The following is a 71,016-nucleotide window of genomic DNA, read 5'->3' on the forward strand; positions in this document are numbered from 1 at the left end:
CCTGAAGTCAGGAGGACCTGATTTCAAATCCGGCCTCAGACCAATCACTTGACCCTTACTAGCTATGTGACCCTGGGCAAGTCACTTAACCCCAATTGCCTTAAAAAAAAATTTTGTTCAAGCAAAAGGTGATTAAGGCCTGAACTAGATTAGTGGCCATAGGGTGGAAAGGAGGAGAAGGATTCCTGTTTTCCTGCTTTCAAGGAGTTTTGTTTTGTGGATGTGTGTTGATGTGTTTTCTCAACAGGTACATAGATAAGTAAATACAAGTTAATTTTTGAAGGGAAGGAACACTAACTGGGAGAAAATATTTCCAATAGGAGATAGCATCTGAGTTAAGGCTTGAAGAAAGCTAAGAATTCTTTTTTTGAGAGTCTTAGTGATGTTTTGGTTTTACATCACAAAAATTTATGTCTTACCCCCACTCCAGTAGAGATCTCTTGTAGCAAAGCTAAGAATTCTAAGAGGCAGCCCTAAGGAGGAAGTGATAATAATTGATATTTACAAAGCATATATTTGAGCTTCATAACAGCCCTATTATTACAGATTATATTTCTATTTTGCAGATGAGGAAATTAACCATCAGAGAGGTTAAGTGACTTACTTGCCCTTGGTCACAGAGTTAGTGTGACAATGGGATTCCAAACTATGATTCCTCTCACTCCAGAACCAGTACTATTTCCACATGACCCTATGTTGCTTCTACATTAATAGAATAATATATTAATATAAAATTAATATAATAACTGATCAGTTTACACTAGTGATTAAAATATTAGGCTCACTATTGCCTACAGATTCAAACCTAAACTCCTTAAACTGACATTAATGGCCTATCATTATTTAGCTCCAGTCTATTTTTCCAGCCTTTCCCATATCTTTTGCTCTAGTGACACAGGACTACATATAGTCTGAATAGTCTAGCATTTTTCTACCTTTGTAGGAAAAAACTCTGCTAACCTGGCTTCTCACTCTTATAATGTTCTTCTCACTCTCCCATCCTTCCCTCCCAAATTTCTGCTTGTAAAAATCCTACCAATCCTACCTCCCCCGATGCCACTTTCTCCATGAACCCTTCTAAGCCAAGTAGCAGAAAGTACTCTCCTCTGATGCACTGTCACGCTCTGCTTTATTGTGCTTGCTGTGTTGTGTTTTGTACTGAAATCCACTGGGTCTCTCTTACCGCCCTTGAATACAGGTTTTCATCCCCGACCACAAGCAGAGTACATATATCTATATGCACTATATCTGCTAAAGGTAAACTGAATGGAATTGAGGTACTCATCAATAAATAAACAGGTGGCCCAATAACCTAGGAACTGGGCAGCTAGGTGGAGCAGTGGATAGAGTCTGGGCTTGAAGTCAGAAAGACTCATCTTCCTGAGTTCAAATCTGGCCTCAGATACTTGCTAGCTTTGTGACCCTGGACAAGTCACTTAACCCAATTTGTCTCAGTCTCCTCTTCTGTAAAATGAGTTGGAGAAGGAGATGGCAAACCACTCCAGTATCTTTGCCAAGAAAACCCTAAATGGGGTTATGAGACAACTGAAACGACTGAACAACAACAAAACTTAGAAACTACAGGAGATTATATAGGTGAAAAGATTCTGAGAACCAGGAACTGAGGACAAGATAAATACTTGGGCCCCTGAGAAAAGCAGTTGCTCAGTGTCCTAATGGTTCCCTTATCCAGGTCCTTTCCCTGTAAGACTAGGCTATAGACTCTGCTCCCTCTGTTCTTGTATACAAAGCAGCCTGTATGTTGGGGGTGGGGGTGGGGTTAGTGGTTCTCTCCCTATCACACAGAGAGGCACTGTAATATAATGGAAAGAACACTGAACAGGGCATTAAGAAGCCTAGTTTGGAACTAAAAAACAATGGGTGGAAGCTTCAGATGGAGATTTCAACTCTATGTAAAGAAAACATCGCCAAATTTAGAGCTATGCAAAAGTGAAGCAGACTGCCTTAAATGGTGGTGAGTTTGCCTCCCCTGGAGTTCTTGGGGACACTGTAGAAAAAGGGTTCTTGATCAGGGGTTCATGATGCTTGTGTTGAAATATTATGATAACTATTTCAATATAAATTGATTCTTTGAATCCTAAACATTTCATTTTAGGCATTTAAAAACACTATTCTTGAGAAGGGGTTTAATGGCTTCACCAGACTGCCAAAGAGGTCTATGACACAAAATAAGTTAAGAATCCCTATTCTGGAGGATTTTTCTTCATGTATGGGTTGGACAAGATGGTCTCTTTAGGTCTCTGTTAACTTAGAATTTGTTTTTAAAAAATAGTGTGAATCTTTTCTTTGCCAAGGGTGACCTGTGTGACCTTGGACAAATAACTGTACATCTATAGACTAGTTTCTTCATCTGCAAAAGGAGAATAGTAGATTAAATTATCTCTTAAGTTCCCTTCAAATTTTAGATCTTGTCTGTTATTCCAAATCCTGGTTTTGATAATGAATAACTCTGTGATCTTAGGCCAATCCTATCATCTGTGTGGGCCTACTTCCTCCTCTACAAAGGATAATACTCTGCAAACCTCAAAGGTTGTTGGAGGTGGAGTGAGGGAATCATATAATTTATGGCTATGAAAAAACTTTATAAATGTAAGGAAGTCTTTTCATTACACAATTCTATGACTTCTCCTTGTGGCTAGCTTTAGAGCTACATTTCCTCCTGGTCCAGGTCAGAGCTTCAGTGCCTTGCTTGCCCTGTCTTCTCTTTTGCCCATTTTCTCTAGCTTTCTCTCCCAACAACCCTCTTTCCTAGCCTTAAGCTAAGCATCCATCCCTCTGCTGGAGTCTAACCCTTCTCACTCTCTGCATATCCAAAGCCAATCCATGTCCCCCTCAATTTAGAAAGCCAAATTCCCCAGCCTGAACAAAGATGCGCACACACTATCTGGTTTCTCATCACACATTTATTTATTGTACATTTTCACAATCTGTATTTGCCACAGAATTGGGGGCACTGAAGGGGACAGGGCAGGGATAGTGAATGGGGGGGGTCTAAAACAAAGCCCCACCCCCACATCTCTACCACCCCCAACCCAGTAGGCAGCTCTCTTTCTCCTCAACCTCCCAGAAAGTGGAATGGGGGAACATGGAGATCTAGTGGCAAGTAAAAGGACTGTATCCTCCCCTCCACATTCCCCCCAAGTTGTGCCATTTAAAGAGACTTTTTGACCCTCCTCCTTCAACCACCAACTCCTCTCAGTCTAGAGGACCTCAAAGGGAACCATTCCCTTCTTCCCTTGGGGAGAGGAAGGGGTAAAATGTCTCCTCCTCCCCCAACACCACATTCTGGCAGTGACTATTTCCCCCTTCCTTGAATTCAAGGGGGCATCCAAGGGAGATGGGCAATGACAGCACTTTGCAAACCCTCCCTGGAACCCCAGGGTGGGCTATCTGCTCTATTCCCCACAAGGAGGTGGCTCAGAGGGGAGGAGGTCCATGGAGGACTTGTGAGGTGTTCCTCAGCCCCCTTACCAGACTCCCCACGGCAGTGACAGCCCCTGTTGGCTGGTGGCCTCCCCTCCTAGATAAGAATCGGAATGTAGCAGGGTTCCCCAATTCATCCCAGCTGGGGTGGGAGGGGCAGGTGAGGGGGACCCTTTTGATAATGTCAGTGAGCCCCCCTACCAAATATGGAGAGTAGGAATGTGGAGACCCCCAAGTGGCAGAATTATTGGTCCATCAAAACATTTAACTTTAAGACACTTACATACCAGCTGTGGGGTTGAGAGTTGGGGAGGCATTTGTGGGAAGGAGGAATTGGGAAAGGATGATGACAGACAAGAGTTAGAAGGAAATGGATGGTGAAAAAAATGGTATGGGGGGGAGGCCACAAGCCCCCATGTGTTAAAAGCAAAGAACCCCTCACTTATGTAAATGTCGTGCAAATAAGGGTAAAATTGGAGGACCCATAGGTATGGTTAGTAGGTAAAAGGAGGAGACCCAGTACAGGTCAGGAGGCAGGAATGACTGAAAAGCAAACCAAAAAGGATGTGGTTATGTAAATGACATGCTAATTTAAATGCTCAGAGCTCCCAGGAGACACAGGGGGAGGGAAAGGTGGCTAAGGGAATCTTTGTCACAGTCCATAATGATTGGATAGTCCATAAATAAGGGGGAGCCCCGGGTTCCTGGGAGGAGAGAGAATGGGTGGGAGAGATGAACAGCTAAATCCAGGCAAAAAGGAAGATGGAAGGAAAAGAATAGAGAATGTTGCATAGCAAATGCACATGAGGGGACTGTGGATCAAAAGAAAAGGAGAGGAATGAAGAGTTATGGGAAAGAAAAAGGTGATGGGTAGGGGAAAGAAGTTAAGAACAACCAGAAAAAATCTTCTAGTAATAAAACTACAAACAGACCAAATATATATAATATTATATATGTATAAATAACAGCTGGCTATTTACAAGGGGAGACACACACGCAGACACACCGGAGGTGGGACAGGAGAAGGGGCCGGAAGATATGGCTGAGAGAGGGAGAGCCATGGAGGGAAGGGGGCCCTCTCCCGGGCAGGGGCAGCTCCTGCTGTGGGCTTAGGTGCTGAAATAAACTGTGGAGAGACCCAAAGAGCGTTAGGGTCAGATTTGGTCCATATCTCCCCCAGCTGGGGAAACCTCTCACCTACACTTAGCCCTCCTCAATTCTGCCCAGCCCCCCACCCTGAGGTGGAGTTTCATCAGCCTTAGTTAGGAGAGTAAGTTATGGGGATGCTGGTGGGACTTGATGATCTTACAAGGGACCAATGGAAAAGACTGATCTTTTTCCTCCTAGGCCATAGTATCTGAACCTCCTCCCTCAACTCCCCACTCACCAATGATGAGGATGAGGATGATGGCGCATATCACTCCAAGGATGATCATCATCTGGGAGGGTGGGGTAGAAAGAGGGAAAGGAAGAGGAAAGGGAGAAAAAAGGTGAGATGAGAAGGTGGAGAGAGGATGAGGAAAAGAAGGAAAGGGGAAAAGAGGAGGAAAGAGAGATGAAAGGGAGAGGAAGGAATAAAGGAAAGAGAAGAGGGATGGGGAGAGTGATAATCAGGTTAATAGAGGAAGAGGAGGTCAGAACACCAAGCTCTGCCTACTTCCCACCCTCCAAACCATTTCCTGAAGAACCACGGTGTATCAAGGGGGGAAAAGAACCTTAGTGATCACCTAATATAGCCCCTTAATTTTAGAGGAGGAAACTGAAGCCCAGAAAGAAGTGACTGACCCAAGGTCACACAGTTTTGATTTAGTGTTGATCAGGCCTAACGAACACTTTACCCCATTCCCTCAGTCTTCTCTCCCAGCTAACTCACCCTGTAGAACCTCCCTCATTCCCTCTTCAAGCCCCCTTACTTTGAGGTTTTTCCACCAGTATTTACGCTTGAGCTTAGCAGCACTTGTCTCAAACTGGGAAGCCCCAGCCTGGAGGGCATCTGCACGGTCATCTAGTTCTGACAACTTCTGGTCCCGCTCTAGGACCTTGTCCACATTCACCCGCATGATATCCACCACCTAGACAATGGAGGACGAGAGTGATGACATGTTTATGCCACGGATTCACACAAGTAACATACCAAAGATATGTCACAAACTATGCCAGGAAAAGGCTTCAAGCATTACACAAATAGGACAACCCCCAAGGACATACATCTGACATATACTGGGCCACAAACCTTGGACTAACTATAACCTGACGTACAGGAGTTGTCAGACACACACAGTAAATAATACCAGGGACACATGCTTAAGGCATAATGCATACACAGAACCCACCAGGGACACAAAGCAAGGGCATGCCAGCAGCTAATCCAGGTACATGCCTTGAACATACTAGCAGAACTCACTGACACACTGGGTGTAGGTCAGAAACCTCCCCTTACACAAAAAAACATAAAACAGAGACTTACCCACCACCTACAAACCTCCAACATGCCTAGTGTACAACAGCCCAACACACCAGGCCCAGACCTCAAAGGGTAAAGCAAAGGAGCAACGCCAACTAACTTACCAGGTGGCCAGGGGTATGACAACAGTGACACAGGTCGCTGTCCAACACTGCTGACACGAAACATTTGTGCCTCTTACCCTAACCTCCCTCCCACCCGAAGTGCTCTATCTTAAAGCACGTAGCAGTGAGCTGTCCGTGGTACTGATCACAAGGCAGACAGTCCTTACTCCCCTTCCTTTCACTTCTTCGCTCACCTCATCCACCTGGGCCTGGGTTTGCTGCAGCCTCCTGTTGCTAGTGAGGTTTGGGGGGGCAGCAGGAGGGCCCCCTTCTCCTGCTGGGGCAGCAGGGGGCATGGCAGTAGCAGGAGCAGACCTGAGGGTGTAAGTGGCAAAGGTGTCTTGACACAAGGACATCCAGCCCTTCACAGCAGACTCTGCCAAATCTCCCCTACCCCGGGTTCCCAGATCTCCTCCCCAAAGAGAAGACCTCAGGCAAGCCCTTCCAGACTCATTCTGAGTCTGAGTCTCCTCTCTGGGACCCCAGTTTCCCCCTGAAGAATGAGGGGTTGGGCTCGAGCACTATGGTAGTGAGACTCCTCACCTCCTCCTCTCAGGGCCCCTGGCAGCCTGGGGACTGGGGGCAAGCCCCTAATCCTCAGGCTGGGAGGGTGGGGGGTAGGTTGGTGGAGGCTGCCAAGACCAGCGAGACTTTGCGGGGCAGCTGGGGCAGGCATGTGAGGCAAAGACGCCGGGTTCCAGTGGCCGTGCTGGGGCTGGTGACAGGAAATCTCCAGGGGCGGGTCGGGTTGGCTGGGCTCGGGGCGCCCGTTCTCGGTCTCCGCTCTGCACCGCACCGCGGCCCTGCAGCCCCCGGGCACCCCTGGGGCCCGGGTATTTTTAGCTCCTTGTCCCCCATTCTCCTGAGGCTCGACCGGCCCCAATCCATCCCCTCCTCTAAAAGCAAAAGCGACGTCCCCGCGGCCGGCCGAGCTAGGGGGCACAGGACGGACAATGCAGGGACGGGCAGGGACTGGACGGGGCGGCGGCGGCGAGAGAGGCTGCAGCCCAGGGCTCGCACCTCCCCGGGGCACGGCCGGGCCCAACTCCCAGAGGGCGCCCAGGCAACTAGGGTGGAAACGGCCAGGAGGGCGGCGGCGGCTGCGGGGAGAAGGGAGCAGAGGAGGAGGAAGAAGAGGAGGAGGAGGAGGAGGAGGAGGTGGAAGGAGTGACAGCGGGAGGATGGCTCCGGGCACTGCACGGGGGCCCACGGTAGCCCCGGGGATGGCGCCAAGCGCCGGGCGGTGCAGACTCACATGGCGGGGGCGGGCAGGCGCGCGGGCGGGCGGGGACAGTGGCGGCGGCGGCGGCTCCGGCTCGCGCTGGCTCCGAATGGTGCTGCCGAGCCTGGGGACGGGAAGATGGCGGCCGCGCGTCACCCACATCCGGGCACCCGTGGGCCAGGCCGGGCGGGGGAGTGGGGAGGCAAGGAGGAGGGGGGAGCTGGGAGAAGGGGTTGAAGTGCCGCCATGTTGGATGCCCTGCTCCTTCCCTCCCCTCTCCGCTTCCTAAGACCCTGACCTAGAAGGAGCTCAGGACCCTCTAAAACTCCTCACGCCAAAGATGCTCAGGCTATCCCTGTTCGCCTGTCTGCAACCCCCAAACTCCCTGCACCCCAGATCTACAACCCCAATCCCCCAAATTCTTCAACTCCACCCTCCTACTCCCAAATTCACAACACTCCCAACAACAAATCTAGAAATCTATAAAGCTACTACACTGTACACCCAGCATCCCAACCCCTAAACTACAGCATCCAACAATCCAACCCCTAAAATTTTCTCAAGTCCCAAACATCTCTAACCTAAAACACCCAAGTTCCTAAGCCTCAGCTTTGAATTTCTAACCCCAAAACTCAGACCCCGCCCCAGCCTTTAATATTCCTTCAAACTCCTTTGATACTCCAATACTTCAAACCTCAACAGTCCAAAACCAAAACTCTGACATCCCTGACCCTCCAAACTTCCACACATCCAATATGGCAAACCTTAACCCTAACCCCAAACTTCAAGCACCTAAACCTGCAATATCCCAACCCAACTTCACCCCAAACATAACACATCTCAATCTTCCAGTACCTCAGGGTATGGCACCCTAATGTCCAACACTTCAAACTGTCAGCACCTCAACTCTCAGGCCTGCAACAATTCACTATTTCATCACTTTAAACCTCTCATACACAAACTTCAACTCTGATATGCCTGGCTTTAATTTCACTCCAGTGCCTACTTGATAACACCTAACTGATAATTGATCTTAACATTAGCACCCTAACATTCCAACTCCCCTAGAATGACAACTCCAACTTCAGACAGTCCAACTCCCCAGCTCCTACTTCCAATGTTTAACATCTAACTATAGACCTTGACTTCAACATCCCAATCCCAACATATGAACATTCTAATTCATAACCCAACCTGACAACACAGTTCCCCAAATTAGAGCACTCCATTCTCAGACCTTCCTACTGCTCCATCCTGGACACCCTTACACAACAGACCCCAACCACACATAGCTTATTCTTTAAAACCCTAGCCTTCAACTGTATTGTGCTAGATGATTTAACTCCAACACTCCAACCCCTACCCACCCCAGCTCCCAGATCTAACATCCAAAAAAAAAAAAAACTACCACCCCACTCTTGCAGAGAGAGGTAAGTACCCTTCAAGGGGGGTACAGAAAGAAAAAGAAAGTCCAATTTGTCCCTAAGTCTGGCTTCAGCATCCGTGTATCCCCAATCCCTGCTCCTTGTGACTGTGACTACATTGGCACCAAGAGGATTTAGAGCTGAAAGGGATTTCAGAGATCACCTCAGAGTGACTACAGAAATTCATTCATTTTGAGGATGAGGAAATAGACCCAGAGTAGTTAAATGACTTGTCTGAGATTACACCTCTAGTAACTGGCAGCTTCAGGATTCAGATCTAGTTCTTCTGATTTATAGACCTAGACTTCTTAACATACAGAAGCTGCAAGAAACTCAGATGAGAAAGGGGAAGGCAGAGAATGAGAAAGAAATGTATGGATTTGAGTTTCTTATTGGCCAAAGTATCAAAGCAGGACTGAACTAACAATCAAGGGTCAGTGTTCCCTACTTGCTGAGTGGTAAGGGAGGCACCTATTTCCTTCAAACCTACTCAAGTCTCTCCATCCTTAAATCTTCACTGGACTCTACCATCCCCTCAAGCTATCATCCTTTGTCTTCCCTCCTTTACTCTGCAAACTCCTTGAAAAATCCAACTGCACTAGCAGTCTCTACTTCTCTGTTTGCTCACTTCTAGACCCTTCACATTCTGGCTTCCAACTTCATCACTGGACTGGAACCATTCTTTACAAGTTAACAATGATATCTTAATTGTCAAATATAACAGTCTTTTTTCAGTGCTCAAACCTTCTTAACCAATCTGCTCCATTTGATATTGTTGACCACTCTCTCCTCCTGGATACTCCCTCCTCTCTTGGTTTTTGTGACTTTTTTGTGTGTGTGTCATGGACCCATTTGGCAGTTTGATGAAGCCTATGTACCACCCCATCTTAGATTAATGTTTTTTAGGCATACAAAATAAAATACATAGATTACAAAGGAAATCATATTGAACTTATCAAAACATTTTTAAAAAACAAGATAGCTTTATATCTATCCTTTGACCAATTTGGGGGGGGTTGTCTGTGGATCCCAGGTAAGGAACCCCTAGTCTAATCAATCCTGCTTAGTCTCCTTTACTGATTCATCATATCAAAATAAAAATAATTATAGCTAACATTTAGCTCACTACATACCAGGCACTGCACCAAGCGCTCAGCACTTTACAATTATTATTTCATGTGATCCTCACAACAACCCTGGGAGGTAGGAGAGATCGCCATTTTACAGTTGAGGAAACTGAAGCAAACAGAGGTTAAGTGACTTGTCCAGGGTCACACAGTTAGTGTCTGAGGTCACATTTGAACTCTGATCTTCCTGACTCCAGGCCTGGTAATCTATCCACAGTATCCACATAACCATGGGTTGTTCCCAATTCTTTGTCTTAGGTACCCTACTCCTTTCTTTGCATTCCCTCTCTTGGAAATGTCATCAGTTTCTGTGGGTTTATTTATCTGTATGTCAATGATTCACAGATCTATATATCCCTTCCCAGTTTCTCCCCTGAGCTGCAAACCCACATCACCACTTGAATATTGGATATTTCACACTTGTTATTTGTCCTTTGTTCTCCAAGAAGACCATGAAGGTGATGCCATGACTTGCAAGTAAATTTGATTTAAGTGAGGGAGGACAGTGCAAAGTCACCAGCCTCACTTTCTCCTCTTGAGCCATCTGGATCCAGTGGCAAGATATAGATCAGAATGACTGGAGATGGCCCTGGATGGAGTGGGAGACCTTGGCCTTTTTAAGCTAAAGTTTTTAACAAGTTTCAGTTTGAGGCAACACCCATTCAGTGATTAAGGCTAGGTAAAAAATGAGACAGAGAATGGCCCCTTCTACCTAGTTTTAAAAAAAAAATCAATCTGAGAAAGGAAGATACTCAGGGTTTCTGTCTGAAACAGAAACAATTGCTATTTACATTTACTGCAAGTGGTAAGGGGAGGGGAGGAAAAGAGAGGAGGAAGAAGGAAGGAGGGAAGAAGTTGCATTGCCAACTGGAACTTCTCTTGGCCTTAGTTTCTCATCTACTGTGCCACCTACCTGCCCAGCAGCTAGCATACATATAATGTATTAAGGTTTGCTTATATGTTAGCTAATTAGATTTTCACAACAAATCTGAAAGGTAGGTACTATTATTAACCACATTTTACTGATGAGGAAACTGAGAATGAGAGAGGTCAAGTGACTTGCACAAGGTCACATAGCTAGTGTGTGCCTGAGGCAGGATTCAAACTCATCTTCCTAACTTCAAGTCTAATACTCTATCTAAGATGCTACCTAGCTGCCTGCATAAGACAAAAATTGCTGCCCCAGGGTTAAAATTCAATTTTCTGATTATCAGCAAGGCTCTTCCCACAATGGTGTAGTAGATAAGTGTCTTAGGCTTCACCTTCTTCTTTCTGTCGTGTCATCACCAAGAAGCACATGTTACTCCTAATCGTGCATGGTATAGTGCTATGCACTATACAGAGAATGTAATGTCAGTGTGCTACTGTCGTGAATGTATAAATAAGGCCCTTAAAACACTAGATAAAGTGAGTTGTTAATATCAACAGTTGATAATTTATTAATAATACTATAGTCTCAGTGCTATCTATATGCTAGGTATATTGGTAAAAATGAATTCCTATCACAATATAGTTTAGCTTTGTGAAATACAGTTATATTCAAATTTGGATCTGTCATCCTGGATCTGAGAGTTGGAAGGGCTCACAGATCCTTGTCTTACCTGGTTACATGAACTCTGTCTACAACATTTCTGGCAAGAGGTCATCTAGCCTCAGTGGAACATCCTTAGTTGATGGGATACTTTCTGAGGTAGCCCATTTTTAGCTCTCACCCACAAGATCTTTCTTCTCTTGGGCTAAAATCACCAGTTTGTATATATTCATGACTCCTAAATCTATTTTTATATCTCCGCCCTTTCTCCTGATCTCCAGTTTGATATTCCCAACTATCTGTGGGACATAGCTACCTGGATAAAAATCTAGCATCTTCCTATCAAATGAGATAATCTTCATGACTTCCCTATTTCTGTCAATGATATAAGCAACTGTCCTACTACCTAAGCTAGAAACATTACTGCCCTTTTTTCAGTTAAATTGAACAGTGTTTACTAAGTGCCTATGATGTGCAAAGGTGCTATGTTAGTTCCTGAGGGATAAACAGATGAAACTTAAGACACAGTTATAAGATCATGGGATACGAGAATTGGAATCACCTTAGAAACCATTTAATCCAACTCCTTTTTACAGATGAAGAAACTAATGCCCAGAGAGGTTGTCATTTGCACAAGGACACAGGTAGTGAGTGGCAGAGCCAGCACTTTCCTCCCGATCTTTTGCTGAAATCCAATGAAGTCCACATTATCTTAGGGCAAGAATAAGGCACACGTTTAAATAAATATATTTTCTTCTTTTAGGTAGCTTTTTTTTTTCATTTAACTTTTATTTGCACTCTAATGTTGTATTTACTCCCATGCCATAATCTTTTGTTTCTTCTGGGATATCTTTTTCTTTTGAGTAACCTCCTCTTCTGGTTTAGGAACAATTTGTTCCTTTTCAGTATGTATCATCTCAATATGGCAAGGAGAACTCACGTATGGGTTGATCTGACCATGAGCCCTGTTAAGACACCGCTGCATTTTGGGAGCCTTGTTAACCTGGATATGCTCAATGACAAGGGAATCCACATCCAAACCCTTCAGTTCTGCATTACTCTCTGCATTTTTAAGCATATGCAGCAAGAATTCAGCATTCTTTTTGGGCCAACGCCCCTGTGTCCAACCCCACTGCTTAGCTTGGGCCCATCTGCCAACTCCACTATTACATCACCTGAAGGGAACACATTGTTTCTTCAATATGACATCTTTCAAATACTTGGTAGCTTTTCATATATGCATGCCCTTGATAGCTTGGGCTGTTTCACAGGTGTTCTTGAAGTGGACCTAGAGATTTGAACCCCTTGACTTGCATGATTTCATGGGATTCTCTGGATCAAGAGAGTACCTCACCGTTTTAAATTATTACCTAGGATGGGTCAAGGGCTCTTAGGTAGCTTTCTATGTACTCTGTATGTTCTTAATTGTTTATAATTGTTCCTGTTTATCTCCCATTAGACTGTGAACTCCTTGAGAGTTTTTGTCTTTCTTTGTACACCCAGGATTGGCCCAGGACCTCGAATAAAGTATTTGATACTTAGTAGACTTGACTGGAAAACATAAATGGCTGAATTTCTTACCTGATTCCTGACTCCCAAGTCTAGTATTCTTCTACTACAATGCTTATTATACCTTGGAGGGTGAGTGGAAATCAGATGGCTATCTGAGGCATTATCAAAAATAATTTTGGGGGGTGAAGTAGCTTAGAAAGGTCTTTCAGGGTAGTAAATAGTTTTGGACTTAGAGGCAGAAAGATCTAAGTTCCAGTCTTGCCTCAGATATCTGCTAGCTGAAAGACTCTGAACCACTTAAGCTCTCATTTCTGAAACAGGGGCTAATAATAACATCTATTTCACAAGGTTGTCTTGAGAAGCAAATGAATAATGTGTTCAGAGAAGTGTTACATAGACACAAGATATTAAGAGTACAGAAACAATTTAGGAAGGACTGCTATATCAATTTTAGCATTTTTATCAAGATTCCTACTCTAGCATAGTTGACATCTAATGCTTGTTATTTATTGTCTTCATTAGCAAGTTTTTATTGTTACTGCTTTTACATTACCTATATTGCCCAACGTATTCTTCCCTGCTCTGTTTTTAGACAGGAATATAAGGAATGACTGACTATTCCTTGTAGAAAAGAGGTTAAAAAAATTTTAGCAAGAAAAGTCCAAAAGCCATGGTTCCCAACCTCTTTTTGCCTTTATTTTAAAAGATATTTGTCACATTCAGGGATAGAATAGTGCCATGCTTTAACTTTCTCCATATTTATTTTTACTTCAAACCTAAGATCCACAAATTTAAAACTGGAAGTAATCTTAGAGTTTATCTAGGCCAACGCCTTCCTTCTGAAATGAGGAAACCACTAGTGGAGTAATAACATGATATACCCCAAATCCAGAAGATAACAAAGAACAGAACTGGAACACAAATTCAGACTCTGACTCTGATGTTTCTTGTAATCATATCTCATAATTCAAGGTGCCAAGCTCCCTCCTATCTTTCCTTCAGCCACCATTAATCTTTCCTAGGGGAGTGTCACCTTCTAGAGTGGCATGCCTCACCCCAATCCTGTTGGAAAGAATGAAGATTTGGGGTATACCATAAAAATGAATTCGACTCCACTCCCTGGTGGAGAGGGGATACCATTTACCCATTTCCTCACAATAACTCCATTTTACACACAGATGAGGAGACTAAGGCTTAAAAAATGTTAAATGACTTTTCCAAGGTCACACAACTAGTACGTGTTCAAGGGTCCCCGGTTTCTCCACCTTGACACATAACTTGGGTAGTAGTAAGTATTGCCCATTTTACAGATGGGAAGAAGTCACATCCATTCAGGGCATGCCTTACTAACAATAAAGAATATTTTTCTGGGAGCCAAATGTAGGACATTCTAACTCTGATTTATCCAGTGGTAATACTCTGCACTTTCTTTCCCCAAGCCCATAAACAGAGGGGCTGTTCTATCCATTTTCATCCCAAATAGAATCTAAAGGAGCCAGTCTCAGCTTCTTCACTCAGAGTTCCAAAGGGTGAGAAGCCTCCTGATCCTGCTTTGAGCGTTGTCCCCGGAATGACGCACGTTGTCACTTGAATAAATCGGCCCCTCCCCTTCCTGGGATTTGGACCGTAATCATCTAAAAAGAAGACGCACCAGTAACTTTTAAGGTCCTGGAGTGGATGGGAAAACGCCAGGCTCCCTTTCCAGGGCAGCCCACTCTCCTCTTCCCCTGTGTATGGCCAACACTGAACGTCCCCGTGCTAGGTTTCACCAGCTTAATTATGGTACAAAAGTTGGGTTTTATTATAAAGTACTATATACAATATCATTGTGCCAAAACTTGGAGGGATAAGAACACTGCCAATAGTCCCCCAAACCCCATCGAGGGTAGAGTCTTCCCATGTTTTCCCCCAAGGACTGAAAGACTGCAAAGCCTTCTCCGTCTTCCGCCCCACGTTTGTGGAAAGAGGGTCAGAAAGATTTTTTCTTTAACACGAAGACAGCGATGAACATCATTACTTCAGTTAAAGCTGGGAGGACACTGTGAGAGGAAGGAGGCTTGATAAGGACTTCCTTGTGACAAAGATAGCCCACTCCCAGCACCCACACCCTACTCAGGATCAGCCCTTAAACCGTAGCCTCCTCGGGGGCAGCCTCTCGGAAGCCTAGGGTAGGTGCCCCTTCGAGCCGCACCTGCAGAAAGCGAAGATGCACCAGTAGGTGGAGCTCTCCCAACTCTCGAAGATGAAGAAGGCCAAAGACACCGCTGCGCAACAATGCACCCCGATCGCTTCGGCGGAGTCAGGGAAAAGAAACACTGGAACTACATTTCCCACCAGGCTTGGGAGAGGTGGGCGGTACCCAGGCAGGACCTGGTCCTTGGGCCGGGGAGCGAAGGGAACCTGCGTTTACTCTGCCAGCAAATTAAGTCAGGTTAGAGAGCAGAGAGGTTCAGTTCTCCTTCCTTTCTCCTTCCCGACCCCCTCCTTATGTCACCGCCATGTTAGAAGGGGCTCCATCTTGTGCCAAGCTCAAGTTAAACTTCAGAGATACCCCCTCGCCCCTCACCCACCCAGGCCCAGCACCCTTCAATCTACGGAGCCACGCCACTGGCCACCGGGGGAAAGAGTAGGCCGAAAGGATACAGAAGAGGCTCTGGGTGTTGTTGAACATGGACACGCCTGAAAAGAAACCTGCTAGTTCTACCAGGAAAAGGCCCAGTGTAATGGAGAGAGCAGTGACCAGCCTATGTAGGGATAGAGGGATCCTGGAGTCTACCCTTCCCAATCAGGGGCCCTCTTCCTCCTCCAGGCTCTTTTTCCAGAATGGTTTGACTCTCCCACCCCACCCCCAAAGTGGGGGAGGGGGAGGCCTCCCACACTCGCCCGCCCAACCCCTGATCGGCTCACTTAGAGTCCTCCTTCTCATAATCCTCGGAGGTGAAATGGGGAGGCAGACTGGCCTGGATGTTGTTGTCCTAGGGAAGAGGAGTAGAGAAGAGCAGGAGTAAAACAGGGTTTTTAAGCCAAGGTAGAAGAGTAATGATAGTTGCAGGGCAACTAGGGTCTGTCCCTTCCCCTCCCTCCCATTCAGCTACAGAGTGTTGAAACTAGAGAGGGGGCCTTGAGAGACCACTAGTTCATTAAACAAGCCAGCGCTTCCTTTTGCTGGAGAGGAAACCGAGGTCCACGGACCAGGAATCCTAAACCCCAAAGCCAGATTTCCTACATAGGAGCCGTTTGGGATGCACCCAGCTCTGCCTCTGACGGGCGGCCCTTTCCGGACTGCGCTTGGGGAGGGCAGAAAAAGTAACACGTTAAAGGGGTGGGGGGGGGCGCCTTTCCGTAGAGAAGTGGCTAAGGGTTGCAAGCGCCAAGAGAAGCTACGGTACGTAAAGGAAGAGCAGGCGCAGACGCAGGCCAGGGGACAGCGGTAGCTCAGGCGGATCATTGGCGCGCGCGACTTCTGCCACACGCTTAAACCCCGGGCCACAGAAAAGGGGCGGGATGACCCCAAGAAAGTGAAGGGAGTTATTTTACCCGCGTCCAGAAGATGGTGATGACGATTACCAGATGAGCTAGCAACGTTAGAAAACGAGAGGGCACCAGCCCAGAGATCCGCCCCATTCTTTCCGAGAACCCTATAGATCGACAATTCTTTCCGCACCTCTCTGCAGCCTCTCGGTTGCCCAGGGCAACTATGGATTTTTTTTTCTTTTTCTTCATTACGGTTGGCTAAACTACCCAAGAAATCTCGCGAGAAGCAGCAATACTGTGCTAGATATTCAATTTAAAGGGGCCCTCCAGCAGTCTGTAGCAAACGCCATCCTTAGCTCAGAATCCTGGCCTAATTTGCAGAGTTGGGGAACCTACGGCCTCGAGGCCATGTGTATCCTTCTAGGGCCTTGGGTGCGGCCTTTTAACTGAGTCCAACTTTTACAGAACAAATCCTTTTATTTAGGGGATTTGTTCTGTGAAGTTTGGATTCAGTCAAAGGGCTGCACTTGAGGACCTAGAGGGCCACGTGTGACCTCGAGGCTGCAGGTTCTCCACCCCTGGTAGATTCTCCATAGAAACAAGTGTGCATGACCTTCCCCCATCACTCCCATTGTCCTTTTAGAATTTATCCTGGTCTCTATAAATGACTGCAGCTCTATGGTTCCCCCCTTCATAGAATCTTCCTTTGGCGAGGCTGAGTCCTTCTCGAGGCCAATTACCCACGTTCCTTCTCCCGATCCTTCTCTCTTTATACTCTGGTCACTCCGACTCATTTACATGTCCTTGTTACTCTGTCACCTTCCTACTAAGTTCCCAAAGGCCTAGGAACTGCGCTCTCTACACACATCCCCAACTACTAGCACCGGGTCTAGTTCATGGGTTTAATAACTGCCGAATGAATGAATATTAAGTTTTCACCAAGTGCCTGGCACAGTTAAGCGCTGGGAATGCGAAAGCAAAAGACGACTCCCCGCCTTTAAGGAATTTGCATTCTAATAGGTGACCACATTACGGAATGAATGAATGAATGAATGAATGAATGAATGAATGAATGAATGAAAATACGCTATTTACCTTGCTAAAAATGCTAAACGGTAGCTGAGCAAATACGAAAAATGAAAACAGTCCCAGATCTCGAGGAACTTTCATTCTTTTTAAGATTGCTTTTTTATTTTTCAAAAACAGCCTTTGTTGTTGTTGTTTTATTAACCTTTCCTTCCCGCTACTCTCTCGCCTTGGACAACTTAAAAAAACATACAGTGGGACCAAAAAACAAATTGCTCAATATGTATCTACATAATCTGGCAAAACAAATTTCTCTCATTAATCATGTCTTTAGATGTATGTCTCTTTAATGCCATTTTAAGTTTATCATCCCTCTTGTTTTTCTTCATTCTTTTAGGCTGATGGTTTATTATTGTGGTGATGAGAGTTCTAAAGTTTTTCAATGTTGTTTTCCCTTAATGGTGTTAGCAATATTGTTCTCTGGTTCTGCTCATTTCACTCTTCATCAGTTTAGAGAGGTCTTCCCAATTTACTCTGAAACTGTCCATTTCACAATTTTTTTGGCACAATAATATTCTATACATTCATATACCCTAATTTGTCTAGCCATTCCTCAATAGGAAGACCTCCTCCTTCCAATTTTTGTCTTCTATAATAGAACTACTATAAATATATTTGTACATATAGATCCTTTTTCTTTTATTTGATTTCCTTTGGGTAGTCTAGTAGTTATATAGTTGGGTCAAAAGGTATGCACAGTTTGATAGCTTTCTGGGCAGAATTCCTAATTACTTTTCAGAATACTGGATTAATTTGAACCTCCACCAGTCCTACATTAGTGTGATGTTTTCCTTGAAACCTTTTCAGACATTTATAATTTCCCCTTTTTTTGCAATCTTTGTCAGTCTGATTAGATGTGAGGTTGAACCTCGACATTGCTTTAATTTTCATCTTTTCTAAAAATTAGTAATTTAAAATATTTTTGTGTGGTTGTTGATAGCTTGGATTTCTTCCTTTGAAATCTGCATATTCATATCCTTTGACCATTTATCTTTAGGAAATGGCTCTTGGTCATAAATTTGAATCAGTTCCATATATGTCTGGGAAACTTGTTGCAAAGATTGTTTTCCCAGTTACCTGTTTTCCCTCTAATATTTACTGTTAAATTTGTTTGTGTAAAAATGTTCTAATTTTATATAAAAGATTATCCATTTTATCTCACTTGATCATCTCTGTCACTTGTTTAGTCACGAACTATCCATCCACGGATCTGAAAGGTAATCTCTTCTTAGCTCCTCTTATTTGTTTATGATGTGACTTTTAATATCTATGTCATGTATCCATTTGGAGCTTATCTTGATTTATGGTGTGAAATGTTATCTGAACCTAATTTCTGTCAAACTGTTGTCCAGTTTTCCCAGCAGTTTTTGATAAATAATGAGTTCTTCACCAGTAACTGGGGTCTTTGAATTCATCAGACACTGAGCTTCTATGTTTGTTTGCTTCAGTATGTTGTATACCTAATCTATTCCTCTCTCTCTCTCTCTCTCTCTCTCTCTCTCTCTCTCTCTCTCTCTCTCTCTCTCTCTCTCTCTCCCCCCCCTTTCCTTCCCACTTGTTTTTAACATTATCCTTAGGATTTTTTACCTTTTTTCCTTCTTAAGAATTTTGTTATTATTTTCTCTAGCTCTAAAGCAACAAGGTATCCCCAGGAGGAGGAAGCAAGCCAAAACACCGCCACAACCTTGCCTATAATGTCCCCTTATACTTATATGGAGATAACCTAGGACTCCTGGCCCAAGAGCCCTGGGAATAGCAGTACCCCTAAACTTGACTATTTTGTGGAGCAAGCACTCATGTGGTGGTCAGAAAAGACAATACAAGGATACTCTCAAGGTCTCTTTTAAGAACTTTGGATTTGATTGTATGACATGGGAGACAGTGGCACAGGACCAACCAGCATGACATGCCCTCCCAGAGAAGATGTTGTGCTCTATAAGCAAAGCAGAATTGAAGTAATCCAAAAGAAACGTGAGATGAACAAATTTAGAGAATCTACCCCAAACGTTCATATTTGTGCCTGACCCGTGGTAGAGCATTCTGAGCTCTTTACCCCCACAGCAGTGGTCTGAGGAAGCCACTCTTGTGGAGAAGAGGCCAACCATACCCACCAGCTGCCACCCACAGATCAGACTAGCCAGCCTAGCTGAAGCATCAAGGTACCCAGAGAAAGAGACAGGAGGCAACGTGCCAGACAAATTGAACAACCTCCACCTTCTTTACCACCTTGTCCCCTCATACTTGAATAGAGGTGGCCCAGAATCTGAACCCAAGAGCCTTTCCTGCTATTACCATAATAAAGACTTCCAGCCTTGTGCCCATAGCCATCATCCTAGGAAGTAAGGTGGTGAACTGCAGCCTGGCAATTGCTCCTGCAACCACAGCTATTGAAGACCCAGAAGGGAAAATTCTTGCCACCGAAGTCCTTGGAATTGTCATATAACTTAGAGTCAGAAACAGATAAGATTTTATTAGTGGAAATAACATTAAAGAAGAGGAATTACTACCTGGTATACCACTGCACTCTAAGGACCATAGGACCTTTCCAGCTGACCTGCAACTGAAACGTTCCATGTGTATTGTTTCCCCTGTTAGAATGTGAGCTCCTTGCTAACAGGGATTGTCTTACTTTTCTATTTGTATCCTCTGCAGTAGCACATTGCTTTGTACTTAGTAAGCCCTTAATAACTACTTTTTCATTCATTCATTAGAATATTCTTTTGGGAGATTAATACAGCATTGATAAATTAATTTAGGTAATATTGTCATTTTTATTATATTGACTCAACCTCCCCAGGAGTAATTTATGTTTCTCTAATTATTTAAGTCTGTCTTTATTTCTGCAAAGAGTATTTTAGAGTTAGATTCATATTATTCCTATGTGAATCTTAGAAGATAATTTCCCAAGGAGCTTATATTTTCTGTAGTTATTTTTAATGGAATTTCTCATTCTATATCTTGGTGGTTTTTGTTGGTTACTTATAAGAATGCTGATTTATGTGGATTTATCATATATCCTACAACTTTGATGACATTATTAACTATTTCAGTTAATTTTTAGTTGACTCATTGGGGTTCTCTAAGTACATCTGCAAAAAGTGATAAATTTGTTTTCTCTTTTCCCATGAACATGTGATGGCTATGGAAACTGGGCTAGAAGAGAGACAGGTATTCAATGACATGCTGTCACTTCCAGGGCTCTCGTATTTACGTGCTCAACAGTTGTTGCTGTGGTGATGAGGAAGGTATCCACAATGAAGAAGGTCTTCTCTTCTTCACAGTTATTTCTCTCCTTAATTATGGCTATGGGGGCTAGGCTGGAAGCAGTCCTGCTTAGTCTTATTCCTTCAATTTCTTTTTCTTGTCTTCATTGCTCTAGTTAGCATTTCTAGTACTATGTTAATAGTAGTGATGAGGAGTTTACATTCTAGTGGGAGAGACAACATGCATCCAAGGAGGCAGTGGCCAAGTAGGGGTCTTTTGGTTCTTAAAGTTATCAAGTAGTGAATGGGGGTCATACAGCAGAGTTGATTTGATCATGGTTCATGGTTCCCAAATTGAAGAGTGAAGGATAGGGCCTGAGTAAGAGAAGAGTGACTGCAACTTTCCTGAAGTTGTGGTTTGGGAGAGGCAATCAACAATTAGAACAAGCCCCAAGCAGAAGGGCATGGTCTTTGGTATGGGCAATGAAACCTTTGGTGAAAAGGTTGTGGAGGAGGTGATGGGAGAGGATGACTCCTTGGTGGCCAGGGTAGGATGTTTTGGTCATGGAAATCATAGTTTTGGTTACTAGTCAAAATCGACACTGTGGGCTATTGAGAATCTTCCTACAGACTCCAACACTTGACTTTCTCTTGCCTTCCATTTAACACTAACCATTGAAATGTCTTCTGTCCTTTTCCATTGGTGATGCAGAAATGTTTATTATCTCTCTCTACTCTCTTCCAACTGTGAGTGGTTGCCACTCTTTGCCAGTTCCTTCTTTCAAGCATACTCCTCTTCTATACTCACTGCCTCAGTCTCCATCCTTTAAGGAGGAGTTTTCTTGAACCTGCTCCTAGAAATGTGACAGTAGAAGAAGATATGCCCCAGGCCAGTAAAGCACTTGTTTCTGAGAAAAAGGATTCAGCTCCCTACTTACCAAGCCAACCCCACCCCCCAATACCATAGGGTTCTAGGTCCTGAGGGACATATGTAGGCTCTCTGGCTATGTGATCTAGAGTCAGAGTGTATATGTTCTGTTCATTTACACCACAATTTTTTCAGGCATTCCACTATTGATGGGCACCCCTTAGCTTTCAATTCCTTGCCACTGCAAAAAACTATGCTATACATAGTTTTGTGTATATGGATCCTTTTTATTTTAATTTGATTTCTTTAGGATATAAGCCTGGAGGTATTGCTGGGTCAAAAGGTATTCATTGCTTGGTGATTTTTAGGGGCATAGTTCCAAATCAATTTTTCAGAATGGTTAGACTCCAACAATGATCACTTAATTGCCAAATTTGATGGCCTTTTAGAAATTCTCATCCTTTTTGACCTCTGCACCATTTGACATTAGTGACCTCTCTTTTCTTCTGAATACTTAATGCCTCTCTGTGTGTTGTCTATACGAGCTCTCCTGTCTGTACACTTTCAAAACCCAGAATCAGAATTTTCCTAACCTGGTTAAAAATCTTCCAAATAGAAACTTTCAGGGAGTTTTGAACCTATTTGTTAATATAGAAATGCAATACCTTTTGATTAGTTGATAACATTGATGTCAATGAAGCATTTCTTCCCTTTGGACCTACTTGCGTTTGTGTAGGTTCTTTTTTAGTTATGACAGCCATTAAAACCCCAAATATTGAAAGAAACTAAACTTAGATCAAGACCTTTGAATTGCTATATCACAGTGTTAAATCAATATATAAAAAGATGAAGTGTATTTAGTCATGTCACTCATTATAAATAACATCAATAATTTTAGTAGAAATTAAAAAGTTTTTTGACAGCTAATAAGATATCTTAAAATATTATTTCATCTTTATCTCATCCTTTTTGAAAATGTCAATTTTTTGGTATAAGTTTTTAACAATGTCCATGTTACCAAGCTTCTTAAATACATAATTATTAGTACAGGAAGCCACCATTTATACATTAACTTGTAAATAAGTAAGTATACAAGTATTTCACCTATATTGGGTAGTATATGCTAAAAAAAAAGTATTAACTTATAGAAGTTTGAGATCGTTTGTCAATCATTGCTTGATAGGATTGTTTTTCTTGATCACCAAATCCAGTTGTTGTTTTTTTTCACTCTTCAAAGTTCTTGATTTCATCAGTTCCTGTCATTTTCAGCAGATATCTACCCTTCTTTCTAATCTTCAGGCACTCCTATCTAATCGTTGTACACTGCCTATAAAGGATATTCTTCTCATCTTTAGGTAGCAGAGGTATGGTAATAATAACAACAATGACAATAACTAGCATTTACATAGCACCTACTATGTGTCTGATACTATGCTAAGCACTTCACAATTTTCATCTCATTTGATCCTCACAACAACCCAGGGAGTTCATAGAAGATATTATTATCCCCATTTTACAGATCAAGAAACTGAAGCAAACAGAGGTTAACTGACTTACCCAAGGTCACACAGCTAGTTAAGTGTCTGAAGTCAAATTTGAACTCAGGTTTTCCTGATTCTAGGCCTGATACCTATTCAGGAACCACCTAACTGCCTGCCTGGTGGGAAACCTGCTTCCAGCAGAGTTGTGATGACATGGAATGACAGGGCCTGGGAGAGACTATGGAATATTTGTAGTTATTCTATAACTGGTTCTGGTCTATTAACCAGATGGCTGAGAAAAGACTTGCTGCGTAGCTGGAACTTGGAGCATCTTCAAAAGGGCTTGAATCAGCCTTGCCCTAGTCTAGAGAGGAATTGAGGCCTTCTTTCCATTGCGGCCATGTACCTTGACCTCTGTGTTTGTTCTTTACTATTCTTAGCAGAATAGCTAATAACTTATTGATTTAACCTAATGTTAATTTCATTCTCCAAAAGATGGAGGAACCAACAAAGGAAATTTATATTCTAGACTTTATTTTCACTAACAATGAGGAAAGGGTTGCTGTGGGGTGGAAATGACAGGAATCTTGCAGGGAATTATCTCTTAGATTGGAAAGCCAGGCTTAGCTTATGAATAGGTATAAATACATGCACAGGTATTAATCTTAGATTTTGGAAGAGCAGTAGTACACCATTTACCAAGATAAGATCAAAATGGATACATGACCTAGATATAAAGAGATACCATAAGTAAATTAGAAGAATATGGAACACATGACCTATCAGACTTATGGGCAGAAGAATTTTATAAAGAAACAAGAGATAGAGAGCATTGTGAAATGTAAGATGGATAATTTTGATACATTAAATTAAAAAGGTTTTATACAAATCAAACTAATGTAGCCAAGATTAGGAGAGCAAAAAATTTGGGGGAAACTTTATAGACAGTTTCTTAGATAAAGGTCTCATATCTCAAATATTTTATAGAGAATTTTGTCAAATTTATAAGAATGAGTCATTTCCCAATTGATAAATGATTGAATGATATGAACAGGCCATTTTTGGATGGAGAAATCAAAGCTATATATGAAAAAATGCTTTGAATAATTATTGATTAGAGGAATGTAAATTAAAACAGCTTTGAGATATCATTTCACACCTATCAGATTGGCTAAAAGGATAGAATAATTTTGAACAACTAAGCTATTGTGTTATAAATATTCAAATCAACTGTAAAGGACCATAAAGTAAGATACTATCAACCTCCAGAGAAAGAACTGATAAATAAAAGCATTCATAATATAGTTTTACATATATATGTATATGAGTATATATGTATACATATATGTGAATATTACATGTGTGTCAAATGGTGGACTTCTCTATTGCAGGGTGGGGAGAAAGGGAAGGAGACAGCTTGGAACTTAAATGTAACAAATAGATAATTAAGATAACAGAAGAGATTAGCAAAAGCTATGTGATCAGCTACATTTAGACCTAGTCCCATCATTTTACTATTTGTTTAGATCTTCACAGTTTGTAATAGTTTTATCTCATTTTGAAGTCTTTGAAGCTGTTATGATCTTATATCGAAAATATACTTTTGACTTTTTTTCTCTTTCTGTTTAATTAACAATCTGCTCTTGATTTGTGCTTTAATGCACATCTTGTTAGTATGAAGTATGTGTGTATATATACACATACATACGCACACACACATATATATATTTCTTATACAACCTTTTAGATAACCAAACCTTAGCATTTATCACAATGCCTTCACGTAAGAGGTGATTAATAAATACTTGTTTCTTTATCGTTGATGAGAGAGGACCACCGAGATGAACTTGGGGCAATGCACTTAACATCTCTAGGTCTCATTTTCCTCAACTGCTAGAAGAGGAATTTGAGTTAGTTGACCTTGGAGATCCCTTCCAGCTCTAATTATGATCCAGCCTTCTATTGCATCAGGGGATAGGGCTCATTCAACTGATACACGCATTACACAGTATTTTGTAACTCTAGGGAGAGTTTTCTGTCACACATCCTGGAGGACAAGGAAGCAAGAAAGGTGGAAGAAACTTTCTCAAATTTAATTGATAAGGTATCTCCATCCCTCCCTCCCTCCTCCCCCAGACTCCCAAAAGAGAAGACACAAAGGACCACCCAGGGTTTGCTGTATCATCTCTAGTGTCAATCAGTTCACCTTTTAATTTGTGTCTCTAGAAGCTGTCAGGAAAGCTCAGTGCACTCTGTTGGTCCATTTCCACACATACTCCAAGGCATAGCAACCCTGATTATACACACATTAAAAAAAAGTTAAAGAAAACTACAAGGTTGTTTTTTTGTTTGGTTGGTTAGTTGTGTGTGTGTGTGTGTGTGTGTGTGTGTTTTTAAACTACTACTACCAACCTGCAAGATTATAGTACCACGGATCTTCTGAAGGATTACGTAATAAGACAATAAGTGATGTGCCTTCAGAAGAAAGAGAGAACAAGCTGGGCCTGAGTGGTCAGTGAAATATTCCATAACTCTATCTCCTTCCCTTCTGTCTTTGCAAATATTAAGTTAGAATCGTGCAGCCACGTTTTGTTCACGCTTCTGGGGTTTTCAACTTTGGTAAGATGTTGTGGACTGGGGTTCCTATTCTATAATCCCTGTATATTCTTTTTTATTTCTTTCTCTGTCCCTGTTTCTGTACTTAAAATCACCTCGACGTCACCCTTCCCCACCCCTTCTCCCTTTCCTGGCTCCAGTCTCGAAGGGAGAGGTGGTCCTTCTTGCAAGTACCAATTGCTCGGCTCCCGCCTTGGATCCCTTGCCTTAACTTGTTCCCCTCCGGATCTTTTTACTTTTCAATCTCTTTTTATCCACTGATTCCTTCCCTACTTTAAGGTAACTTAAGGATAGAACTGCGGAGGGCGGGGGCGTCAGGCTGGACTCAAACCCTGGAATAATCATTCTGCGGGTCAGAGAGAGGGAGCGAAATAAAGCACAGCGTACTTCCTACGAGCGGATGCTATTCCTCCAAGATCTTTCGAGGACCTCTCAGCCCCTCTTTTAAACACACGGGCTCAGCGTCCTCGGTCATTAACAGGGAGCTCTAAACTCTTTGGCGGGAAGAGAGAGACATTGCCTGCTGAGAACCCTTACTCCCTTCTGTGGATGAGTGGATGGAGATGAGGCTGCAGGTAAAACCACCGGGTGGGTTGGCTGAGGTGAACAGGGGCAGAAAGAGGTCCTGCTTTTTTTTTTTTTTTTTGGTGGAGAGCCCTGCGTCTCCTTCTCTACGGAGAGATTCTGAGAGAGAAGAATGTAAGATCGATCCTTTTGCTTTCTGATGTGAAGGCGCGATGAATGAGACGTGAAAGACAAAGCACAGTCCTTTGGTGTGGCGGGGTGGTCAAGGACCGGAGGACCCAGGTAGGAGGGGACCAGGACCTTTGGGGTTTCCAAGAATTTGGAAACTTCCAGCCTCTCCATTCACATCCGCACGGAGAGGGAGAGGGAAATCTCTGTCCCGGGTTATTTATCTATCTGTGTATCTATGTATCTATGTGTATATGTATCTATCTATGGCTCTATGTATCTATCTATATCTATGTACCTATGCATCTATCTATGCATCTATCTAATGTATCTGTGTATGTATGTATGTATGTATGTATGTATGTATGTATGTATGTATGTATGTATGTATCTATCTATCTATCTATCTATCTATCTATCTATCTATCTATCTATCTATCTATCTATCTAACTGGCATCTAGCATCTGTCTATCATCACTGGCGCCGAATCCACCTGACCCACCAATCTCGAACTCCCTCTTCATCTATTCTCACTTTACAGACCTAGCCATTCTGGCCGCCCGATAGTCATAAGCTGACACGTCGACGCACGTAGCCAGGAGACCTCGTGGCGCAACGGTAGCGCGTCTGACTCCAGATCAGAAGGTTGCGTGTTCAAATCACGTCGGGGTCATGGCATGTGGTGGCACGTCTTTTCTTTTCCCTCCTCCCGCTTCTCACAACCCTTTCCCAGCTTTCCAGGGTAGGACTGGCAATCCATTTTTTTCCATCTTCCTCCGGGGCTGGACGCAGAGAGAATCCAGTCGCTGAGGGACTAGAAATGGGAGGAGAAGGGTGCCCGAATTCTTGCAATGGGCCGAGGACTGACCGAGTCAGAAGCATTAGAAAGTCCCCAAACTGGCTCTGGAGTCAGACTTTAGGGTTAAATACAACTTTGTGATCTTGGACAAAACATTTCGCCTCGATGGGCCTCAATTTCCTCATCTGCAAAATGGGTTGGCCTCTGAGGTCCTTTCTAGTTCTAGTTTCTGGTCCTACCACTGCCATAGGTGAGTAAATGGTGAAATGCCCTTATTTTTCTGCACTTTACCTTCCGGAGAGCACAGACTAGGAAAAGTTAGCGAATCAATGAATTGCTTCCTTTGTGTGTCTTTCCCAGCCCCCAGCCCGCCCCTCCCACCTTGACTGGACGCTATTCTAAGAAATACCCTTCCCATTTAACTCCTTCTCTGTCGAAATAGAGTCGGGCACCTCGGCTTTCAGAGAAATATGGCAATAACAGAAGAAAAACAGCACGCTCTAGAAAGGGCTTCTCAGACTCCAGACAGTAAAGATGACTTATTTGAGTTAGGGACGAGGTGGCCGAGTGGTTAAGGCGATGGACTGCTAATCCATTGTGCTATGCACGCGTGGGTTCGAATCCCATCCTCGTCGGCGGTGGTGGGGAACAGGCTGTATTTTTAAAAAGGTGAGTAATTGTAAGCAGTAGTTTTCACACCTCTCTCAGGCAGCGCAGGTCTCTTGTCTCGCGTTCCTCTTTGTCTTCGCGGCTATTCACTGAGCCTAGTTTCTTCACTAAACAAATATCTTGTCATAGTAGTCAACACTGACGATGTTCTAGATCCAAGAGGGGTCACAAAACTTTCACCAAAATGAGTGGCGCCGTGGCTTAGTTGGTTAAAGCGCCTGTCTAGTAAACAGGAGATCCTGGGTTCGAATCCCAGCGGTGCCTCGAAGACTTTCTTTTGTTCCACCCACATTTCTTTTTTCGATTGGAGGAATGAATCCAGGTATCTTTTCTGCTCGTCATCTACGCTCCCGCCCCCTCTGCCTGGCGAATTTCAGCCAAGGCATTCTTCAGAGAGGTTCTAGAAGACTGAAGGGGCAAGAGACTGAAGGGAGGGCCCTTTCTGGGGCGGGGTTCAGGAGCCTGAAAGGGATGGAGGGAACAAGAGAATGGAGTACCTTCTCCCTGTAGACTCGCAGGCGTCGAGGTTCCCGGCCCCATTTTATCCTTTCAGTCCTTCCCTAAATTCCAGTAATCTCCTTTTCCAAACTTGGGTCTTCCTCCTCCTCTTTCACTTTCGTCTGGAACCCAGGAGTTAGGATAAGCAGACCTTACTCTTCATCCTTAGTCCCACCCACTTTAGGGGGCCCATGAAGCCCAATTTTCCTACTTTGCAAAATCCCGGAGGATTTCAGGGCTCCTGAACTTTCTGTGAACGGATTAGCTTAGTTGGTTAGTGCATAGTCTGTAGGGTATTAGGTCTGGTTCCCAAAATGGGGAAGTTTTTGGCTTTTAATTTTGTCACCTTATTTAAATGCCTCCCTCCACTTTTTGTTGGGATGCATTCTTTATCTTCATTCAATGGTATGTATTCAAATCAAGATCCAAGCCCCTTGGGTCAGTTTAGCTCCTTTCTGAGGATAGCAGTGTTTCCCAGCTTCCTCCCAGGAGTAGGTGGACTCTCCAGAATGCCTCCAGGTGAGCTATGATAGGCATAGGATTCGCAGGATTGAAGGGAATTAAGATATCTGATGATGATAAAGCAGCTTTTGGATAGAAAGTCATGGAAAACTAAGCCTCATTTACTGCGTGAGGTTGAGGTGTTTAGCCCTCCCAACACTTGCCTCTCTTGGATCCAGGTGTTCAATCCCCCATTATAGAACTACAGTGACTCCGTCCCTATCGCCTGGGGCAGGTGTGTTCATCTCTAATTTTCTCTTGTTCTCTTTGTCCTATTTCCCCCCATCACAGAAACCCACATTTTACTCCTCCCACAACACCCTACAGAGATACAGTTTCATTGTTAACAGGAGCAGCATTTTAATTCCACACAACTCAGAAAGTCAAAAATGTTGGCTCATAGGCCAAGATCATTAAACTCCATAACAGGTTCAAAACTATCAACAATTCTCGTATAAATCCTAGCAGGAATAAACCTAGCTCTTACTCCCTGCAGGAACCTAAACATTCAGGACTTAGTACAGTAAGCTCCTTCTCTCTTCACTCTTGTTGGAAGTACACCTTATATGAGTGAAGACAAAGTTTTGGGAGACAGTGGAAAGACTGGGGCATTCTTTGCCATTAATACAAGTTCATCCGAAGACACTAGTTTCACCAGCTGTCTGTCAGCCCCTACAGTAGGTGCCACAATATGGTGGTCACAGCTGGGAGTTGTCCCTTTTTTGTCCCCTCTCATGGCCACATCTTTTTACCTTCAAACCTGGTTCCTGGGTGGATGGTGCCTCAGCTAGGGATTTAGTAGGAGCAGCACTTAGGGACAGGACAGGATAGGACAGGGCAGGGCAGGACTAACCTACCACTCTTAAAAGGACTAGGTCTCATATGGAAGACACTCCCTCCCCAACATACAAGAAAGCTTCCCAGCACATATTGTAAGACGCTCTTATCCGCACAACCAAGAAATCTCATAGAATGGGAAAGAGGATCACTGGACACATGTGAGAAGGAGTGGTTTCTCTTCTTTTCCTCGGCAATAGTCATCTTCTCCCTAAGGGTTTGAGGTTGGGGGGAGGGGTGTACAGGAGACTGGAGACAGGACCCTGGTGGTCTCCTCCCACCATCATACACACCAAACCACCCCTTCCCTGAGTGTGGAGGCACTCCCAAGCCTCTCCAGTCTATCACTTGCAGAGAGCCTCCAGCACTTCCAGGGTGCGGCGGATGTCCCGGACTTGTCGGGCCAGTCCCTGGACTGGCTGCAGGGCCCGCTCCAGCTCCTCGCACCGGGCCAGCAGCGTGTACATGCCCTTGATGCTCATGTCCACCGCCTCTCCCAGAGAGTCCACAGCGTCTCGATAGGTCTGGATGCAACCCACGCTCAGCGCCGTCAGCTCCTGCACCGCGCCGCCGAGCCCGCGAAGCAGCCGTTCCACGCGGGCACCCAGCTCCCGGCTCAGCCGCTCCAGGTCCCGCAGCACCTCCGGATCGATGGGCGGGATGGACGGCGCGGGGACCGGGGCTGGCCGGGCCGAGGGCGGGGGCTGCGGCTGCGGGTTCCCGCTCAGGCGGATCTTGAGCTGCAGATTGTTAGCCACGAAGTGGGTGAGGTCTCCATGCCGGCTGACCGTGCCCTCCAGCTCGAGAGCGCTGGAGATGGTGGCCCGGCGGCCCCCGCTGGCCCCCTGCTCCTGGCCGCCAAGCGGAGCCGCCACGCTGCCGCACGCTCCGCTCAGCCCATCCAGGCTGCGGCTGTCCTGAAGGCGGCTGGGGAACGGGCGGCCCCCCTTCTCGGGCTCGCGCTCCTCCTCTTCCTCCTCCTCCTCCGGGTTCATCCGGCTGTTTCTCGGGGCGCGCCGGGGGGCACCGCCTCCCGGCTTCGGCTTCGTCGCTTGGGGAACAGAGACAGGTCGGCCCAAGGGCCGAGGGCTCTTCCGAGCTGGCCCACAAGGGCCCCAGGCGACCCTGGCTCCGGGTGGAGTTCCACAGGGCCCGGGTGTTTCATAGGCTGGCAGGCTCGGAGTCTTCCGGGTCCCTCCCAGCTGGGCGCGCCCGCCCACTCCTGGCTCCTCCTCAGAGACCTCACCAGATCCGAGGCCCGGGGGCGGACGAGAGGGCTGCTTTTCGGGTCTAGGTCCGAGAGGAGAGTTCCGGGAGCACCCGGAAAGCGGGGTTCTGGACTCCAACCCAGGCTGCCCAGGGGCAGGCTCCATGATGAGCCCGACGGGAGGGGCCAGGCTCCACCAGAGCCTATGAAATTGCTCTTCCGGCTGACTAGGCGCTACAATAGGCTGTGCCTTTTAGAGGCGGGAGCGTGGGCGTGCCTATTGGGAAGGGATGACAATAGTAAGGGCACACTGATTGGGTACAGGGGAAAAGATTCCAAGAAGAGGCGGAGTTGATTGGGCAATGTCGTGCACGTGGACGTTAGACGCTAAGCGGCGGAGCGAGGAGTGGGCCCGGGGCTTCCCGGGAGGAGCAACCTCCTAACCCTTGGCTATGATTTAAAGAAAGCCGGTGTTTTCAAAGATCGCTAACCCCACGTTCCGCTGAACTGCAAGGCTTCCCCCACTTCTGTCCCGAATCCTCTCAGGAACCCTGGCTTCCAGACCTTCCGCTTCTCTTCCCTGGTTCATCTAGGTGTTTAGTAGGCAACCCGCGACATTGCACAATGTGATGCAAAGAATCCCAACTGGGGGATGCAGGGAGTGTGCACTTTTTGGAGAAAGGCCAGGGGAGTTTCGGAAACAAAGTGAAAAAAGTCAGAAATTTACTACTAGAAGATGATTTACCACGCACGAGCTCTTTTATAACTTGGTCAGCCTAGGTTCCTTAAGAACGCCTTCCCAACCTCAGCGTCGATGGGAAAGGCTTTTTGGTGTGCATCTAGGGTGACTCAGCTGTCAGCCTGCCGCCGTAGCATCCTACCTTTATCTCCTCCCAACTCCCTGATCAGTCCCCTCCATCCTACTTCATTTTGCCTCTGACAATGCAACACTCTCTTCTCTATCTCAGTGTTTGTCTGGCACGTCCCTAATCTGTCTACGGTTATCTCACTGATGATTTTATAAGGCTGCTTCCAACTCTAAATCTTATTTATTGTAACCCTTGTTTCCAATAGAACTCCTACAGAGGCTGTAGAAACCGGAGCTCTAAGACCTAAGGAGGTGGAGAAAGGCAGTTTTGAATTCAGTTTGTAAAGTCATTTGAGAAAATTGCTTAATATGATGTCCATATGGAATCAGGGAGAAGGTGTGTGTTTCATCCCTCTCATCCACGAGGATCTATGAAAAGCAGTTTTGAATTGAGTTTTTAAAAGTCAGTTGAGAAAGTAGTTTGACGTGAAGTATGGAGTTAGGGAGGTGCATATGTTTTACCTGTGATCAATAAGAATATATGAAGAGGGTGAGGAGAAATCTTCCTTGAGGGAACTATTTTAATTGTGGTGATACAAACACACACACACACACACACACACACACTTTATAAAGCAAATTCTGTGTAAAGTCTGAGGAACTTAGGTACAGTGAATTTTGGAAGTACTGTGAGGACTGAAGAGAAGACAAGGACAAAGGACCAATCTCTCAAAGAAATACAAAGATGCTTTAAGAAACTTTATTCATTATCTGAAATCTGATGAATGACTTGAGACTGCTTTTCCAGACCAATGAAGGAAAGTCAGTTACTGATATTTTGAGGCCTATGGCATTGGTCATAACCAAAACAGTGTATGTAAATATTTTAAAGCATATTACTTTTATTATTGATTCTATTTGTTTATATATACAGTAATTTTAATATTTATTGAATTATAAAAATAAGAATATTTACTACTTGGAAAGGAAGTTTCTCTAGTTCATTAAACAGTCAATATTTGATGAACTGGAGTCAAGGTTTGAACTATTATCTAATGAGGAGGAGATAATAGTTAATGTTTATATAGTATATATTATACAATGTGCCAGGCTTTTTACAATTATTTTCATTTGATCACAACAACTCTGGGAGGTAGGTGCTGTTATTATCCCCATTTTACAGATGAGGAAACTGAGGCAAACAAGAGGTTAAGTGACTTGCCTAGGGTTACACAGCTAGTAAGTATTTGAGGTCAAACTTGAACTCAGATCTGCCTGATTCCAGTCCCAGCAGCTCTATCCAGGTTGCCACTTAGCTGCCCCTAAGAGATTGCAAGTTTATTAATGAGAAATAAATTATCTTAACATACTCCGAGACCAACCATTTTCAAAATTCAGCTTTCAAGGTTAAAACTGCTTTCATAATAATCCTAAGACATTATTGGCCTCTTTTTTTTCCGCTCTCGTTCTGTCAGTAGTACACATTGGTGTTGTCCAAAGGCTATATGTTATATATACTTATATATATTTCTCTATACCTGATTCTTTTTTATTTAATTTAACATTTTTTGGTTAATTTTAAGCTCCAAGCTGTCTCCCTTCATCCCTCCCAACCCTGCACAAGAGAAGACCACCATTTTACATAGATAGATAGATATGGATATTTTATATGCATATATACACAAATATGTATAGATATGTATATTAAAACCATGTTATGCATACTTCTATTTATTAGTTCTTTCTTTGGAGGTGGATAGCATCTTTCTTCATAGGTCCTTTGTAGTTGATTTAAGTATTTGCAATACTCAGAATAGCTTGGTCGTTCAGTGTCTTTAAACAGTATTGCTGTTACTGTATACGATGTTCTCTTGGTTTTGCTTATTTTACTCTTCATTATTTCATGCAAATCTTTCCATGTTTTCCTAAAATAAACCTGCTCATCATTTCTTACAGCACAGTAGTACTCTATTACAATTATATGTCACAATTTGTTTAGCCAGTCCCCAATTGACCGACATCCCCTCAATTTCCAGTTCTTTGCCACCACAAAAAGAACTGCTCTAAATATTTTTAGAACCTGTAGGTTCTTTCCTTTTTCCTTGATCACTTTAGGAAATAGACCTAATAATGGTATTGCTAGGTCAAAGAGTATACACAGTTTTACAACTCTTTGGGCATAATTCCAGATTGCTCTCCAAAATGGTTAGTTGGATCAGTTCACAATTCCACTAACAGTGTATTAGTGTCCCAATTTTTCCACACCCTGGCCAACATTTGTCATTTTCCTCTTTTATTGTTTTAGCCATTCTGTTAGGTGTCAAATGATCTCTCAAAGTTGTTTTAATCTACATTCCTCTAATCAATCATGATTTAAAGCATTTTTTCATGTAACTATGTATAACTTTGATTTCTTCATCCCAAAACTGCCTATTCATATCATTTGACCATTTATCAATTGGGGAATGACTCATTCTTATAAATTTGACAAAATTCTCTATAAAATATTTGAGATATGAGACCTTTATCTGAGAAACTGTCTATAAAATTTTTCCAAAATTTTCTGCTCTCCTAATTTTGGCTACATTGGTTTTATTTGTACAAAACCTTTTTAATTTAATGTAATCAAAATTATCCATCTTACATCTCACAATGCCCTCTATCTCTTGTTTTCTTCATAAATTCTCCTATCCATAAGTCTGATAGTTCATATGTTCCATGTTCTTCTAATTTACTTGTGATATCTCCCTTTCTATCTAGGCCACGTATCTATTTTGACCTTATCTTGGTAAATGGTGTACAATAGTGTTCTATACTCAATTTCTGCCAGACTGCTCTCCAGTTTTCCCAACGATTTTTACCAAATAGTGAATTCTTATCCCAAAAGGTTAAACCTTTACATTTGTCAAATTCAAGGTTACTATAATAATTTAGAACTGAATATTATATGCATATAATATATGTAAATATATGTATTTCCTATCTCAAAAGCCTGTTTTACTGGGGCTGTAAGAACTATTACTTTCTCCTTAAGAACATAGCCACCAAGAATTACAGTGCTAACTGTCATTAGATAAGGTTCTTCTCCCCAGAAGTTTGGTGTGTTTCTATCTTTGATCTGTGAGGATCTATGAGATTAAACTATGGAGAGGGTAGAAAATAGAAAGTAAGGTGAAATTTCTTTCCTGTAAGAACTTTTTTAATAGTGTATCAAAATTTAGAGTTGACCACAGTCACTTGCAGGTCACCCCTTGGCCTACTACTTGATTTGTTTCCATGTTTAATCTTTATCAATTGATGTTCTAGGACAATCTAGGAATATTTCTGCATATTTTCTTATTTAATAACAAAATTACGACTTCAACCAGAGCCCCAACACCAGTTTAATAAACTGGAGAAACCTCCTTTCTCAAAAGCAACTATTTGTCTCTATATATTAGATCCCTTAATTTTAATGACACAGCACATGGAGAACTGGACCTGGAATCAGGAGGACATATTTCAAATCTAGCCACAGACACTAACTATATGACCCTGGGCAAGTCACTTAACCTCTATCTTCTTCAGTTTCCTTCTAGTATTATTGTTACCCCCAGTAAAATGAGAGTAATAATAGCAGCTATCCCCCAGGGCTGTGAGAATGAGTTAATATTTGTAAAGCATGTCGCATATATAAAGCAAATTAATATATAAATGCTAGTTATTATTGTTAGCTATTAAATTAATATTAATAGTGAAAATACTAGACATGCAGTTTATTAATAAATGAAATCTAGAATATGTATACATATTTGTTCACAATATTTTAGCTATGAGAAAAATCACAGCCAGCATCACCTCAAACTTTCAGTGTAACAGCTGATAACTTCCTTTTCCCTTGTGCTCTAGAAACACATTTACCATTCATATCACTCCACATACTGATTAAAAGTGTCTCAAAAATTCTCTTCATATTTCTTCTTAAGATAAGAAAGCTAATTCCTCACAGATTTCATATATTTCTTTTTTTTTTACAAAGTTTCTGGGGAAAAACAGTTGATAGTTCTCAGAAGAAAGAAGCCTCACCTCCACAATTTATGTCACAAGTCCTCATAGATCCAAATTAATTAGTACTCTTCTTGATTCCAGAATGCAAAACACCTCATAAAGTGATATTTTTCAAGTGTAAATCCAAACTGTCTTTCTCATGACATTCTGTTTGGCTCTTAAAGATATAATAACTATTGTGACAAAAATTGTTCAGGGATTCATTGATTAGGTATTGTTGCCAATTATACAATCAATGATGCAAAGATGGGGAGAAAACCCAACTGAGTTTATTATACTCAGAGTGCAGGAATCCATGAATCAGAGAGCCCAGAACATCAGTTTCAGCGATTTATATAAGTTTTAGTTTCATAAGCAGGATAGGTACAGTGAAATTTTAGGGAAAGCAGAAGGGGGAGGTAATGGTTTATGCATCAAAGGACAGATGGGAGAAAGGAAAGATCTATATCAGGCAAGATAGGAAACCAGTGGGTTAATGTCAGAATTGTAACTGATATCTCAAGCTTGAATTTGCTGATGGATATAATAGGAAATAATTGGTTAACACCAAGGCCATAGTTGTCTTAGCTTGATTTTGCAGACTCTACACAGTCATATGATATGCTCATCTTAAGTAAATTAGGGTAAGAAAATTAAACCAGAAATTATTTTAAGACACTATTTAAAGCCTTTGTAGGAGTCAGTTAAGAACATCAAATCTGCATTAATAGTAAATACAATACACATAATGACATTATTAACCACATTTGACAGTGCTTTAAGCAATGAGAGAATACAATAGTATCAATAGTAATAATAAAAGTTAAATAGAATAAAAATAGGTATAGTAGTAACAGATCAATAGAATACAGAACCATGTATAACATTGCATTTGAGATTCAAAAAGTACATAGTAACAACAGAAATAATTCATTAACAGGAATAACATCTGGCTACATGAGTAACTATTTCTCCAGTTTTCCCTGGGACATCATTGTATCATTGTTGCTGGTCAAATAGACCTAGTTTTCCTATGGCCTATTGACCTGTATGCCTCTATCACTGAGCTTCTTGATGGTAACGGCCATCATAATTCTCATTAGACTTATAGCCCTGTCTTCTTAAACCTGAACTTGTAGATAGTCCAGGCTAGCCAGCAGTGTTATTTCTGTTACTCTGTGGAATATGACTATACCTTAAGAATACAGCTGTGAAATAGGAGGTAAGTAAGATTTAATCTTTCTACTACCACCACCTTCTTGTTTGAACTAAGGTAATCATTTTCATCCCTAAACAAAATTACTGGGTTTCTATGCATAATCCTAATTAACTTCCAGAAGCACCTTGCTGACTGGGAAATCTGCTAGTTTGCCTTGAGCAACAGCTTTCTCTGAGGCAATTAATTTTTCTCATGACTGCTGCTGATATAATTATAGCCAACTACTCCATGGTTGTAATAGAAAATTCCTGGTACTCTGATCACATCTTTATGGTGTTATTTTTTTTTCTTTCTTTGGCAGGTAGGGTTAAGTGACTTGCCCAGGGTCACACAGCTAGTAAGTGTCAAGTGTTTGGTCTGAGGCTGGATTTGAACTCAGGTCCTCCTGATTTCAAGGTCAGAGTTCTATCCACTGTGCCACCTAGCTGCCATGATGGTGTTATTCTTATATCAAATTGTATTCATCTAACTGATGATGAGTTAATTCTTACTGTTTTCAGGGTCTAGGGAAATCTTCAGTGGCTCTATCTTTGTTTCCAAATGTTGATTCTTCAGATCTCAGTGTCCATAGTTTCATTTTCTTTGTGAGAGCATTCAATCTGTACGTGACTATCTACTCTGCAATTGTGGCAAAAGTAGTTTTGGTTTTCTGATGATCTTCTAATATGGTTTTAGTTGTTTTGTTTGTTTGTTTTTTGGCATCCCGTATTTATGGTTTCCAGTTCCATTTCTATTCCCATTCCAGGTAGAATATTTTTCCTACTGCTCCTTCTTTCAACATAGTATAAACTTTTGTCTTTGAATCTGTGATTCTGACCTGTTTGCATATAGGGCTTTCCAATAGGAATCCTTCTTAGCAGTTTGTGATTACTTTTCATTACATGAAATGTTTCTAACAACTCTTCAAAATCTGGTGTATTCTGTAGAAGTCCTTGATTGCCTAACTGTGACAGTGTAGAATTGGAAAGAACCTAGCCCCCAAAAAGAAAGACACATTATACAGAGTCTCAAAGGATCAGCCTTTAGGCTTGTGGGGTGCCTAATGTCTGCCAAGCCTGAAATCACATCTCATGATCCGGAGTTCTAGTGTAATCCAAGGGCACATTTGGATTTTTAAAAATTTAATAATAAAACTCATTAACTAATAAGCTTCAGCCCCTACCTGTGTTCTTAGAAGTGAAAAGAAGTAATCTGCTATTATAGTAAAGGGATTCAAAGTGACTCTAGTTTTGGTCATCATCATAGTTAAAATATTACAAATAATTGTGAACGTCTTTGTTTCATCATTGATTTCATTACTAATGTTGTGAGGGCTGTCTCACACACATAATATGAGGGTGTCATGGTATGACTTAAAGTGAAGCAAAATAGACATCTTTAGCCTCCTCTCCTACCCTTCTTCAAGAGAGACTTTATTTCCTGCCAGGAGGGGAAGCAGGAGGAGAAGAGGAAGGTCAGAGGCCACCAATCTTCTCTGTGAAGAGAGAGTGAGTACCAGACTACAATTATATCTATACACTTTCTTAAATATTATTAATAGAGGATATTATTTATAGATTCAAGTTAACTTATCACTGTTTCATTATTTGGGAGGAAGGAGGAAGTCAAGTTTTATATCCAAGGCTTGACCCCCTTCCCTTAAATACCAATTCCACAACGAACACACATAGCAATTATCAAAGAAACCCATTTATCCAATTCGATAGCAGAACAGAAGCCAGAGAAAGTATGCATATGAGAATATACAACAGATGATACAGAGTGAAGGAGCTTTCCCAATGGGAGTGAGACAATCCAGCTCAACAGAGAAAAAGAGAGAGAGAGAGAGAGAGAGAGAGAGAGAGAGAGAGAGAGAGAGAGAGAGAGAGAGAGAGAGAGAGAGTCCTAGATCTCACCCAAGGGGAAGTTCCTTGAAGTCTCCAGCAAGGTTGGGATAGGGACATGATAAAGACTGGCAACTGCTCTTTTGTTGGTTTTTTCCCAGTGTCTTTTTCTTTAGCAACCTGAAATAGAGTTGGTGTCTTCCATCTTCTTTCTTAAAGATGGAAGACAGAAGCACCCCAAGTGACTGCAGAACTTGAAGAGACTCTCAAACTCTAAGAGAGTTCCAAGAAAACTAAGAGCTCTCCTCTCTCCTATTCTCATCAATTCTACCCTGACCCAGATGTAGGCCTTGATCTCTACCAATAAGAAGAGAGTCCCATACTAATGGGTTTGGGGGCTGGAGTTATACTGATATTACCTATTCAGTAAATTCAACATTTAATCCTAGGAGATAAAGGGATTTAATATATAGTGAGATATGAATGCTGCCACTACTGGGGAAAGTGTCTTTGGTTTATTAAATAAATAATATTTGATGGCAGCTCAGTTTAGTTTATTGAGAAACATATTGAAGTTATATTAATGTTAATTTTAATTCTATTTATTTTTAATAAGGAAATATAAAAGCAAATACTTGGATTATATTAGATCTTGAGATGTTAGATTAAGTGTGGGAGTGAGTCAAGGAGCAACCTGAAGTGTGACCTCTAAGTGACGTAATCATGTTATATGATAGAGGTTGTCCTTCCTATTCTCAGTACTGGTATGTCCCTAGGTTGAAAGGCCTGGGATCAACCAATCTCAAATCCTCATTGTAATAGTAGATGCCTTTACTCCTGAAAACACAGTCTCATACCATTTAGTTTATTTAGGATACCAAATAAATTCTCTTCACAAAAATCTTTGTCATTGTCTTCTCAAGATAAAAATTACATTAATTTTATAAGGAAAGAGAATATCTCTATCTCTCTCTTCTCATGTTTATCTCAAGACATGTCAGGAAAATACTCAGTTCTCTCAAGGCTTCACTTTGAAAAATTAAGTATGTTTTTCAATGGTCAAACATTTATTTTTTCTCCCTCTCCTATCTCCTATAATGGGGGGGGGGAGAAAAGAAAAGAAAGCCCCTGTGATAAATATAGTCCAGCAAAATAATGTCCAAAAATGTGTCTCATTCTGTATCTTCTCTGTTAGGAGGTGAGGAACCTTCACCGTCAGTCATTTGTAGTAGTGATTATGAAGAGATAAAGACAGAGAGACAGAATGAGAGACAGACGCAGAGTGAGAGAGGGAAAAAGACATAAAGAGAATGTGAGGGTAGATTAATAAAGTATTTAAGCATTTACTATGTGTCAGGCACTGTGCTAAGGCCTGAGGATATAAAACAATAAAAAAACACAAAACAATATGGTCCATACTTTCAAGGACCTTACATTCTAATGAGAGAATGCTGTACATAAAGGGGAGAGTTCAGGGAGAGAGAGGATAGAAGAGAATATCCAAACTAGGCCAGACAGCTAGTGTGTCACTAGGGCAGACCAGCATGGGAAGGAAATGGGCAGCATGGCTGAAACTTCTGATGATGTGGCTATTCTGAGCAAGGACACGCTAATCATCTAGTCATCACCAGGGTAGAGTCACCCTCAGCAGGCAAGGCAGATGATGTGTAAGTGGCACAGACTGGAGGATGAGCTGGGAAGAAAGAGTTAAAATGAACCAGAAACAGAGAAGGGTAGGAGCCAGATGTGACTGCTCCCAGTGCAGAACACAACACAGAGCTTTATGTCGGGGTCCTCTGGAATTTTTTGTTTTTTTCCTTAATGGATATTACCTTTTTCATGATGAACTAACTGTACTTCATAGAGCTATACATTCAAAGGGCCTGTCATTGCTACATTTGCTAAGATGGTGTTTATATGCATGAGTGGATTTAGTGGATGTTGTTTGCCTACTAATATGCTAATTGTTAGTATATGTAACCTATGGTAGGACCTTCAAATGATTCTGTGCATGTCACTTGCCTATGCCGTTCATTCGTATACTTGTCTTACTCTTTTGTTTTCTGCATGTTAATTACATACAACTCTTGCTTCATTTTTGTTATTGTATAATGCTGTATATGTGATTAGCATTACTGGTTTGTGGAGTATAATATTAATTTTATGATTACTTGAAAATAAAAGAGACTGGTTTATTTGCCCTGTTAGTATTGTGATAGAGGCCTACAACTGAGTGGAGCCGGAAATAATGACATTTTAAGATCATTAAAAATAGCTGGAAAAGAATTGAGGGGAGATGTATAATGATTTATGGGAGAATCAGACCAGGAAAAACCATTTAGTTTGTGAATGACCAGATTCTGTTAATCATTCAGAAATTCCTGATACAGTAACAATCAGAGATAGCACCTAGAAATATATCTCCAGACCTTCCTTCCTCAAGGATGAGAAGTTAATTAGAAAACAGGAAGCCTTAATGGACAGGGAAGGCTTGCCAACAGAAAAAAAAAACCAAAACAAAACCAAGAATCACACCTAAATCAGGAAAAGATGTCTCACCTCCTGGTTAGTGCAGAATGTAGATTTCCTATATCCAAAAATATCCTGGTTCTCAGTTAGGGATTCTCTCAGGACAGGACTCTTCCTCCTGGGGAAGAACCAGAAAAAGTTTGGGCTGAGTGTGACAGAAGTGTTAAAGGACTGGCAAGTATCTGAGCTAGAGCAAATGTGTAATTTGGTAGAAAGTATTAAAGACCTACTTTAAATTTGTGCTGTTTCTAAGAGTAGAAAAAATTGAAATTATGTGCTTGAAAAGGGGAGAGTAGAAAAATGGACCTAGCCTAAACACTGATGTAATACCAGTTTTAATAATCTCTTTCTCTCCATGCAATTTTTTTTCAAAAAAGTTTGTTGATATCTTTTGTTTTTACATTACCTACATTTTTCAATGTGTTCCTCACTCCCTTCCAGACAGTAATCCCTTATATCAAAAGTTTAAAAATATTTAAATCTAACAAAATTACTCAATATATTGAAAGAGGGTGACATTATATGCAGTGTTACACATCCATAGTCCCGTAATTCTGCAAAGAAATGGGAGGCGGTGATTTCTTATATCTCTTCTTTGGGACCAATCTTGACCACTATAATTATACAGCATTTAATTTTAATTATTTTGTAACTATAGATACCACTACTTTATCTTTAAAAAGAAATGAAATCTTAGAGAATTATTATTTAAGTTTCTGTGAGAAGATTGCTGTTTAACTATGGTTCTGGAGAGAATATTAACTGTCTAGAATGAAGAGAGACTGAGCAGAGAGAAACATAATAAATTCCTTTCTGAAAGATTGAGAGTTATCCCTTTTCTTGTGAAGAAATATTACAAAGAGGATTCGTGAGAAGAGTCTTTAACTGGTATTCTGAGAAAGCTGAGTTGTTATGCTACTGTTGGTAGAGAGGTCATCATGATATTTCTTAACCCTGGCTGTAATCTTTCTCCTGCAATACCTTGTTGAAATATTTAATATTCTTATTATTACTTGTAGCACTGTTAATCAATTATATAGCTCATAGCATTGGTGTTTATTTAAGCCCGTGAGAGGAGAGAGAGAGAGAGGGACAGAGACAGACAGAGACAGACAGAGAGACAGAGAGATTGAGAGATTGAGAGAGGGAGAGAAGAGTGAAAGCTCATGGAAAAAAAGATGCCTCCAGTTTATTTAATTTTTTATTTAATGAACTAAAGCCAGGCACAGTGATACATACCTGTAATCCCTACTACTGAGGAAAGAGGCTGGTGGATCACTTGAACTCATAAGTTTTGACCTGCAGTAGGCTAAGCTCATCAGGTAGCCATGCTAAAGTCCATTACCAATATGGTGAGTTCTAGGAGCAGGTGTGATGCAACAGGCTGCCTGAAAAGAGTTGGAAACTTAGGTCAAAGATCAGTAATGGGATCAGACCATAAGTGGCCACTGTACTTCCAGCCCAGGCAAATTAGTCTAGTCTCAAAAAAAAAAAATTAAGCTGGGTTGGGGGCTTGGAGCTAATTGATTAATTAATTGGAAATATTTTGTTTTTCTATTAATTTATTAAGTAATATTAAAACCCATCCCTTGGCTGTCTTAGAACCTGGGATGGGGATTGATAAGAAAAATGAGCAGTGAGAGAAAGCTGATCATCCCACCTAGGTTGTATGTGGGATCTTCAATGTTAAAACCATGTCGTACCAAGATTTCTAAATTCAGCAATACCATTCAGTGTGAAGGAAAATCAACCCTCAAATTTGTGATGCAAGTATATAGCCTGCTATTAAGCCTGATAGAAAAAGGAATGGTGGATAGTTAGAATGACCTGAATGGTCAGAGCAATATACAAATGGTGTGAACTAAAGGCACGTTTATGCAATATCAAGAAATAAATATTTCTTTTGGGGGTAGATGCTAGAAAAAGAAAACTTAAGTACTCCTAGGAACTCAACTTCAACTGTCTGGAATGCCTCCACAGGTGGAAACTCACATGTGAGTCTCAAGGAAAGCAAGACACCTCCACTGTTCATGGATACACAGGCCTACAGAAATGATGTTGAGAAATGGAACTGTGGTCAAAATCATTACACTTGCAAAGACAAAGGAGCAAGGGAACAGAGGCCACAATAGAGCTATATTACCAAGTACTTTCTTCCGGTGGTTAGCTTAGGGTGACCATAGCATGAGTGACAAAAGGTCAAAGCTACTTTTACTAAAACTGTAACATACATAGTTATTACAATGTCAGTCGGCCCTTCCTGCCAAGGATGTGTTCTTTGTTCTAGTTTCTCATTCTTCTGATCTTGGAAGTATTTGTTTCTTTCCTTTACTGCCTAGTTTTGTAAAACTTTGAATTATGTTATCTTTGTCCCTCACAAGGATTTTATCCATTATCTTCTAGACAATAGTAATTATTTTAACCATATATCATAGTACAGTCTCTACTTTGTTTCTCTCCTACATAAACTAGTGTCCTTGCACAAAGAGTCATTATAAGGCAGTTATGTATCTTTTTTTTTTGCAGCAATAAACTTGACATGTTTATTAATTAAACTATCACTTAAATAAAAAAAGTGCATAGAAAATAAACATGTTTCAAAACCCCTTTTTTTTACAACTATGTACACTTTTTACTTTTACATTCAGTCTTTCATAGAGAGCTTTCAACATTATTATTTTTTTTAACTATTAAAGTATTTTCCTTCATCCCTGTCACAGGGAGTTAACACTGATGGACTTTAGACACATTCCTTTTTATTTTTTCTTTCCCCCCCAAATCAGAAGCTTGGAAGAACACAAGGAAAAAAATAAAAACAAAAAGATCTGTTATACATGATAAAGTTAAGAAATGTCTTATTTCTGCAACAGAATTTTGTCATCTGTTCAGCTTTTGAAACAATTATTCAACTACCTGTATTTACTAAAGAGACTGGTGAAAGTTCAATAAAAGAAACACCACAAGTATATTTTCTTGGTTGATAGACAAAACTAGAGTACCTCAGAACAAGATACCAGGAAAGCACAGAACACAATTTCCCCCCCCTAAATGCAGGTGGTAATCTCAACATTCATAACCAAAAATGGAGAAACAAGAAGTACAGGTACTGACTGGTAACATTTATGGGCAGAAAAATCCTCAGCAGAGAAGCTCCAGGTGACATGGTTTATGCAATTCTTTCCAACCCCTGGTGTGGGCTGGTTGATGCATCCCTATTAGACGATACTTTTGCAGTTTGGTTGTTTTTTTTCTTTTTTGCCTTTGGGGACCCAGAGGAACACCAGTCTGACATTTTCCAGGCAGTTATGTATCTTAAAGGACTAAGGCTTACTGTGGAGGGAAGAAAGGGGTACTCTGTGAATTAACTCCTTCCTCATTCTCTGATTAGACTGTTGGCACATTGGTACATTGTTTCACTTCTTTTTTAAAAATAGTTTTCTAGGTTTTATTTTATTTTTAAATTTTTATTGATGTGAGAGACAGAATTCAGTCCCTATCCTTATTTTTATTGACAAAATATTTTTTTCTTCCCCCATGTGAATGAGAGATGGTGTGGATAGACTGGATAAGGATCCATATTAGAGTCAGGAAGACCTGTATTCAGGTCATATCACTGACTTGTACTAGTTGTGTGAGCCTGGACAAGTCACAACCTCTTAGTGCCCCCAGGCGGCATTCTAAGATTATAAATTCCAGAACAAGTACAAATATTCAGTGCTAGGAGTTTCCTTGTAGGAAGTTCTGTATATCAATAAAATCACAGGTTAGGTAAAAAAATCAACTCATTGATATATTTTGTTTTTACATCACCTTCACTTCTGAATGTCTTTCCTCCCTCCCCTCCCCAAGGAACACCGGAGTTTGGATCTTTCCTTAGACACCTACTAGCTATGAGACCCTGAGCAAGTCATAACCTAGTTTGTCTCAGTTTTCTCACTTGTAAAATGGGAATGATAATGGCACCTATGGAGATAAAAATGGCACCTACCTCTCAGGGCTGTCATGAGGATCAAATTAAGCAATATTTGTAAAGCGCTTTGGAAATCTTAAAGCACTATATAAATGCTAGTGAATATTATTCTAATTTTTCATGGTATGAACTTTAATGTTAAGGTCATATATACATTTAGAATGTAGTACATTAGGTAGTTTTTTACAAAGGTGTGTTTATTTTTTTTAAAAATACAAACATTTCCCCCAATACATTGAGGAAAACACTCTTAAGAGTTTCTCTCACCTCAGTCTCTGGGGAGAGTAGGCTCAGTTCCACATAGAATTCATCCCACCAAGTTCAAGTCCAAAAGTAACATCATTGACATCAGTCCCTATTTTCAGCTATCACTAGGTTGGGTCCTGAAAGTTACTCTTTGCTCCTTTGAACATTGATGCCGAGCTGACATCATTTTACAGTATTTTACAGTTTTCCAAAAGGTCATTCAAGTTATGAGCCACTCAGAGTCTGAAGTGAGCTTTACAGCCTTAAATTCTTTCCTGGTGAAAAATTTTCAATCTCTGCAAATCACCTGGAGTACACTGGAGTGTGTATGTTTTCAAATTAGCACATCACATAGTTTGCCCTATTCATCTCAGTGCAGGTACCTAAATCATGACATCCTCAATATAGACAACCAAAATGGAAGTCTCAGTCATATATGACACATAGAATATGTAATAGAATCACATATAGTAACCTAGTGTATAGGACACATGCAAAAACAGGCTACACATAAACCACAACAGTCTATCTCTAAGATTACACACTAGAATATACATCAGAGAAACATGTATCAGTAATACAGACAGAGCTTCACATATCAACAAACATATCACTACTGCATTCTCATTAATGCAATAAAGTTTCAATGGCATTGTCTATGGAATAACTACCTATCACATTTTTCTTGGATCGTAAGTTAGTTAGTTGGGTCATTGGCCAAATAATTGTAGAATTGCTACCAGGACCTTCTGAGCTTATGGATGTCAGTCACTATCTATAGATATGCTGGCCTTTTACCTCAATCCTGAGGTGTTAGTGATTCAGGCTGCCCGTTATATCACAGTCTCCTATACGTATCTGCTTTTCCATAGAGGATTCTATAACTGGAATATTAGGTTAAACAGGAGCTACCTGTATATTGGCCTAGAGTCTCAGTCATGGTTTGAGTTGTCTGACTCCTTGGTAGTACTAATGTTGTACTGAGAAATCAGCGAGTTGAGATCCAGGCATAATTTAAGATGTGGATTTATTAGCACGCGGCTGCCAGGGGTATTTACATCCAAATCAAGCAGCCCCCATCAGGGGTCGAGCTAGGGTTTATATAGAAAAGAGCATGGGAAAGAAATGCGAGGAACACTGATGAGGTAATCCAAAGATGCAGGTGTCTTTGGGGCTATGGATGGGAAAGTACAGGGAGTATACGGGACAGGGAGGGGGATGGATCTTTGAAGTCTGACAAGAGGAAGAGTTCTTGGGCTGGTCAAGGACACCCCTCTCCCTCTGTCTTGATAAGAGAATGCTCTGCAACAAGGGAAAGCTTTCTCACAACACAGGAACTTACTGAGGAATTGGGCGGCTTCCAGAGACATGATCTGAGGGCTGGGGCCTCAGCAGCCCAGCTCTGTGTAGCTGTACCAGGGAAAGAGATAAGGGTCATGCTGAGGCCCATGCATGAATAACTGCTAGGCACAGTGTTCTTGGACTGGGGAATGGTTGTCAGAGACAGTGTTTCTGAGACTAGGGAGAAATTGGGGCACAAGTACAAGCACAAGCACCCAAGCACCCCATTATTACGGATCAGAGATCACACAAACCAGACCAGGTGTCCTGGTCTCTGGTATAAACATAATTATCTAAAGCAATTATATTGCAAGCTTTCTTATCCATTTGCATTGGAGGTATGGGCTATGCTGAGCTATGCAAGAGTACATTTCACTATTGTTTAGATTTAGGAGGAAAGAGGTCTGGGACAAGATTAAGCACCAACTTTTGCTTTCCATGGCTTGAAGGGCCCTACTACCTAAATGGCAAAATAATGTTCTGTATTACACTAATACCTAATTATGTCATCGTCAGAATAGTCTTCTGAGCTGTGACAATCTCTACATAGCAGGCAAGAGTGCTTTTCTACTTAGAATCTGTATAGCTGATGGTCCATGACTTTCACTTCAGAAAGTCTGAACAATTCCTCAATAGGAAATTGCTGTTTTCAATAAATTGTCTTTATAGGTCCCTGAGTATCTCTGGGGTATCTTGGAAACAAGCAAGTTGCCTGATCTCTCCATAATTTGGTATGGACTAAACTTCCAATAGTCTTCTATCTTGTGTATTCTCTGGACAGTAAGACTTCTTGGCAGAATTCTATTACTTGGATGAGATCTTGTAACAATCTTACCGCAACTTGTTTCTATCAGAGCTTTTCTGAGCTGAGGCTACAGCTAAGTAAGACTTTTTTAGTCTCTCTCTCAGTCAAGCCACATACTGGGTTTAAGTCTCTACATTTCAATTTTCAGAAACTACAGAGCACAAATCAAAAGGCAAACCTAGTGACAAAAAAAGGTGCAGAAAGAGACATACATTTTTGGGCATGACCATTGTATGAATTTGTTTATGTGAATATGAATTTGTGTGTGTATGCACATATACACACATATATATGTATTTATTAAAAGTTTTTTCCCACATTTTTTAAATGCACAGAAGAAAACAAAAGGAAAGTCAGAAGGAAGCACAGACATATGGGAATTTTGAAAGTAATATGTGAAATTATAACATAGCAATGAAGTAGAGATTAATGGTCCTTTTGTGTTCTGCTGTATATATGAAACTGCTTTTTCTTGTGTATTTAAGTTCAGAATTTTATACAATAAAAAAGTAACAAAATGTGTTTCTTTCAGAGACTTGGCTACAAGGAATGCACTGTCAAGAACGAGATTCCTTGCTCCAGTTCTCCTGGCCTGCTAGGTAGGAAGCCTCAGACTTAATTCTACTTTTTTGAACTGCATTCCCTGGTTAATGGTGCTTGGGTCTCCACCAGGGACTTCTCTTTGGCTTAGGGCTAGCAAATCTATGGAGTTTCTATGTGGTGCCCCATTTTGAATTTCTGGTAGCTAAAGTGTTCCTAGTAATCAGCCAGTTTGAGGTTTCCCAGTTTCTCAATAACAGGTTTTTTTTTTCCTTCCTCCCATTCAAATAAGTGGAAAAGGAGATGGCAGTGGAATAAAAATAAGGAGCAAGATCTTTTCTTTTCTTTAATCTTCCTCTTGATTCATCTCATTCCTGCCTTTATCATGTATAAGTAGCCAGTGGAAGTATTTAAGGGTCTTGGAGCCTGACTTCCAGGCTTATCCAGGTCAGAATCAGTCAATTAATCAATCAGAGATGTAGAGCTGGAAAGGATCTTTGAAGTCATTTGGTCTAACTCCTTCATTTTTCAGGTGAGGAATTGAGGCCTATAGAGGTTAAGTGACTTGTCCAAACAGGCAGTATATGAAAGGACCACAGTGCTAGGTCCTGGAGATCCCAAAATTAAACAGTTCCTTCCCTGAAGGCTTAAACTGTGGATCACTGAAAGGGGTCGTGAGTGGAAAAAGTTTAAGTCCTGGATAGATAACATATCTGCATGGCAGCTAGGGGGTGCACTGTATAGAATGCCAGGCCTGGAGTTAGGAAGACTTACCTTCCTAAGTTCAAATCCGGCCTTAGACACTTACTAGCTGTGTGACCCTGGGCAAGCCACCCTGTATACCTCATTTTCCTCAGCTATAAAATGAGCTAGAGAGGGGAATGGCAAACTACTCCAGTATCTTTGCCAAGAAAACCCCAAATGGGGTCACAAAGAGTAAGACATGAATAAAAATGACTAAACAAAAACATGTACTGCATACACACACACACACACACACACACACACATATATATATATATGCACACCCACACCCACACTCACACACACACACACACACACACGTATGTTAGAAATAGGCTTGACACCAAAAATTTAGTATTAAGAAAATTTATTACAAAGACAGTCCAGAGGATTTAGACGTTTCTGGCCAGAAGCGGGCTCCACCACTCTTCAGGAGGGGTGGGCCCTGAGTGCAAAGGCAAATGTGCTTTTATGCACTTGAATTCGGCACGAAACCTCCCAGGCCTGAATTGGTCCATCCCTTCCCAGGCTACACCTTTCCTTAGATGTTTCCCCTTGATATGCTCAAGTATGTTCCCCCTCCTTTTGTCATAGGTCCCATGACTTGTTAATGAGGCTCTAATTTTATGCGGGGTGTGTCAGATAATAGTAATGAAGTTTATTAAGCAGGCGCACTAACATTTTTCAGGTGTCCTCAGGTTGACCCTAACTGGTCTGAGCTGGCTTGACCCTTGTCTTGATTTTGGGGTCTTTTTGGAACCATCAACTTACTTTTTATTGACTAAGCCCAAGCCCACCTACAGTGTACTACTTCCTGGAGCTGTTGTTCTTTTAATCTCTGCATTATTCTACCTGTGGAAACGTAAGCCCTTCTAACTCTAACATATATATGAACTGTAAAATGGAAAAGATGTATAGTCCCCCACTCTTTCTCTTTGGATTGACTCACCCCATTCTGAAATTATACTGGGAGGTCTGAGTTTCCTAGAGGGAGGTATGCCACAGGGGTATGATTCACTGCTTTCTCTCAGGATCCTAGTGTAGGGAGATAACACTCCTCCTCACCAGCATAGTTCCTGAGCTCCTACCAGTGTTCTTTCCATTACATAAAATAAGTCATCACAACACCATTAACTATTAAACAGAAAGCATTTCTTAAGCAATCTGTCAGAAGTAAAAATAATAATCATAACTTTTATTCAATAGAAGGCAAAAGCAGGAATAATCAAAACATCACAATCCATTCATACACCTAGGTCATACTCTCTCATTGCTAATGAACAAAGTAAGAGAGTGAGCATAATTATAGAAACATAGCTTAAGTGAGGAAGCCCATGTGCCTGGGGCAACTTGAAACTGCATTCTCTGGACTAAAAGTCTTGAAATCTTTGGTTCCTTTTGAAACAACAAGCAGCACTCGAAGCTTTATCTCAACTAGCTGCTCACTTTCTGGGCTTCACTACTCTTTTCTTGAGCTAGGTTGCTTCAAAGTTGACAAAGCAGTAACAATATTTTCTGATCACAGCCACCTTAAAACAAGGCACAGAGATAGTGTTGTGCTGTGTTAGTGACAAGCAGTTGCCTTAATCTAGAAAACTGCAAAGTTCCTCACTTCTTCAAATGCCAAGGAGCTCTGCTTTGTCCAGTCACCTCCAAGCCTAAATGAAAAGCTTGTCTTTGTCTTTGCATCTACCTCTGTTTCTGTCTCTCTCTCTCTCTCTCTCTCTCTCTCTCTCTCTCTCTCTCTCTCTCTCTCTCTCTCTCTCTCTCTCAATCTCTCTCCACAAGGTAGTATGGAGCAATACTCACTGTTGAGAAACTTTCCCCTTTCTCAGGCTCTACATGGCCCTCCAGAGCAATAAGCTTGCACAGCTCTTAGTAGCTCCAGGATTCAGATCTCTTCCAATTACCTTTCAGCAATAACTACAGCCTTTCTCCAGCCAATTAGCAAAAACAAAACAAAACAAAACAAAAAAACCCTCAACCCTCTGTATTCCAACCAGCAAGTTCAGAAGTTCAGAACAGCAAAAAGAATTCCAGCTGGCTAAACTGGGCGCTCTCTATATTTTAACAAACTCACTAATGTCTTCCACTTTCACATTATCCTCCATTTATTTCTCTCTATCTTGTGTACCTAGGAGTTTGAAGCATGTATCAAAAGACTAGGTGGCCAGTTTCTACCAGAAAGCTATAGGTAGATACGATCTGGAATGTCTTACTCCATATCTCCAAAGGAGACTTTCATTTCTGTTCTTATGGAAAGTATACATGGCTGGTGACTGGACAATCATTCCTCCTTTTTCCTATCTTCAAGAGGGGGTATTGGGCTAAGATTATATCTGTGACGTACCAGACATTTACAGTCTTGGGATACAGTGCACTTTGGAGGTTCATAAGAAAAAAAAACACCTTTCTCTCATTCTTCCAGGTGGGAAGTAGTCTGGCCTCAGAATGGGAGGGTAACAATTAACAATTAGCTTAGTCTTTGACAGCTTAGCTACCTTCCATGAAACATTCCCCCCCCCAAAAAAAGGCAATTAGGAATAACAGGCAAACATTTATCAAAACAAGCAGTAAAATAGGAAATGGGGAAATTATACAAATTTTTTCAGTGAGCACAATACTAAAGAATCATCAAACTCTGCAACTTGGGGGCAAAATGAAATCTCAGCTCAACCCAGGGGAGAATGACTTCACCTAAGAAATCCCCTGTTACATGACTAATGTGGAAATATGTTTAACATGATTGTACATTTATAATCTATATCAGATTGCTTGCTGTCTTTGGGAAGGAGGAGGCAAGAAAGGGAGGGAGAAAAATATGGAGCTCAAAATCTTATAAAAATTAATGTTGCAAACTATCTTTACATGTAATTGGAAAAAAATAAAGTACTACTAAGTAGGGGGTGGGAAGAAATCCTCTGTTAACAGACTCTGCCAGTGTAGGTGCTGGTAATCAAAGGTTATATTAAGATTCCAGATTTCTCCAGCTCTACAGAGGTCTCTCTTTTGCCATTTAAAGTGTGTGCCTTCTACTGGTGGAGTTGTGAACTGATCCAACCATTCTGGAGAGCAGTTTGGAACTATACCCGAAGGGCTATTTAACTGTGTATATATCCTTGATCCAACAATACTACTACTATGTCTGTGTCTCAAAGAGATTTTTGTTAAAAGGGAAAAGGACCTATTTGTACAAAAATATTTATAGCAGCTCTTTTTGTGGTAACAAAGAATTGGAAATTGAGGGGATGCCCACAAATTGGGGAATGGCTAAACAAGTTGTGGTATATGATTGTAATGGAATACTATTGTGCTGTAAGAAATGACACATGGTTTTAGAAAAACCAGGAAATACATGAACTGAAGCAAAGTAAAGTGAGCAGAACCAGGAGAACATTGTACACAGTAATAGTAATATTGTGCAATGATCAACTGTGAATGACTTAGCTATTCTCAGCAATGCAATGATCCAAAATAATCCTGAAGGGCTTATGATGAAAAATGCTGTCCATATCCAGAGAAAGAACTGATGGAGTCTGAATGCAGATGGAAACATGCTTTTTTCTTCCTTCCTTCCTTCCTTTCTTCCTTCCTTCCTTCCTTCCTTCTTTTTTGGTTTGAATTTTCTTCCACAAAATGACTAATATGGAAATATGTTTTATATGATTGCATGTATATAAAAATATCTAGTTGCTTGCCATTTTGGGGAAGGGGGTAGAGAGAGAATTTGAAACTCAAAAATTTAAAAAACAAATATTTTAAATTGTTATCACATGTAATTGGGGGGGAATAAGATATTTTTAAAAAATGAAGTGTGTACCTTTGCTTTCCTCTTCTCCTTCTCAGGAACTCTGCTATTCTCCTTTCTGAAGACTCTTAATGAATCAAGAATAATGTTTCCCCATACATGCATAGCCAGTAGCCTCACAGGACTCTCCTTTTAGATCACCAAAACTTGCCTTGGTAGGGGTGTTCCATTTACATGTTTATTTACGTATTGACTCCTCCACTAGAGTGTCTCCTTTAGGATGGAAACTTTAAAAAAAAAACTTTTGTGGTTTTTTTTTTTTGTATTCGTAACACTTAGCACAGTACCTGGCACATAGTAAATACTTAATACATGTTTATTGACTGACTGTTTCTCTCTTGTTGTCCCCCCCCCATTATATCTTATTCTCAAAGCTACTTTCCTGGCTTCTTAGCTTCTAATGTCTCAAATCATAGGCTCCTTATAGTTAATAACTCATCCTTATCTTATGAGGTAAAACTCAAGAAATCTTTCTGTCAAGGGTAACGGAAAGTCCTTATTTAATTTTCTAATTGTTTCCAAACATTATTTGATTTGTAATTTTGTCAGTTATAGACTTTGAAACTCTAAAACCAGTCACACTCCAATGAGCTGATGGACCACAATGCCCTGCAGCTATTGTTAACCTCAGACATTTTTCTGCTTTTAAAAAGGTGCTCTGAGAACATTTATTTGAGGGGCAGTTTTCTATGTGGTTCTCAGAACATTCTGTGTTATCAAAATTTTGTGGAAGAGACTGTTTCTTTATAAGTTGATTTTGTCAGTTTTCCTTATCCAACATTCTTTTTCTGCCTTTTCAGCAACAAAAGTGTTCACATGTGAAAGAGACAGTATCTTACATAAGTATATGCTAAATAAATACAAGGTAATTTATGGGAGGAGGTGAGACATTATCAATTACTCAATAACTAAGAATTTATTAAGAGCCTAATATATACAGCTAGAGGTCTCAAGTAAGGCCTCATGGAGGAAGTGGCCCTTGAGCTCAGCTGTGATGGAACTTGGGGATTCAAAGAGTTAGAGGTAATAGCAAATAATAATAATAATAATAGCATTCATAAATGCTTTAAGGTTCAGAATGTACTTTACATTTATTGTCTCATTTTGTTCTTCACTGCCCTGTGAGGTAGGTGTTATTATTATGCCTGCTTTACATATAAGGGAACTGAGACTGAGGAGCTCATTCAGTAGCTTGCCTAGAATCACACAGCTCAATCTGAGTTAGAGTTTGAACTTAAATCTGGCATTTTCCAAGTCTAGCACTCCATCCATGAAATACATTCTAAGCATGGACAGACAGGCTATGCAAAGTCACAGAGACAAGAGATGGAAATGTCTTGTATAAGGAGCAGAAAGGCTGGTTTAGCAGAACCATTGAGTGCATCCTGGAAGATCACTTCAGACCTAGAATTCTCACCTGGGAAGTACATTCTGCCTCTTTTTGGAGGGTGGAGGACTCTTCTCTGAACCTCCATTTAAAGAGATTTCCCAGGCCAGCCATTTTCCCACCAGACTGCCCTCCTCAGGACTCACTCATCACAACTGCATACTATCTCTTCCTCTCCTCCATTTCTAGCTTCCTTATATATGTTTTTTCCCCATTAGAATGTAAACTTGAAGGCAGGAAATGTCTTTTTTTTTTTCGTGAGGCAATCCAGGTTTAGTAACTTGCCCACAGTCACACAGCTAGTTAAGTGTCATGTGTCTGAGGCCAGATTTGAACTCCAAGGCTGGAGCTCTATCCACCATTTCACCTAGCTGCCCCAAGTGTCTTTCTTTTTGTTTATACTGGTCTTTACATGGTTTAGCACCATGCTAGTCACAGAGTAAGCACTTGTGGACTGCTTGCCTAAAGGGGAGTAATGTATATGTAAGGTAATATCTTTTTAATATACTGTTATTTCATATGGGGAAATTTGTTGCTGAGTGGTCTGCTTTGGCAGTCATTCCTCTGATGGGGCTTAGGTAGGCTCCGAATTCTAAGAGAAACAGTTGCTAGTTCTGACACAGTTGTTGCTAATTTTAAATGTGACAAGTTGTAGCACACTGCACCGATGTGGACACTGGAACTGTTCTCTGCTTATGGGACAAATGTAATTTATCTGATTCTATTTTGAAGATGAGAATTGGTGTAAAATAAATTAAGGGGGTGAGGTCATTCACAGAGATGACGCAGAGTCTGAACTAAGATAAGAGGAGAGACACAGAGGTGAAAAGACTTGAATCTGGGAGTGATAGATAGCAGCTGTTGATGAGGGATCAGCTTAAAAGTAGACAATAAGAGAAGTCATCCAGTGAAGCAACTAGTTTGGCTGAAATTCATGCACAGATAGATCAACACAGAAGCTACATATATCACAACACCTTTTTTTTGTCATTACCAATTATTTACTTTTAGTTTTCAGCATTCATTTCCACAAGATTTTGAGTTCCAAATTTTCTCCCCATCTTGTCCCACTCACCTCAAGATGGCATGCATTCTGAATACTCCTTCCCCTAATCTGCCCTCCCTTCTATCTCCCCCCCTTCTCTTATCCCCTTTCCCTTCAATTTTCCTATAGGGAAAGATAGATTTCTATACTTCATTTCCTGTATATCTTATTTCCCAGTTGCATGTGAAAACATTTTTTTAACATTTGTTTTTAAAACTTTGGGTTCTAAATTTTCTGCTTTCCTCCCTCCCCACCCACCTTCATTGAGAAGCATCACAACACTTTTATGAACAGTTTCCAAACAAAAAGAAGACACTGAAGTTTATATTTCCAGAGTTGTGAATTACTCTCAGCACATGGATTTTCTTCACTCATGTGCCTTCTTGACAGGTTTCTGTGTTTGCCCACTCTCCCTCACAAATATGGAATTTCACTAGTGAGAGAGTGTGACTGAAGTTTATGTATGCATTGTGATGTATTTATTATTCTTGAATTTGTTCTGAGTATCTGAGATACTATTTCTTTTGTAGTATTATTAAATGTAACCCAAACCCCAAAGCCCATTGGTATGGGACCCTCTCCTGGCTGGTGGAGATCAATGACCTGTGCCTGTATGAGGGGTCAGGTTGAGTTGGTGAAAGTGAGAGAGAAGAGAGTCTTTTCAATCTCTTTGGATTCTTCTGGCTACCATCTTCAAGAGAGAAGATGGGCCATTACGCTTCTAGTCACCCCAACACGCCAAGGGAGAAGAAGCCAACATGTAAAACCAATCAGGACTTCATTCACAGCTTGTTACACTAGAGACTTTGGGGTATTTCCTTTTGAATGAGATCTGAAATTCTCTCTTTCATTTGAGCTAAGAGATCTCTTTCCCAATGGGAAAGTTCCTTTGGTTTAGATGGCCTAGTATACATTTTCATATGTATATTTTCTGATTTCTGTTTTAGCATCAACTTGAATAAATGGGCTTCTTTGCTATTTGCTATCTATGAATGTTCATTATGGAAGTGGTTTTTGGTGAGAGGGGGACCAAGCCTTGGATATAAAACTTGGCAGCCCCATTCCCTGGTAAAGAAGTGATTAGGAGTTGCAACTTGAACCTAAAAATTATTTCTCCTTTTATTTTAAAGGAGCAGAGAGAATATTCTAGCCCAGTACTTTTCTCCCTGAGGAGAGCAGAGTGTCAGCCTCTGGCCCCGACCTCCTGCTTCTGTTCTTGCCAGGAATCATAGTCTCTCTTAGAGAAAGGTGGAAGGAGGATGCTAAAGATATCTATTTTTTAATCCTACAATGAGCCATATACTTTATTCACTGTCACATTGAGACAGCCACATTACATTAACAATCAGTTATATTTAAGATCTAAAGCTGTCATTATTTTGAATGGCTTCCTGTGAGTAAAAGGAAGTCTATCCATTGGGGCTTGAGAGCTGAACTGGTGAGTAGGGAAAGTATATTCTCCCACAACAAGATTACACATTGGTTCTGTCTGGGAACCTTCCAGTGTTAGGGCAGTTTGGGATGAATGAGCAAGCCAAGAGAGTGAGTAGATATCTGCACTCCCCAAATGAAAAGTGTGAGGCCTACATTATGGATGGCCACTCCACATATCTGTTATACCTAATAAGGCTGGAAAAGTGTTTTGAAGCCAGATTGTGAAGAACTTTAAATGTAAAACATTGCAGTTAGTATACTTAGTTGATCCTAGGGATAATAGGAAGTCAGTGGAGTTTGTTGGAGGTGACATGGTAAGAGACTTTGATTTTAAAATATCACTGTGGCAGTTGTGTGGAAGATAGGTGGAAGAAGGAGAGATTGGACACATACTATCTATTGCGATCATCTACTCTAGATAATAAGGTCTAAAACTAGGGACCATGGCTAGGTGAGTAAAAAGAAGAAAATAGATGCCAAAAACTTTGGGGAGATGGACTTGATTGGATTTGGCAACTGAATAACAACATTTATTTAGCATGTACCAGGTACAATGCTAAATGCTTTGTAATTACTATATCTCTTGATCCTTACAACAATCTTTGATGTAGGTGCTATTATTATCCCCATTTTATAGATGAGGAAACTGAAGCAAACAGAGGTTAAGTGATTTGTCTAGGGTCCCACAGCTAGTAAGCCTCTGAGGTAGGTCTTCCTGACTCTAGAACCAATGCTCTACCCACCGCATCACCCAGCTGCCTCTGATTAGATAGGTATTATATATGGAATGAGGGTGAGTGAAGAGTTGAAGACAAGGGAAGTTTTGGGAAAGGGTGATGGCATCCTGAATAGAAATAGGGAAGTTTAGGGGGAAAGAAAATAATGAGTTTTGAACTTGTTGAATTTGAGACCTCCATGGAATCAGTTTGAAATGTCCAATAGGCAGTCTAAAGCTAAGGAGAGAGAGCAGGGCTGGATAAACAGATCAGGCAATCATCTGCATAGTGAAACTGCTAGAACCCATGGGAACTCTTGAAGTCACAGAGGGAAAGAATATAAAGGGAAATTAAAAGAGGGCTCCAGACAAAGCCTTTGTGATACTGCTGTGGTTAGTGGGCTGTTGTTTGTCCTTTGTTCTCAAAAAGGACCAAGGATATTACAAGAGTAATGCCTTCACTTGAAGGTGAATTGGCTGTAAGTGAAGCAGAGCAGCCCAGTGTGATCAGCCTCACTCTGTCCTCCAGTCATTGAAGTCCAGTGGCAAGACAAAAGTCAAGAGGACTGAGATGGCCCAGGATGCAGTGGGTGACCTTGGCCTTTTTCTAAATTACGTCTTTCCTAGGTCTCAGTTTGTCTGAGGCAACACCCATTGGGTGACTAAGGCCTAGATAAGAATTGAGACAAAGATGGCCCAATTTACGATCACAAAACTAACAATTTGGATTAGAATGTGGATGAAGATGCAGCAAAGGAGATGGGAAAGAAGTGGTCAGAAAGGTAGGAGGTGAACCAAGTCAAAGCAAAATCTGGAAAAGCCAGAGAGGGTATCCAGGAAGATAGAATGGTCAGCAATGAATGACCAAAAGAAGTGGCCGTTTTATTGGTTGTTTTTGCCTAACCATTTTGCTTTCTTACAAGGGAAGGTTCAGTTGAATTATAGGAAGTAGTGTGGTATAGTGTTCAGAAATGACTGCGATACTTTGAAAAGCCATCAATAAATGTATTTTTCAAAGTGATATTCAAGGGAGGAACCCTGTGCATACCATAACGTTTGACAAGCAGTTGGGACTTAATAAATGCTGATCAATTGAATCTTCAATGATTCGAGGAAGGACAACTGGGCAGAAGAGGAAAAAGTGCGAATCCGTAAGAACTCATGTCTTAAAGGCAACGTAACAGCCTGCTACTAACTATTAGGCAGGATGTTAATTTGAAAATGCTCGGAAGCCAAGCAGACAATAAGGTTTACACACTGGGCAGTCAAGAAACCTGGTTCTGGGAGAAATGGATCAAAAAATTTTGACCCCGACGTGATTTGAACACGCAACCTTCTGATCTGGAGTCAGACGCGCTACCGTTGCGCCACGAGGCCTCGGTGACTACTTTTCACATTCAAGTATATGGAAGGAACAGATGATCATAGCGGTGGGTGGAACTTCTCAAGTCCTGCCTTGCCCTACCCGGCCTCTCTCTCGAGCCCATGTCGGCTGGAGCTGCGGTAAAAAGGACGCAGGCGGACACTAGCGCTTCCGAGGCGGAACGCTCTCCATCCGCGGGTCTCCCAGGCCGCTAACCCTTTTAAAGGCGGCTCAGCCTTTGCAAGAATCGAGCCTTAGGGCGCGCTCGTGCGTGCTGCTGCGGATACGCCCCCCCCCTTCCTCTCCTGGTCTACCCAGCCACTCTGGAAAGGGACCGCAAACCCTGGGGATCAGGATGTTTGTTGCTGTGTTTGTTTTCCCTTCTATAATGTACTCTCCCTCTCCTTACGCTTCCCCCTCCCACATCAGGCTTCAAGGGAGGAGAGGTAAGGGCCAGGTGGGGAGAGGGAAATTAGGTGAGGAAGGAAGAGAAGGGGAAATGGGGAAAGTTAGAAGTCGCAGTTATTACCTGTAGGGGAAACAAATTGGGGGGCTGGAAGGGAGAGGGGAAAGGGTGGAAGAGTGGGAAGAAATGGTCCCTCGGGCACCAAGTAGTTACTAAGAGCCTATCGTGTTCCACTGAACTAAGTGCTGGGGATACAAAGAAAGGCAAAAACCAAATACAAATCATTTTTTGCTCTCTAGGAGCTTATAGTGCAGTGGAGAAGATAACATGCAGGCTTCTTAACCCAGATGAGTTATAGACGGTGTAAATTGAAGGTGATTTCAGAAGGAAGGCCAGAAGGCACTAGAGGGGAAAGTTTCTTGTAGAAGACGTAGGTTTGCGGCAGATTATTGTGCTCAGTAACGGCAATTTCAGTGGTAATCAACTGTGAAAGACTTCTCTGATCAATACGACGATCCAAAACAATTCCAAAGGACTCATGATAAAAAGAAATGCTAGCCACCTTTAGAGAGAGAACTGATGAACTCTGAGTGCAAATTGAAGTATAATTTTCTCACTTTATTTTTCTTGCTTTTAAAAATATATATGTCTAATATGGAAATGTTTTGCATTTCACATATATAATTGATATCATTGCTTGCCTTCTGAGTGGGTGGGGGAGGAGATGGAAAGGAGGGAGAGACTTTGGAACTCAAAATTTAAAAAGTAAAGAATGTTTGAAACAAATAAATTAGAATGGCAATTAAAAAAAAAAGATGTCAGTTTAGCTGAGGTTTTAAAAGAAGAAAACAAGCAGGAGAAGCCAAGAGGCAGAGGAAAGAAGGGTTTCAATGTGGCGGGAGTGGAAAAATTTCAGGTCACAGAACCAAAAAGTCCAGGCTCAAATTCCACTTGTGTAGCTCTGGGGGCCCACGTCCAGTCCCCCATCCCACATCCATATGTGTGAGACTGACAGAGCCAGGAGACTCTGACTGTAACCCAGATCAGAAGGACGTCTGGAAAGTCACCCCTCTGAGCCTCAGCTTGCCTCTGATTCTATGTGTCTTTGTATGGCTCTGAGTTCCTTCCAGCTCTGGTATTCCACCAGTCTAGTGCAGGTCTCTCACTCAAATCCCTCATTTAAAAGAAAAGGGTATCTTGGATATATCTGTGTGTATCTTTCCAGTGGTTTCTAATTTGAAGAAACTGAATGCCAAGAGTTCTAAATTCTAAATCTGGAAAAGAATCTCTTTGACATTCTGCTGGGGGTATTGCTTCCTATTTACTGCCACAGAGGGCAGAGGTTAAATCTAAAACTTCTTTTCGTTAAAGTTGTTTAAGTTCTCTTTTATTATTGTGCTATAAGAAATGATGAATAGGCTGACTTCAGAAAAGCCTGGAAAGACTTATATGGTCTGATGCTGAGTGAAGTGAGCAGAACCAAGAGGACTTTGTACACAATAACAGCCACCTCATACAATGACTAATATTGTTAAACTGAACCCTTCTCAGCATTACAAAGATTTAAGACACTTCCAGAGGCCTCAGGATGGAAAATGCTGTCCACATCCAAAGAAAGAACTATGGAAGTCGAATCGTTATCACTTATTTTTACCTTCTGTTGAGTTTTGTTTCATCTTTCTGATGGTTCCTTCTATTGGTTTTGATTTTTACTTACAACTTCACTAATGTGAAAATATGTTTAATGGGTATGTAAATGTAAAGCCTATATCAGATTGTGCACCTTCTTGGGGAGGGTGGGGGGGAGGAAGGGGGAGAAAAATTTTAAACTCAAAAGCATATGGAAGTGATTGTTAATAAATAAAAATAAAATTAAAATTTAAAAAAATTAATTTTTTTAAAAAGTTCTCTTTTAATTGGCACCTAGTTTGCTCAGTGGGTAGAACTCTGGACCTGGAGTCAGGAAGTCCAGAGTTTAAATCCTGCCTCAGATATTGTCTCACACTGTGATCACTTTGACGTCTGTTTGCCTCACTTTTCTGATCTGTGAAATGGGGATAATAATAGCCTACCTCTCAAGATTGTTGTGAGGATCAAATAAGATACATTTGTAAAGCATGGTGCTGAGTACCACCGATTGAGATAATTGCTTGTGAAGGGAAGGACACTGAGAAATGGAGTAGTGACTGGCAGATTATGAACAAAGAGATAAAAGGGCAGAGCTTCTGTACTGGTTGGGGGCTCCAGAACTAAAGAATCTTATTGATATTTACTATGTTGGTATACACAGGATTGCTTCAGAGAACAAAGAAAAGAGTTCTTTCCAAACCTCTGAAAGCTAATGGGGGAGACAACATGCAAACATATCCATAAACACACACACGCAAGATAAAGAGGAAATAATAGGGAAGGCACTAGAATTAAGAGGGGTTGGGAAGGTGGCGGGGTTGCTGGAAGTGGAATTTGAGTTGAGAGCTGCTTTCATTGGAGGAAAGCTTTGATGCTGGTTGCTGATTGGAGAAAACAGAATCCTCTGCTAGGGAAAGGCTGCCTTTCTCTTTAGTGCCACCTGTTGTTGTATGTCTTTATTTCTCGAGGAGGACCGTGACATCAGGTAATGCCTTCACATGCAAGTGAATTGAATTTAAGTGAGGGAGGGCTGTGCAAAGTCGGCAGCCTCACTTTCTCCTCCGGAGCCATCTGGGTCGAGTGGCCAGATATAGATCAAGGCAACTGGAAATGACTCAGGATGCAGTGGAGGCCTTGGCCTTTTTAAGCTAAGGTCTTTAACTGGTCTGTTTGACTGAGGCAATGCCCATTCAGTAATTAAGGCTTAATAAGAAAGGTGACACCTACAGCTAGTAAAAAGGAACCTCCCCTCTCCCAAGTCCCCTGCACCCTTCTCTTTCCGCACTCTCCCCAGCTCTTCCTCTGTGGCTCAAGAGGAAGAAACTCCTGGAAGCCAGATTGCTGCTTCCAATAACTTTTCAGATCCCAGCTTAAGTGGAAACTGCTTTTCATTGAAAGTACATATTGCCCAAATCTAGTTGTAAGATGCTCTGGGAACATGAATTTCCCTTGCTTTTGTGACTCTGCTAGGTTTCTGTATATTTATGCCCACTCACCGGGGAATAGTGTGACCCTGGTTTCTGGATGGATTGTTGTTATGATACTTTTACATTATGTTTGGTCAGTGTTTTATGATTAAACGTGAATGATGTCATCTTGGTTGATTTGATTAAATGGGAAGGATATCAGTGGAAATTTAGGGGTAATTTTGTTGTTGTTCAGTAGTTTCAGTAGGGTCGACGCTTCGTGATGCCATTTGGGGTTTTCTTGGCAAAGCTACCTGAGTGGTTTGCCACTTCCTTCTCCAAATGCCATTGTCTTCTCCATTAGGAATTATAGTAGTGGCTAATGGATGTCTTCTCTCCCTTCCACCACCCCACCCCCCTCACTATACTAGGCTTACGCCTAGGACTCTGAGAGTGAGTTGTAACTGTATGGCCACCCTCACCTAAGAAACTATTCCAATCTGCCAGTGGGAGAGCAGGTGGCGTGATCAAGCCATCTCCAACTCAGGGAAAAAGCCTGAAGAGAGTTAGGGATTGGTGTCAAACCCCGCATTCACTCTACGCATAGCAGCCAGCGTTCTCTATCTGCAGTGATGACCTATCCTGATCTCTTATAACATCAGTCCAGAATACCTACCCAATGTGTTGTAGGCCTCCCTATAATTTATTTTATATTTCCTGAGTACCAGTATAATTAGACATGACTGACCCTGACTCTTTTTCTAACCTATATTTTCTGTGTAATTTGTTTCTCTTTTTGCTAGTCGGGTTCAGGATTTATCTCACTAGAGGATTTATTAAGTACTAAACAAACCACTCCAGTCTAACACCTATCAGGTCTGAGCCTGAGACAGCTAACAGTGCTATAGCAAATCAGAATTGGAAGGAACCTCAGAGATTATCTAGTCCCCACCCCATCATTCTCTCTAACTACAAATCAGGCAATTTTTTAAAAAATTGAATTAAAAAAGAACTTCTTTCCTTCTTTGCTGAGAATATTTTTGTTGAATCTGTTTTTTCTTACTTTTTTCCTCATTTTTCTTATTTTCTTATTATTTCTTATTATTTTATTCTTTTGCTTAAACTAATTCCAAATTGAAATTAAGGAGTAAAATCAGAATATGGAAATTAATTTGAAAAGTTAGGTGGGAAGAGTGGGAGGGAGGGAATGAGCATTTACATAGAGCTTACTAAGTGCCAGGCATTGTGCTAAGCATTTTACAAATATCTCACTTGATCTTTGCAACAACTCTATGAGGGAGGTGCTGGAAGGTGGTGGTGACTCAGGCCAGGATGTTAACTCAGGTTTGAAACTGGAACAAAATGAAACATTCATAGATCATTTAACAGTTATCAAAAAAGACTCATTCTTTTGATTTCCTGCCTCTGTGTTGCCTACCACAGGGAAGCAGCTGGAACTCCTTGTGGCCTTTTTTTTTAAGCTTTGTATTCATATCTTTTTTTGGAGGGGTCTAGATTCCATCTTGTATCTCTCCTCTTCCTCTTCTCAGAGAGCCATCCCTTAATTTAAAAAAAAAATTTGAAATAGAAAAAATTAAGCAAAACCATCCAAAAAAAAATCTGACATGTAATATTTCACACCCATTGACCCCCAACTACTGGCAAAGGAGTAAGGGAGATGTCTTCCTCCATTTCTTCTTTGGGATTAAGCTGGTTCTTTATAAGTTCATGATATTCAGTTTATTTTTAAAATAAATTTTTATTGATGGCTTTTGTACTTTTACTTCATCAAAATTTTTCCCAGTATCCCACCTCCCCTCCCTGGGAGCCATCCCACAAAATAAATAATATTTTTAAAGAAAAAAAAAGGAAAAAGAACAAAAAATCATCAAAATTTATCAATACATCAAAAAAAGTTTTAAAATATATGTGATGATATCCTGGGCACCTTACAATGAATTAGAATAACTTTCAAGGTCTCTATTTCCCAGGAGGCTGTGATCTGGCTTTGGGGCAATGGGTTACTAGGCTGGTATTCTGATTGGCTGGAAATCTGTGAAGAGAATGTGTGAGACAGAGACCACTTACTCAAAAATAAAAACAAAGACTTAGATACCTTGAAAGTAGAAAGGAGTTTATTGCTTTCTCATGAGCAAGGGTACCGTCTTAGTCGCCATTTCAGGCCAGGAGAGTACGAGTTCGGCTGGGAAATCAAGGCTTATTTATACCCTAATTCGAGTTCCTCCTCCCTAACCCCCTTCTCCTTATCCCATGGGCTGGGCTTTTCAGGGGGTACAATCTATACACAAATTTGCCCAGAGACAAGAAAAGGCGGGAAGTTTTCAAGGGCAAACAGTTCAGGTTGGGGGCAGGGCTTATTCTTTCTGTTATGTGCTTAAAAACAGTGTCTGAGCGGGGAGGATTTTGAAAGCGACAATCAAGAATTATTAACAAGAACTATTGACCTTTAAGGAGGCTTCACTTCTGAGAGATCTTCGCTCACAAGAAGTATGACTAACATGCTGGGTACGCAGAGATGGTAGGAAAAGAGAGGTAATACACAGATGAGATTGGAGGTGACTAGATAATAGAGTGCATGGATTATGAAATGTATGTCCTGACACCTGAATCAAAGAAATACCAGTGGAATCTTAAGATTACAGATCTGAGCAAGTTGCTTCCACTGATTCCTAACTTGCCTAAAAGACTCTTAAGAGAACTCTACCTTCCCCAGCAGCTCCCCATAGGTGTCTTCCATGAGGCAAAGGACAATAAACCCTAAATATTTTTAGAGTTCATCCGCTGTAGAGGAATTAGATTAGAATTTTCCTGGATTTATACAAGAGGCTGCACAGATTAGTGTATGGGGAACATACAGAACAATTATTCTAGGTTGAATAATTATTACCTTGTTTTTTTATTTAATTAAATGTTTTGCTATCAGATTTGTGATGAGAGAACTGCACTGGTGAGGGATTGGCCAGGATTTATTTGCATATTTTATGGGGGCAGGAACTATTTTTTGCCTTTTTTTTTAAATCCCCAGTACTTAGCACAGTGCCTGACACATAGTAGGCATTTAATAAATGTTTGTTTATTTATTGATTGATTTGCATAATTGTTACCTGAAATTCTTTACACTGAATTTAGGAAAAGTAGCAAAGATTTTAGAACCAGAGCACAGGGGAAATGAAGGTGGGAAGAAAGAGAAGGGGAAGGAATGTTAAAAGATATAACCTTTCTTAAAGATATGCCATTTTAAACTCCAGGCACATGACTTCCCCAGCACCAGATTTGACAGGCCCTTGTTCCTTCTCTGCTATCCCACTATCCTCACTGTCTCTGAACTGTTCCTCTTTTAACTTCTAAATCTATGGAAATGAAATCCTTCTTACCTGATCCTCCTTATCTTACTACTAAAACAGATGGTCAAACTTGGAAAACCAAGTTGTTGACATTTGTTCTTCTCTGTCATAATGGAAGGAGTAATCAAGGACTATACATACAAGGACTTACCTCAAAAAAAAAACTTCCCTGTGTATTCCACTAATCTGATATTTTTTTCCTAATTAAATGAAGGGTGTGAATTATATTCATCAAAATGCTTTCTCCCAAACACTCAACTAAAATTAGCTACTCCTATCATAAGCTTGGGCTTATGATTGAAAAGTTTTGGGGAAGATTTGTATGAACTGATGCAAAGTGAAGTGAATGAAACAGAAGAACAATTTATACAGTAAGAGCAATATTGTAAAGAATCAACTTTGAAAGATATAGTAACTCTAATCAACACTATGACCAACAAAATTCCAAAGAACTCATGATAAAAAATGCTATCCACTTCCAGATAGAGAACTGATAGATTCAGAATGCATATTGAAATGTTTTCATCTATTTCTTTCTCTTCTTTTCCTTTTTTGGAACATGGCTAATGTGGACATTTGTTATGCATGACTATTCATACTTGTAACGGGTTTCATTTTTCTTACCTTTTCAGTGGGTGGGGAGAAAAAAATAAATTAAAATGATTTTTAAAAAATTTGTTGTGTGGGGCAAAACAGAGTGGTGTACTGCATTGCGTTGAGGGGAGACTTCTGTGGAGACAGGGGTTGGGGAAGAATGTGTGAAATTCTTCCCAGCCAGACACTGAAAACCTTGTTACCTTTGATACAAATACTAGGAACTGCAAATGTCTGCATGAGTAGAGATTAATGATACCTAGTATTTATATAATGCCTTAAAGTTTTCAAAGAGCTTTACAAATTTTAGCTTATTATCTTTGAGACAACTCTGAGAAGTTTCCCATTTTACAGATGAGAAACTGAGGCAGAGGTTAAATGACTTGCTCAGGACCCCAAGGCTAGTAAGTGGCTGAGGCAGGATTTGAAGTCATATTCCCCAATCTCTGTCAACATTCAACTGTGCCACCTAGCCTCCTCTATAAGAAAGGATTATAAAATAGTAAGAGCACTTTACTTCCATACTTATAATTGGTCTCTCTGCATCAAATCTCTCCCTATTCCAATCCATCCTCCACTCAGCTGCCAAAGTAATTTTCCTCAAGTGAAGGTCTGACCTGTAACCAAATCATCTTCCTACTCAGTAAACTCCAGTAACTATTGCCTTCAGGATCAAATATGATGTCCTCTATTAAATCTGGCCCCTTTCTATTCCATGGACTTGAGGATCCATCTCTGCTGGTCTTGCTACTCTTGGAACTACATCTCTTAACTATGCATTTGCCCACGCTGACCCTCATGATTGGAATGCTCTCTCTCCTCTTAGTTTCCTTGGCTTTCTTCAGTAATCAGCTCACATCACACCTTCTGTAGGATGCCTTTCCTGGTCTTCCCAGCTGCTAGTGCAACTCTCAAATCACCTTCCAGCTGCTAGTCTGTGCATAGTTATTTACATGTTCTCTTTCTCCTCCCACCCCCATTGAAACGTGAGCTCTTTGAGAGCAAAAACCAAGTTTTTGTCTTTTTTTTTTTTGGTAGCATTGTAGCACAATAACTAGCATGATGCAAATGCTTAATAAATCCCAGGACGGTAAAGTATGTCAAGTGGAATACTGTGAGATCTTGCGCAGTCAGATCAATCTTCCTAAAATATTGATTTCATTATATTGTCCTTCGGGTTGAATTGGTTCCCACCAACTAGAGAATAAAGCACAATATCCTTAGTCTGACATTTAAGACTTAATCACAATCTGGCTTCATGTTATGTAGCCAACCTTACCTTTTACTACTGCACCTCAAGAATTCTCTGGCCCTCATTATTCCTTGAGCAGATCGCTTGGATTTCTATCTCCCCATCTTTGCTAACGCTGAATGCTTCCCATCCCTACCCACACTCCTTTCTTTTTTTCTACATGTTTCTACTCATTCTTCAGGGGCCATTAAACTTCACTTCCATCCTCGAGAACTGACATTTTCCTGCCCACTCACCCATTTCTTTCTTTAGCACTCACAGGCAACATCCGCACATTTCCAGGTTCGCGGGAGTCTATTAAGAAGTTAAAGTACCAAAAACGGGCTCGTCCGGGATTTGAACCCGGGACCTCTCGCACCCGAAGCGAGAATCATACCCCTAGACCAACGAGCCGACAAAATACGGACACTAGAGAGAAACTTCTGAGGCTGTGTGTTGTATGTCTAGGCGTGTGCTGAAGAAATTAATTTTTGGGTTCTTTGCATAAGGGCAAGATTGTAGCAACAGAAAACTGGAAGCGGGGACGCCTGGCCCCGAGCTCAGACTCCAGGCTACAGCTCCTCCCAGGAAATAGCGCGTTTAGGGAAGTTGGAAGGAGGGAAAGGGTCCTCAACTCCGCCCCTTGCATCTCAGTGTCTCTCTCAGTCTCAGTATCTGTCTCTCATTCTCTCTTTCTGTATGTCTCTCTCTCTCTCTCCCCCCCCCCCACTCTCCGCCCCCGCCTCGCCAGGTACACATCTCTTCGCCTCTTTCCCTGTTTAGTGTCCTAGGACGCACAGATTGTACCTGGCCTCAGCCCAATTATGCTTCCTTATCCTGGGATCTCCGTCTGAAAGTCCCCCAACCCATTCCACTCCACCCCTTCTACCTCTGTCATTCCTCCATTCTAGCCATTTGCCACGATCCCGGCCCGGCGGTCCAGCTCCTGGTACTCCTACCAATGCCGGGTTTCCACAGATGACTCTGACCTCTAAGGACGTGATCATTTACTTCTTTCCAGAAGAATGGGGACCCCTTAGTTTAACACAAAAGACCCTTGTCCTGGACTTGATGTAGGAAAATTATCGGGCTCTCTAATCCCTAGGTGAGTGAGACTCCCTCTACCTCTCTCTTCCCAACCCCTCTTCAGGCCCTAGGGACTACGAGGTTCTAGGAAACAGTCAGAAAAGAGGGCAGAGACAGAGTGAGGCCCTAATCAAGACCCATTCCTAAAGACGGCTTCTTTTATTCCCGCACATACATGTTCGGTGCCAAGGATTCATACAAAGACGACTGAAGATAGCTCTCATAGGGCTAACAGTCTGGTTGGGGGAGATTGGTATATGATTAGGGTTACAAGATTAGTACATATATCGGAAGGGGAGGGAGAGAGACAGAGCACTGTGTGCTGAGACAATCAGGGGAGGCTTAAGGTAAGGGATGACATTTGAGCTGACAGTTGATAGAATTTTGATAGGCAAAAATGGGCATGGGAAAGGGCATTCCATTCTGTTGTATACCTACCTCTCTATCTTTTGCCCACACTCAGAGAACCTTCAGTTCTTGATCTAAACCAACCCATAAGTGATCCCCAAGGGAACCAGGAACCCTCTTGGACTTGCCTTATACTATACCCCCCACCTTTCCTCACTTTTCTTCCATTGGGAGGAAAAATTAAAGTTTCTTCTACGTTGGTAAAGAACCTTCACTCAACTGTCACTAATATCTCTCCAGGACAGTGAGATCCATCCTGAGCCTAGGCTCACTGGCTTCCCATCAGATTAGAAGTTCATATTTTCATTCCGTTCTTGCTAGTTCTTTGTCTTCGTGTTTGCTTAGTATAACACTTCTCTTGCAACTTGCCAACAATCTTCCATCATCCAAACATCTCCAACTTTTCCTGTCTTTAGAGATACAGTATGCTACAATAAATGAATAAATGAATGAATGAGTTCATTTAAAAGCATGTATTAAGTTCTTCTTGTCAACCACTGTGCTAAGCACTGGAGGTACAAATAAAGTAAAATCAATTCCTGCCCTCAGGGAGCTTAGAGAGACAACAAATGTAGGGGACTGGTGGCCAGAAAAGGAACACTTTGTTAATGAACATTGCAGGGAAAGTTATAGCAGGGCCATAATAAGTAAATTGACACATTCCTTCCAGGAAAAATGGCAGAGGTGATTTGATTATGGTCTCAGATTTAAAGGAGGGGAAGAGTGTAATGGTTATGAACACAATGGTAATAAGCTTAAGAAAGCCATAGAAAACATGGAGAGAAGTGGAGTGTGGTTGGGGAATTTCTGAAACAGTAGGCCAGGAAAGGCAGTCGCTAATAAAGACAGTAGAGCCCTAGAGTAGAAATCCCAGAGATTAAAGTACAGAGCAGGATATGGGGTCTGGGCTCACTTTTAGCTGTGTGATTGTAGGTAAGTAATTTTATACCTCAGAACTTCAGTTTCCTCATTGTAAAATGGGGATAATAACATTTTGCTTAGGAGTATGGCATAGTAAATACAGAGGCAGCCTTGGAATCAAGAGAATCTAGTTTTAAATCCCGCCTCTGACCAATACTAACTGTGTGAGGAGGCACAAGTCTTTACCCAGTAGCCGTATATAAAAGTTGAACAACTTCACTAGAGTGTTTGCTATACCCACGGAAATCAGGAGAGAATGCCTTTTTGCAAAATTTAACAATTCCCTGGGAGCAGCTAGGTGGCACAGCGCCTAGAGCACCGGCCCCAAAGTCAAGACAATCTGAGCTCAAATATGGCCTCAGACCAAACACTTGATGCTTACTAGCTGTGTGACCCTGGGCAAGTCACTTAACCCCAATTGCCTTAAAAAAAAACCCCAAAATTTAACAACTCCCAGCCCTAATTCTTGTGTGAGATATAATGAAAATTTATTTATAGAGCTCAAGCAGGGCAACCCCAAGCTTCCTTTTGCTTGACTGGAATGCCAATTGAACATGCATGGAGAAGAAGAAGGAAGGAAGTTATATATTTAAACTAAGGCACTACATGCAATTAGGTGGAGAAGTGTATAGAGTGCTAGAGTGGGAGAGGTGAGAGGAAGCTAGGGATAACATTGCTAAAGAAAAAAGATTATGGAATCATTTTTTAATTGTACAGAAGAGAAAGATCAGAAGAATCAGATAAGGAGGATTGCTTAGAAAGTTACATGTTGAAATTAGTATATACTTAAAAAGAAAGGCTAGCTATATATAATGCAGATTCAAAGTTTCATGTACTAAATAAATAAATAAAATGGGGAATGGGGGAAATAAAACTTTCATTACCTTCTCTCCCAAAAAAATAAGAAAAAAGGGAACTAAAAATTGAAAACTGTTATATTACTTCATGAGGAAATCCTATAAAGAAAAACATCAATAAGTGTATATAAGACATATGGTAGAGCACCATACTGCTTCTGTGGTACCCAATCCTGTCTGTGGAGGAACCAGACCCAGCTGAACTTCCCAGGGAAATCTAATCAATAAAGACTGGTTCTTTTACTGAAGAGATTTGGCCATGGGGTAAGCAGAAGCTTCATCTCCAGAAAAAAGAGATCTCCTGCTAAGATTCCCCACTTCCTTGACTCTGTTAGCCCCAGAGAAGTCCCTGATTGTCTAGATTCTCTTCTTTTCTTTCTCTCTTTTCTTTAAGACCAAGTCTTCCAATCTTGCCCAGGGTGAAAATGCATTTGCCACTGAGTCAGCCTGGCAGCCTTCTCCTCCAAGGGATTTACCATATTCATGCTCATCTTAGTGCAGATGCCCAATTGACTTTAGCTCTCTGAAACTCAGAATTCCCAAGCTCAA

General features: G+C 41.4%; 3 protein-coding genes, 1 long non-coding RNA gene and 5 other non-coding genes across 10 annotated transcripts; 4 read left to right on the top strand and 5 right to left on the bottom strand.

Annotated features, from left to right (window-relative positions):
* Positions 1 to 2,906: 2,906 nt before the first annotated feature.
* VAMP2 (vesicle associated membrane protein 2) lies at positions 2,907 to 7,387 on the bottom strand. 2 transcript variants are annotated; one of them, XM_020966823.2, is made up of 5 exons: positions 7,268 to 7,387; positions 6,207 to 6,327; positions 5,358 to 5,516; positions 4,832 to 4,883; positions 2,907 to 4,570 (listed from the first exon to the last, which is right to left on the bottom strand). In XM_020966823.2, coding segments are annotated over exons 1-5 (351 nt in total). In that variant the 5' UTR covers positions 7,270 to 7,387; the 3' UTR covers positions 2,907 to 4,553. The 2 variants fall into 2 exon arrangements, with proteins under 2 accessions (XP_020822482.1, XP_078011783.1); XM_078155657.1 differs by lacking the exon at positions 7,268 to 7,387 and having other exon boundaries at positions 6,207 to 6,383.
* A 6,115-nt stretch (positions 7,388 to 13,502) lies between these two features.
* On the bottom strand, positions 13,503 to 16,538 carry TMEM107 (transmembrane protein 107). Its single transcript, XM_020966735.2, has 5 exons — positions 16,366 to 16,538; positions 15,736 to 15,803; positions 15,472 to 15,572; positions 15,020 to 15,116; positions 13,503 to 14,867 (listed from the first exon to the last, which is right to left on the bottom strand). Exons 1-5 carry the CDS (start codon positions 16,450 to 16,452, stop codon positions 14,798 to 14,800), a joined length of 423 nt encoding a protein of 140 aa, XP_020822394.1. The 5' UTR covers positions 16,453 to 16,538; the 3' UTR covers positions 13,503 to 14,797.
* A 10,313-nt stretch (positions 16,539 to 26,851) lies between these two features.
* Positions 26,852 to 26,923, top strand: TRNAW-CCA (transfer RNA tryptophan (anticodon CCA)). Its single transcript has one exon. It is a non-coding gene; the product is annotated as a tRNA-Trp (tRNA).
* A 679-nt stretch (positions 26,924 to 27,602) lies between these two features.
* Positions 27,603 to 27,684, top strand: TRNAS-GCU (transfer RNA serine (anticodon GCU)). The gene has a single exon. It is a non-coding gene; the product is annotated as a tRNA-Ser (tRNA).
* Positions 27,685 to 27,908: 224 nt separating this feature from the next.
* On the top strand, positions 27,909 to 27,982 carry TRNAT-AGU (transfer RNA threonine (anticodon AGU)). Its single transcript has one exon. It is a non-coding gene; the product is annotated as a tRNA-Thr (tRNA).
* Positions 27,983 to 29,052: 1,070 nt separating this feature from the next.
* BORCS6 (BLOC-1 related complex subunit 6) lies at positions 29,053 to 30,947 on the bottom strand. The gene has a single exon (XM_020966736.2). It carries the CDS (start codon positions 30,925 to 30,927, stop codon positions 29,899 to 29,901), a length of 1,029 nt encoding a protein of 342 aa, XP_020822395.1. The 5' UTR covers positions 30,928 to 30,947; the 3' UTR covers positions 29,053 to 29,898.
* Positions 30,948 to 36,711: 5,764 nt separating this feature from the next.
* Positions 36,712 to 56,011, top strand: LOC110194416 (uncharacterized). The gene is made up of 3 exons (XR_002320702.2): positions 36,712 to 36,817; positions 48,061 to 48,127; positions 55,583 to 56,011. It is a non-coding gene; the product is annotated as an uncharacterized LOC110194416 (long non-coding RNA).
* A 2,495-nt stretch (positions 56,012 to 58,506) lies between these two features.
* On the bottom strand, positions 58,507 to 58,578 carry TRNAW-CCA (transfer RNA tryptophan (anticodon CCA)). Its single transcript has one exon. It is a non-coding gene; the product is annotated as a tRNA-Trp (tRNA).
* Positions 58,579 to 67,537: 8,959 nt separating this feature from the next.
* Positions 67,538 to 67,609, bottom strand: TRNAP-CGG (transfer RNA proline (anticodon CGG)). Its single transcript has one exon. It is a non-coding gene; the product is annotated as a tRNA-Pro (tRNA).
* Positions 67,610 to 71,016: the final 3,407 nt, after the last annotated feature.

The sequence above is a fragment of the Phascolarctos cinereus genome, unplaced genomic scaffold (genome assembly GCF_003287225.1).
Source record: "Phascolarctos cinereus isolate Bilbo 61053 unplaced genomic scaffold, phaCin_HiC Scaffold_5;HRSCAF=322, whole genome shotgun sequence".
In the NCBI taxonomy this organism is placed as follows: Eukaryota; Metazoa; Chordata; class Mammalia; order Diprotodontia; family Phascolarctidae; genus Phascolarctos; species Phascolarctos cinereus.

Coding starts and splice junctions, on each gene's coding strand:
- VAMP2 (XM_078155657.1), bottom strand. CDS start 6,368: ATGTCCTTGTGTCAAGACACCTTTGCCACTTACACCCTCAGGTCTGCT. Junction 5,517..6,206: donor CCCAGGCCCAGGTGGATGAG/GTGAGCGAAGAA, acceptor TCCATTGTCTAG/GTGGTGGATATCATGCGGGT. Junction 4,884..5,357: donor ACTGGTGGAAAAACCTCAAA/GTAAGGGGGCTT, acceptor CCACCCTCCCAG/ATGATGATCATCCTTGGAGT.
- TMEM107 (XM_020966735.2), bottom strand. CDS start 16,452: ATGGGGCGGATCTCTGGGCTGGTGCCCTCTCGTTTTCTAACGTTGCTA. Junction 15,573..15,735: donor TATGAGAAGGAGGACTCTAA/GTGAGCCGATCA, acceptor ATCCCTACATAG/GCTGGTCACTGCTCTCTCCA. Junction 14,868..15,019: donor TGCATCTTCGCTTTCTGCAG/GTGCGGCTCGAA, acceptor TTCCTCTCACAG/TGTCCTCCCAGCTTTAACTG.
- BORCS6 (XM_020966736.2), bottom strand. CDS start 30,927: ATGGAGCCTGCCCCTGGGCAGCCTGGGTTGGAGTCCAGAACCCCGCTT.